Source organism: Eumetopias jubatus, unplaced genomic scaffold (assembly GCF_037043125.1).
Source record: "Eumetopias jubatus isolate StellerSeaLion01/CBP00866 unplaced genomic scaffold, mEumJub1_p1.0 scaffold_14, whole genome shotgun sequence".
Classification (NCBI taxonomy): domain Eukaryota; kingdom Metazoa; phylum Chordata; class Mammalia; order Carnivora; family Otariidae; genus Eumetopias; species Eumetopias jubatus.
Window position 1 is genome coordinate 63,314,621 of NW_028274820.1, and position 69,868 is coordinate 63,384,488.

At 52.6% G+C, this 69,868-nt stretch overlaps 1 protein-coding gene across 8 annotated transcripts; it reads left to right on the top strand.

Annotated features, from left to right (window-relative positions):
• The first annotated feature begins 11,954 nt into the window (after positions 1 to 11,954).
• On the top strand, positions 11,955 to 51,571 carry ADCYAP1R1 (ADCYAP receptor type I). 8 transcript variants are annotated; one of them, XM_088018695.1, is made up of 18 exons: positions 12,036 to 12,086; positions 13,584 to 13,689; positions 25,788 to 25,895; positions 28,268 to 28,288; positions 28,872 to 28,874; positions 29,335 to 29,376; positions 31,732 to 31,844; positions 32,470 to 32,567; positions 33,051 to 33,183; positions 34,085 to 34,238; positions 34,665 to 34,725; positions 35,275 to 35,344; positions 37,777 to 37,868; positions 40,665 to 40,748; positions 44,807 to 44,890; positions 48,263 to 48,392; positions 49,754 to 49,795; positions 51,383 to 51,571. In XM_088018695.1, exons 1-18 carry the CDS (start codon positions 12,036 to 12,038, stop codon positions 51,569 to 51,571), a joined length of 1,581 nt encoding a protein of 526 aa, XP_087874821.1. The 8 variants fall into 8 exon arrangements, with proteins under 8 accessions (XP_027975144.1, XP_087874824.1, XP_027975143.1 ...); XM_088018697.1 differs by lacking the exon at positions 40,665 to 40,748; XM_088018696.1 differs by lacking the exon at positions 28,872 to 28,874 and having other exon boundaries at positions 44,810 to 44,890.
• Positions 51,572 to 69,868: the final 18,297 nt, after the last annotated feature.

Here is a 69,868-nt window from a genome sequence, read left to right on the forward strand (position 1 = left end):
GCAGAGTCTGGGACTTGCGCGGTAAGGAAGGCTTCCCGGAGGAGGAAACACAGGCTCAGACAGATGGACAGACAGGGACTCGTGAGGACGCGGAAGGGAGAAGGAAGAGGGCTTTCTCACTCTAGGTATCCTGGGGAGGGTGGAAAGGAGGGCAGTGAGTCCCAGAGAAGACCGGACTCTGAGCTGCGGAAGCCCAGCGACAGAGGGGGTCTTCGCCTCCGCACCGCCGGCCCAGGGTTCTCCACCGCAGCTCCTGCTGGTGTCTGCCGAGAGGCCGGGCGAAGGCGCCGGGCGGGGTCCTGCTCCCCGGCACAACCCCGGCCTAACCCCTCCCCCGGGCGCCCATTGGTCTACACCCGCCCCCAACCCTGCCAAGTGCGCGGCAGAGGCGGTGGTCGGTCGCCTCCCTCCGGCCCCCGGCCGGGCTTCGCGGCGGAGGCGGTGCCTCTCCCGCAGGGCAGAGCCGACTGGGCGGCGCGCGGCGCGGGGCGGGCGAGGCCAGGCGGGGGGCGCCGCGCTCGGGCCCCGGGCGGGGACTGACGGCGGCGGCGGCGGTGGCGGTGGCGGCTCTAGGCGAGCGCGGTCCCCGCGTGCGCACACGCACACGCCGCCGCGCAGGGACCGCGGACACCGGCCGCCGGCGGACACACGGACGCGGAGACCCGGGCTCGGCGCGCGCTTCTCGGCGCACCCGCTCCCCATCCCCAGGCGGCGCGGGGCGCGGACTCCCGGCTGTGCGCCCTCCCCCCGCGGAGTCTGCCCCGGGCCGCCCCGCAGCCCACAGTCCCGCGGCGAGGCCCGGCTGTGAGCAGGTAAGGGCCGCCCAGCCGCCCCTGCCCTTCCACGGCCCGCCCGCCCCCTCCCGATCCAGAACCCTCGCCCCCCCGCTCCCCCCTTTCCTGGGGGACAGCGGACCCCTTCCTCCAGCTCGGTGATCTCCGCAAGCCGCGTCCTCCACCGACTGATAGCGGGGCCGGGGCCAGCGCGGGCCAACCTGCCGAATCCGAAATGAAGCCCCCTCCCGGTGCTGCTCCCTTCCTGCGCGACAGTCTGACAACGCCCCCCCTTCCCCCCACCCCCCAGTATCTGGGATAGTACTTGGGGCAGCCGATCCCTGCAGCTCCCAGGGGCTTCCTCTCGCCCCTCCCCGTGCCAGAGCGAGGACCAGGGGCAGGAAAGGCACTGCGGCCAGAGGGACCCAGAGGGACCTGTCTCCTTACTCCCAAGGCAGAGGGACGCGCCTACGCGGATCGGGAAGGCAACGCTGGAGGGTCTCTGGGTGCTGGCTACCGCGGTCCTCACGGGGTTTGAGGGGTGGGCAAGTGATGTGCTGGGTGGGTGGGTGGGGGGGGTAGGGGCCAGCCTAGAATGTCCACCTATAGTGCCACATTCGGGGTTATTCAAAAGAGCATCGTCTCTCGGTTTCCCGCGGCGCAGAGGGGATGGGGTCTTGATGCCTGGGCTTAGGTGGTCTCTCAGGGAACGCCCTAAGGGGGCCTATGGGAGAAAAGCTCCGGCTTCCCTGGGCCCAAGTGGGCCAGCCCGAGACCCCTGCCGGCCGCCTTAAAGGCACAGGCTCCTGCTGCAGCAGCGGGAGGCGGGGGCCACATCCTGGGCGGGACGTTGGCGCTTTGAGCGGGTCAGAAGGGGCCCGGGCTCCAGTGGATGAAGCTAGCTGCTCAGGAGGGAGGCCGGCCAGAAGCTGATTGCATTTCACACGGAGCTGGGGAGTGGAACCTCACTACTTGAAGGAGTTCAGGCCCCCTTAGGAAGCTGCCTGGGGGGAGGGGTGGTGGTGGACCCCTGTGACTTTTCCAGACCATTTCTATGCTTTTAGTGCAGTCTCCCTGACTTTACCCCCCGCGTTACAGTGTCCCACAAGCATCCCCCCTCCCCCTTAAAAAAAGAAAAGACACAGCATTTAGCTTTTCTGGTGAACAGCCCTGTGTGTGTGTGAGGGGGGGTGGTTGGGGGATGGGATAGGGCTACACAGGGTCTCTGGAGGGCCACTTGCCTTGGGATTGCTGCTGGGCAGAGAGAGACAAGCATCAGGTCAGGCTAGAGGCTTTTGAGTGTATGTGAACTAATGAAGGGGATGAAAACCTATTTATGAGCTTGGGGAATGGGCAGCAACAGCACCCAGATTTTCTCAGGAGGCTCCAATCTCAGTTTGGTGCTGGCTGCAGGTGGGGTTGGCAGAGCCCCCAGTGCCCAGCTGACTCTGGGGCTCCTGCTCCCTGCTGACCTTGGGGAGGGCAAGCAGAGGTACCAATCTGGATGCAAACCAAAATTGGAAGATACAGATTAGAGACACTGGGGTGGGCCCGTGGCCAAATCTTCCAGCCAATCCATCAACAGGTGTGTGAGGTGACCAGGGAGGTAGACCTGGTCCCTTCCTCTATGGATGATTAATTGGTGGGTCTGTACCTGGGCAGGCTCCCTCTGGTCTGTTTGCCCCTATGTGCTGTGAGGACAGGTCTCTGTGGGGAGCCTCTCGAGGGACCCTTCCTTGCATTCTGAGGACTAATCAGGCTAGAGCTTCCATTAAAGTCCCCTTCTGTGTAAAGTTCGGTCTGTCGGGTGGTTGATTGGAGAAACACTTTGGGACCCTCCCTTTTTTTTTCATGAGGCCACCCCTCCCTGTCATGCCCGTACTTTGGGACACTCCCTCAATTCATGTTGACTAAACAAACACATAAAATGGGTATTTAGAGATCAGTATGTGCAGCTGAGAGGCTAGGAAGAACAGGAGCTCAGGCCACAGGGTGGCTTTCTTCCTGGGGATGTGGCCTCAGATTGAGGGTCCCAGGCCTCTGGCGTCGCAGGGACGAAGTCTTCCGTGACCGAGGGCTGGCACCGATTAAGTGGGGGACACTTTTTGCGGTCTTCCAGAGGACAGAAACAAGGTGTGCCAAGCGCAGAGCAAGAGCTCCGCTCAGTGCCATGAAGGCCTCGCTTACCTGAGAGCCGCGTGTGGAGCCCACCCCTGGGGTGACAGTGGGTTTCCTGTCTTAGGAGGTATGTGAGCAGAGGTCTGATACCCCAAACAGGGCTGCCTGGGGGCTTTCTACACTGGTAGGGCCTGAAACCTTGGCTGCCCCTGGACAGAGGAATCTGAGTCCAGAGACTGAACGTGCTGGGCCTAGTGGTCCAGCTGCCTGGCAACAGAAAGGCTTGGAAACTCCTCAGCGGCGACATTTGTACTGAGCCCTGGATGCTGTCAGCGGCACATGGTGACAGCCACCCCCACAGTGACACACAAAGAGGGAGTGACACACTGCCGGGAAGGCATGTAGGTGTCCAGTGACACCTGCCAGAGAGCTGGGGTGGGACGCGCAACAGCAGAAAGACGTATGGACGTTGGGACACACTGTCTCATCCAGATCTGGGCGTACCTGGGGACTCAGACACTTGCCCTAGGAAGATCACTAAAGTCTTCCGTAATGAAAGTCCAGATGCACGCGGCATCGGACGGAGAAAGCGTATGTGTGGCATGAGATTCGATGGAGGGCTGACACACTTTTTCTGTAAAGGGCTAGATAGTAAATACTTTGGCTTTGCTGGCCATTCACCCTGTGGTACCTACTTGGTTCTGCTGTCGTAGTGGGAAAGCAACCATAGGTGATACATAAGTAAATGAGCGTGTCTGGGTTCTGATAAACTCTGCTTAGGGACGCTGACGTTTGAATTTCATAACAATTTTTATGTGTCATGAAATATGAGTCTTTTAATTTTTTCTGATCCTTTAAAAATGTAAAAACCATTCTTAGCTCCCTGGCTGTCCAAAAGTAAGTGACAGGCTGGGTCTGACCTGCTGGAAGTGCTTGCCAACCTCTGGGCTGGAGGAACGTTAGAGAAAAGTAGTTTAAAAGGTTAAAGGAGGGAGGGCTTGGTCCTTGGGAGCCCGAGCTGCCCTAGGGGCTCTTGGATGCTTCCCTCCACTCTGCCTGGAGCTCGGGGTACCCATCTGCTTAATGGGTCAGTGCCAGGAGAGCCTCCCTGCCTGGTCTCAGCACCCCACCCCAGACAGACCTTTGCTGTGTCCGTGTGATAAATCTACTCTAAGGACACCTGGAGACAGCATTCATGGACATGAAATGACATTGTGTCACTTCAGCTCACCAAATAGGTCCCGAGTTCCCCTTTCCCATTCACCCTCTGTGTCCAGGTCCATGCCCACTTCCACCAGGAGGGAGATGCAGGGACACCTGAACATGTGCCATGTTTCCAACAAGATTTGAAACTCAGTGAGCAGGACGGGACCTGAAACAGCCCAGGCAGGAGGGAGGGTCTCCTTAGCTAGGGCTGGTGGTTCTCAGACAAGGGTGAGATCAGTGGAGGCAGATGCAGCCAGGGTGGGCTTTCTAGAGATGGTGGCGGGAGGTGGCTTTGACCTTGAGAAATACCTGGATGCTCTCATCCCAGTGCTTTGCATTGCCTTCGCTGTCCTCAACCTTCCGCCCTGACAAGTAGGCACTGCAGAGGCTTGGCTGAGAAAAAACAAAACAAAACAAAACAAAACAAAACAAAACAAAACCGTAGCTCCTTTGTAGGCTCCCGCACATTTCCCAGCTTCTGATTTAAGGCTGTGTAGTGAACCAGGTCTTGCCTTTGGTTTCTTCCCTTCCCTCCTGTTCCCTTCTGACATTTCCTTCCTGCCATTTTCCCCAAGGTGGGCCAGGGAAACTTTCCTCTCCCATTTTCCCTGTGTCTCTGGATTCTGTTCCCTGCTTTCCGTTCCAGCTGCCCTTCCCCGCCCAGGCCACACGCACCTCTACCCTGAATCCAGAAAATGGCCTCAGTGTAGGTTTTTCGCCTTCTGCTGGGCTTGCCAGCCTTCTGAGGAGTATTGCCTCAGTGGAAAGCTTATCACTTCACTCCCCAGCTTAGGGCTCTTCAGTGCTCCTGTTCTACCCCGGGACCAAGGCTGCAGTGTCCCTGGCACCTGCCAACTGGCACCAACCTCCCATCCTCTCGTCCACCCCTACCTCCTGACATCTTGCTGAGCCCCTCAGCACCCCCAAGTCACCTTCCCAAGCCCATCCACCAGGCACTCGGCTGAGATCTCTGGGCGCCCACTGTATGTTGGGGGCCCATGCGAATCAGAGCTGGCCCTCCCTTTTAGGGGCTCACATCCACTCAGGAGGGACTGCTGGTTGACAAGGGTCAGCAGATAGAGAGGCACTCTCAGTCCCTCCCTGCCTGTGAGGTGCTCAAGAGACTGTCAACAAACAAGAGTCTCCTCCTGGCTTCCGGGCCCTCCTTTCCACCCTCTCCCTCCGTGCCTCCCACCACCTTCCACCAGGCCTCTCCCTGCTATATGGACTCTTTCCCCTCTTCTGTTATCTTCTGCTAAATCCTTCCCTTCTTCTTCCCTCTCCCTCTGGATGGGTGGAGGGGGGTGGGTCTCTCTGTGGCATTGAACTCCCAGCAACCCTTCCAGGACAGCAGAGGGGCCTGGACTAGTCAGCTGGAAAGGCTTTGCAGCATGACCTTGGGAAAGTCTCCTGGTTTCTCGGGGCCTCAGACCCTCACAAGAGTGATGGGGTAACACTGCCAACATGCACACGTGCGTTCCAGCCCAGCCCTTCCCTGCCCTGAGCCCCAGTTTCCCACATGTCCCAGTGGAGGGTGCGGGTGGAATCATGAGGGACCCTTCCAGGGACCTGGGTTCTGTTATCTATTGTGCACAGGACCCCAGTAGCCAGGCTTTGGAAGGGGAAGGTTTGAACACCTGGAGGAGCATCGGCATTAATGATTGATCCTGCGATTGACAGGATGCCCTTTACCCAGCATTGGGCTCTGTCCTTTATCAGCTCTGACTCTGTCGAGGAGGAACGAGGTTCTAGAGGTTTCCCTGTTCCTTCCCAGAAGCAAGTGTAGTTCCCTACTTTTGAGGGGTGAACTTGGCGGGGGTGGGGTGGGTAACATTTTATCTTTCAGTCTTCCCTCCCTGCTTTCCTGCCCTGGGAGGGAGAGGAGGAAGTGGGGGACAGGTCCTGCTCAGGTACATTAAAAGGAGTATGTGGTGAGCAAGGGAGGCCAGTGAGCCACTTCTCATGGGTCATCTGTCCTGTGTCAGGCTTGGCGCTGCCTGGTGACAGGGAGGGATGCTGAGCAGCCAGAAGAGTTCATGGGGCCCCGGCCCCATAAGGGCAGAAGAAGGACCTAGATCTATGTGGCCCAAGGGAGAGGGAGGGTGGAATGCTGCCCTCCCACTCTGGGGGTGTCCAGAAGGCAAAGATTGGCCCAGAAGGACATGGAGCATGAAGGAAAGACATCAGAGCTTTCCTATGAGGGCCTTGGACCAGCCGCTGGAGGAGGGTGAGCACCCTGTCCCAGGAGCTGGGCCATCCTCAGCTGGGGTGCAGCAGAAAGGGTCCTGCAGGGTGCAGGGCAGAGGGGAGTGGCTGGAGGGTGTCGGAGCCCCCTCCCACTCCGAGGGGAAAGTGGGAGCCCCATGAGTCACCACTATAGCTCTGGTGTGCTGACTGATGATGCTGTCTTCCTGTGTGCTGGGCGCAGAGGCTCCCCGGACAACACGGCTGCTCTCATCTCTTCCCGCTGCCATCAGTCACTGGGCTGGTGGGGCCTGAAGAGGGCCCCTGAGTGTGGACAGGGGAGCAGACTCCCCTCTAGACCATGTATCTGTCACACATCCATTCCTGCCAGGTAGGGCTCCAGTACTTTCTGCTGTGGGACCTTGGGAAGTATCTCCTCTTCTCTGGGCTCAGTTTCCCCACAGGGGAACTCAATAGTGATAGTGGAAGGTGGCCTTTAAAGTTCGTCTCAGGTGTGAAATGGTGTGTCTATAATGAACTCTTCCAAAGGAAGGTATTACAGATGTAGAAATATGGGCAGGGCGTAGCAGAAGTTCTGACCAATCCCCAAAGGTGTGAGAAGGATCACTAATAACATACAATGAGTTCTGAGCTGAGCTTCCTTTTACCAGAGACAGAGAATGACAGGAGCGTAAGGATGGAGTGTACAAGCTTTGGAGCTAGCCTGCTTGGGTTCCCTTCCCAGCTCTACCACCTATTTGCTGTGTGACCTTGGAGAAGTTACTTAAATCTCTCTGTGCCTTAGTCACCTTAGCTATAGAATGAGGATAATGCTAGTAACTACTTCAAGGTTTGGGGCAGGCGAAAGGAGTTAATGCAAACTGATGGCTTGGAAGGGTGCCTGGCACATACTGAGTATTTAATAAATGTTAGTCATTAGCAAATAAAGGTGCAGCGGTCCTGCCACTCCCATTTTGAAAGTGACACAGGGCTATGGGGACAGAGGTGACAGCAAAAGGTGCAGAAACCTGAACACAATAGTAAGAAATTAGTAACGGTTAATGCCCTACTGGGAACCAGGCTATTCTATATACTCTGTAGTTTACTTACATGAATTTGTTGGTGTCTCACAGTAGTATCCATGAGATAGGCATTACTATTATTTCCATTTTACAGACAGTCAAATTGAGGCACAGGAAAAACTGGCGTGCCTGAAGTCCTAAGGCTTAAAACGCTGGCAAAATTGTCCCCACGTCCACCACCATAAATGCCAGGGAGTAGAGTTTAATTGTTCTCAGATCAGTTGCAAAAGCCAATTGCCCCAGCAGAGCCTGGACCCAAGAGAGCGAGCCTAGGAATACTGGTCACCAGGTCGTCCTGAGCCAGCTGCATGGCTGGGCTGAAAGAGCCCGGTGTTCATCCTCAGGGAGGGGAGAGTCCAACCCCAGACTGCAGTGGCCGGGCCTAGCCTTGTCCTGGGAGAGGGTCACTGGCAGGCTGGGGGAGTGCAGAGGGGGGAGGCAGCCAGGACGAGGGGGAGGAGGAGCAACTGACAGGGCTGCAGGTGACAGGCCCCGGGGACGCATTCAGGGGCACCATGCCTGTGGCCCACAAGAGGAGCAGGTTTGGGGCAGGTGGCCTCCAGCTGTAAACTCTGAGCGCTGTCCAACAAGGATGGGGCAGGGAGACGTCAGAGCGTGGACGGCGGGGCGGGCAGAAGTGCCAGAAGGGGCTGAGGAGACTGTCGTCTCGGAGAAGCTGGAGAAGGTAATCCCTGAGGTCCCCAGCCTGGGGGCGTGGGAAGATATAGGTCTGGGAGCTCCCACGCTCTCTCTCGCGGGTGAGTCTAGTGGGCAGGGGAGTAGTGGGGAGAGTGAACAAGAGACAATAGTGGGCTAAGGGAGTAGATCTTAAGAGTTCTCATCGTGAGAAAAATGTAACCGTGTGGTGACGACATTGACTCGGCTTACTGTGGTGACAATATATACAAATATCAAATCGTTACATCGTGTACCTGGAACTAATATAACCTTATATGTCAATTATATCTCAATTAAAAAAAAGAGAGGGCAACAGTGGGAATGGGGAACCCGGGTCTAGTTCCAGATAAGGCCCTGTGTTGAGCATACCCCAGCCCCTCCACCCTGCGTCACTGGGCTGCTTCCCATCCTTGCCGAAGCAGCCTAGTGACAAAGCAGAGCTGGGGGATGGTTGGGCTGGGGCCTCCGCTTCGGCTTGTTTTGAATCAGTGCAGCTGTGGCCGAGGAACGGGGCCTGCTGAGAGCGGGCAGGAGCATCCTGCGAGCCCGGCGTCCCCGTGTGAGTGCGTGAGCGTGTGCGTGCTCGCGTGGGCATGTGTGCATGTTTGTGTGTGCGCCTGTGCCTGAATCCAGATAGAGCTGATTGCCTCTGTGTATCTGAATGCCTTTGCAGAATCGGGGTGTGTGTCACTACACAGATCGAGGATCTGATAAACAGGAGTCTCTGCGCTGCCGTCTGATTGCATCTGTACGTATCTTTATTGTGTTCTGCATGTGCTTCTGCGTTTCTGTGAAAGCGAGTGTGCGAGAGTGTGTGTGGAGTTGTCTGCCAGCCCTTGAAGGAATCTCCCCCTCTGCGTATTCCATGCATGGCTGTGTACTGATGCCTCAAGTGGGTGCCCTGGGGATAAATGTCTCTCTTTGTCTCTGTGGGGTTGACGTGTGTTTATGCTCTTCTCTGTGGACCTGTTTCTGTGTATTTGTGTGTGTGTGTGTGTGTGTGTGTGTGTGTGTGTGTGTGTGTGAGAGAGAGAGAGAGAGAGAGAGAGGGAGGGAGGGAGGGAGAGAGAGAGAGAGAGGGAGGAGATAATCAGAGATCAGCCAGCTCTCAAACACAGATTCATTCTCTGCCTGCTTGCTGCCCCCCACTTGCCCTTAGAGCAACCAGAGTCGTGGAAGCTGCTTGCTCTTCCGGACCAGCTCTCTGAGTTCTAATAAAGGTCAAAACAGGGACTTTAAAATCCTACTCTCCATGAGAGTTACCTGGAGAGCCAAAACCTGCATCGATGTCCGGGCCCCCACCCCAGAGAGACTGACTCAGTTGGGCAGGGGTGTTTTTAAATGCTCCTCACTCCTCGGTGGTCCTGATGGGTGGTCCGGGCTGAGTGTGGGCTAAGAGGTCAGAGCACGTCTTCAGACTGGGGTTGGGGCTCAGGGAGGGGGCAGCCAGTCTCCATTTGCAGGATCCCCGTCCTGAAGGAGGCAGGAGAGCTGTTGCCATCTCAGGATATTGCTGAGAGCAGGAAGCCCTGATTTCACATCAGAGTGCTCTTGCCAGATGTCCTTCTCGAGGAACTTTGCTCTGTGCCCCAGGGCAGAGGTCTCCCCCAAGGAACAGAAACAGCCGCTCGCCCCTGTTTCTGGTGGCACCTTGCTGGGAGTACGAGGGAGGTGGCCCTTGAGGAAGGAACGCTGTGTCCGCTTGGTGACACGGGCTGTGCACCCATTTCCCTTCTATGGCTCTTGTCTGGGCCCTGCTGGCCAGGAGGGAGCTGAGATGAGGAGTCACCTTCCTCCTGGCTAAGACAGCTGAGATCCACAGAAGCCAAGGGTCTAGATGGTGGCTGGGTGTGGGGCCAGAGCCCAGGTGCAGGCTGTAGGCTGGGGCTGCTGACACCCACCCCCTCCAGATGGGCTGATGGAGGTGCCAGGGCCACCTGGCATGGTCCTGGGTGGGGGCCCACCTGACTTCACATCTCACTGGCCTTTGGCCTGACATTGTCCTAGGTGTGGAAGAGTCAGCTGCAGATCGCAGACGTTTGCTGCCTTGTGGTGGCTTCTCTAAGCCCTTCCCTGGCCGAGAGAGACAGCCTGTGTGCTGAGCCAGTCGGGTCAGAGTGTCAGCTCCTGCCTCAGCACACAGGGCTTTAGGCTCCCCAGGGAGAGCGGAGGTGACCGAGCCCACTGGGGACCAGCACTGCCGGGTCATGCCAGAAGCAGCCCATGCCCAGTAGAGGTGTGTCGGGGGGGGGGGGGCGCTGGGAGTGAATATAGAAATCCAGGCCTGAAAGTCCAGCATAGCTGGTGCCTTGAGGTGCCCAGGGATGCTGGGGCCGGCGCTCCCCCCAGCCTGCCCAGTCCTTCCTGACCTGCAAGGGAGAGCCTACATCAGCATCCTCAGGGCCCCCTGGGCTTCTCAGAGCATTTCTTGGGGACACCCGAGGCCTCCCTCAACATCTCTGAGTGGGCCCTGAGTGGGTAGAGCAACAGGTGGGTAAGACAGGGCTCCCTTTTGTTGAGCTATCCTGGGCTTGTTTTCTTTCTCCTTTTTGGGTACTTGCTGGTCACCAGAGTGAGCTTGGAGAAGCTAGGAGAGAGGGAGAGCACATGGGTTGGCAGCAAGCCAGGGGCACAAAGGGAACCAGGGTCATGGCAGCTCTGCCTGGTAACGGGCGTTATGCGGAGACTAATGACTGGGATGCAGCCCCCCCATGGGTCTCTGAACCAGGCACCTATGGTGGGGGCCCTGACACTGGCCGACTGAGTCGTTTTAATAATAATTTAATAGGAATACAAAGAATAATTTTTAAATTACTGTGTAGTATTCCCTTGCATGGCTGCCGAGGCCTATTAACGGGGCCTGGTTGATGGATGCTGTGTTGCTTCATTTTCTGCTGTGGATGCTATTTTAGGTGATGCTGCAGTAACTATCGTTGCACATGCTTTTTTTTTTTCGGGCGAGTGCAAATATTTCTCAATAAAAACCCAGATGTGGAATTGCTGGGTTGAAGGGCATGCGTGCTAATGATCAATTTTAGAAGCAGACCAAGCTCTCCCTCCTGGGAATGTGGCAGAGCTCCCACATTCTCCCCGCTGGACTCCCGGTCCCCTGTCCAGTCCCCACCAGCAGCCCCAGTCCTCGGGGACCTCCCCCCTTGGAGAATGCTCTTCAGCAGTCGCCCTCTGGCATGTCACGATGGTAGAGGCTTTCTCCTGGAGGCCGAGTGGGCCGAGGCAGGGGGAAAGGAGGTTACATCTCTTAGCAGGTCGGCTCGGCAGCTGGAACGAAGCGATGCTCTGTGGTGAGCACATGAGTTGAAGTGCAGTTCTTTCTCACGTAGCAGTCTGGAGCTAGGGAGGCCTTCCGGGCTGGTGGGGTGCTCGCGGCGATCCGGTTCCTTTCGGTGCATGGCTCCCCATGCCCCAGGGGTTGGCTCTGGCGTTTGGGCAGGGCGAAAGAGCAGAAGCCAAGAGCAGGTACTGCCTCATGGACAAGGGGTCCAGAGGTGGCACCTGTCACTCCCACCCGTATTCCATAGGTGGGACCTTCATCACAGGCCCACATCTGTGAGCAGGAAGGACTAAGGAATGTCTTCTTTAGGTTGGCACACACGTGCCAGCTAAAACTCTGTCACAGTGGAGGGAGAGATGGGGAGACAGTTGTCTGCTCCCGAGGGGAAAGCCATGCAGACCCTTCTGGTGGCCTGAGCCCATGTGCTCTGCACTGTATCCCCAGTGCCTAGCACTGCGTAGGTGCTCAGCAGATGTTTGTTTGGAAGAAGAACAAAGGCAGGGAGGGGCTTACCCTTGGAGGCTGAGAGCCTTGCTGTAGGTAAGGGGGTGTCAGGAGGAAAGGTTCTCCCTGCCAGGGGACCCACGGCACTCATGTCTTCCTTTCTCTCTAGCCCGTAGACACCGTGGGGCTGACCAGCGGCTGCTCTGAGTGGGAGGCTGGCAGTGCTGGCCTGAGTCTCCTTCCGGATTGAGAAGCGTCATGGCCAACATCTTGCAGGCCTCCCTGGCTGCTTTCCTCCTGCTGCCTATGGTAAGGGCCCAGGACCCTCCCCTCCGTGACCCACTGGAGCCCCAGGCTCACCAGAGCCCACACCGCAGAAAACCTGTGTCTTTTTTCTGTCCTCAGCCAAGCTCAGTTCTGCTAGCTGCTATTTCTGCCTGAACCCCTACTGGGTCATTCAGTGCCTTTGGGTGAATTACAAAGGGTGCCCCTTCCTCAAAACCCTGTACTGATTTGATTAGAAATTTTGACACAATTTACAAATCTATTATGATGGTGCATGTGTAGCAATCTTTAGAGTTGTGCAGTGTACAACCTGTTCAACTATATGCAGGGGCCCTAGTCACAGCTGCAGAAAGCTTTTTGACCCCAGGCCCTAGCCCGTAAGTCTCTGCCAGGTTAGAGCTCAGAAGCCTGCTCTTTACTTATGCCTTAAGGGAAGGGTAGGGGAGGAGTGCTCCTCGGCATTGACTTCTGCCCCTCAACTTGAGAATTTAGGCCAGCAGTCGATGCAGCTGTCGTCAGAGACCTGGATGCCAGTCCTGTCTCTGTTCTGCCTTACTGTGTGACCACAGAGAACCTCGCCCCTCTCCCTGGAAGCCTGCACAGCTGTGAATAGTCAGAACTCAACCGGATCCCTCAGCACCGTCCTTGGCGGCTCAGATGTCTGAGCCTGCCTCCGCACTTGCAGACATCCCCTTGAGGAGCCATCCCTGCCCCAGAGTTTTACCTTAAAGTGACAGCATAAGAACACAGCTGTCATGGACTTTGAAGTTACTTGGTCCTATGCTTAAATCCAGTGCCTGCCACTAACTAGCTGTGTGACCTTGGGCAGGAACATTTATTTTTTCTGAGTCTTGGTTTCTGCTTTTGTAAAATGGGGGCAGGAGTGAATGAGAGCAGCTTGTGGGTCCCACTGAATGCAACCAGTGCTCCTTTGCCCACAAGCCCCTGGGGGTGCACCTCCTCCTGAGCCCCCAGAGGAGAGAGAAGCTGAGCCCCCTCAGCCTTGTATTTCTCCCACCCTCTGCTTGCTTCCCTGAAGTACAGTAATAGCCTTGTGGTCTCTGGAGCCAGACTGCCTAAGTTCGGATCCTGGCTGTACGGCCTACTAAGCTATGTGACTTTGAGAAAGTCACTTAATGTCTCTGTGCTTAGGTTCACATCTGCCGAATGGAGAATGATGAAAATAGTACCTCCTTTGTAGTGCTCTTGAGCGATGTGTGTATAAGACAGAATAATGCACGCACACAGTACAGTGCTGTGTATGTGTTTGCTAATATTATCACAACACATGGAAACTGAGACCCAAGGAGGAGTGGAATCCACTGAAGGCCACATGCTGAACTGGTGAAGGAGAAGAGCCCTCATGGTATCTGTGGCCCCTGCTGGCCCCGAAATCTCTCTGGGACTGTGCTCTTCCTGCTTCCGCCCCCCATCCTCCACACTGCCCTGGGGCTTAGGTAGCAGGGCTTGTAGGGGAGCCTCCTGCTCTCGCCTCCCATCCATCCTCTGTGTCCCTCGCAGGCCACCGCCATGCATTCTGACTGCATCTTCAAGAAGGAGCAAGTCATGTGCCTGGAGAAGATCCAGAGGGCGAGTGACCTGATGGGCTTGAACGACTCCTCCCCAGGTGAGTAGGGTGGTGAGGAGGTCACGGTGTCCCCAGCACAGCCAGGCCAGCCTTTAGAAACTGGTGTCCCAGCCTCTGGCCATTTTGTAGAGGGTGGTGGAAGGTACAGGTCCCTGGGTCCTTCTGAAAACCCTCCGGGGTGATGGAGTCCTGGATCTGCTCTGGGCAGTGACCCTGGCGTTGCCCTCCTCGGGGACAGCCTGCCCTGGATGCCTCATTCTGGAAGAGGCTGTTCTGGGTGGCTGGATGTGGCTGCGTCTGATCCCATGGGGGCTGAGATCGGGCTTGGTGTCTGGGCTGTGGAGCGGCCGTTAGAAAGCTTATTAGCAAGCAGCCTGAGCCTGGTGGCAGCAGGGACACAGCTGTTGCCAGTGGCCGAGCTGGAGAGCACCTGGTCAACCCAGGGCAGGCAGTGCGGGGTCATTTCCCTTTCTGTGCTCACTCCACCAGAAACCAGAGAACAAGCCTGCAGCACGAACCCCACTCCTAAGCCTGCTGGGTGCAAAATGTTTCTCTTGGGGCTGCTGTTAGCATTGGGGGGGTGGGGGGGTACTGCTTCCTGGTGCTGGATGGGGCCATGCACTGCAGGACACTTAGCAATCATAGCTCTCCCCGTTAGATGCCCAGAACACCCCAATCCCAGTGACAACCCCAAGTCCTTTGCACCTTGTCCAAGTGTCCCTCATGGCGGGGCCCCTGGCTGAGAACCACAGGTCTGTGTAAGGCCGTTCCTGCTGACTGACTCCCCACTGTGCAGATGGGACGCTGAGGCCCACGGGGCAGAAGAGGGGGTGTGTGGGAGCTTGGGGATTTGGGGCTGGGGGCATCCCTGGAGGCCTTGCCAACCTCACCCGTTCCTAAGTTGCTAGAGGGTGGGGCTCTCTGCCCCGACTAGAGGGCTCTACTTTTCCCTCTGGATCCTCCCCATTTCTGAGGAGCTCTTCTGAGCACCATCTGTTTAAATACTTGATTAATCGGCAGCCCAGTTAAATGTAATGGTCCCTGCGGGCTGAGCTCCCTGTACAGTCAGTGAACATTAACTGGTAATGAAGCTGCTCCTGGCCATGCTGGCCTTTCCCTCCGGGCCGAGCTCTGGCTCAGCCCTAATCAAGGCCGAAAGTGGATTCTAGGCCCCACCACCCAGGGAAGCTAAGCAGGGGGCCCAGATGGGCATAGTTGCAGGAGACCAAAAGAATATCTGGTCCAAGCCTCTAGTCGAAGGGGTGGGAAGAGGGGAGCCCTGGGGCCAGTGACTCGTTAGACCACACCCCACAGGGGTGGGAGTGGGCGGCAGGCTGAGGTGTCCTGCCTCCCAGCTTAGGGCCGTGGCTCCTGCATCGCAGGTCTCAGATACACTGGGGGTTGAGTAATGAGAAGCATCCAGAAGGGAAGAGTAGAGGTGGGGTGGGAACCAGGCCTGGGGAGCTGTGTACAGATTAATTGCACAGCGGTTTGGGGAGCCCTGGGTTGGGAGAGGACATGAGGGCCTGGCCACAGGGGTGTCCTCGCAGAAAAGCATGAGTGAGACAGATATAAGGGTGGACACCCTCCCAGGAAGGGGCAGGCCAGGGCTGGGTGTGTGGGGGGGTGTCTCACCCCCAAGTGATGCTCGGGAGAGGAAGAAAGGAGTTCTCTGTGGGGAAGGTGGGCAAGAATTCACGGAAAAGGTGATATTTAAACCAGATCCTTGGTTCTCAAACCTGGCTGCACATCAGAATCACCAGGAGCTTTTAGAAGAATGTACCCAAGCTACAATCCAAACCCATTAAATCAGCACTGCGGTCCATCAGGATGTTTAAAGGCTCCCCAGGAGATTCCAATGAGAAGCTAGGCTGAAACCCCTGAGCGAGGCTTAGGGACAAGCAGGCACTTGGTGGCAGGTGAGAACTGAGGGCTGGATGAGTGGGGAGAACATTCTAGGCTGAGGGAACCCCAGCAGGAAGAGGTGGGGGAGGGGAATGGGTACCTCCCTGTATGTGGAACCCTGAATTAGGGTGGGTGCAAGTGGGCTATAGAGAGGGTCTGGCTGAGGGTCCCAGGGGCCCTGTGAGTCATGGCTGACCACAGGTCACCCTCAAACCTCGACGTGGGTGAGGGACCCCAGGCCTGTGGAACAAGTTCACTCATCCACTGACCTACTCATTCATTCACTCACTCGTTCATTCACTCATTCATTCACTTACTCGTTCATTTCACTCACTCGTTCATTCACTCATTCACTCACTCCCTCATTCATTCACGCACTCATTCGTTCATTCACTCACGCATTCATTTACTCACTCATTCACTCATTCATTCAGGTGTTTAAATGAGAGCTGTTACAGTCCCGCCCACCGTACTCACCGTGCCCTTCCTCCCTCTATTGGGTCTTCCCCCACCTGGAGCTCTGTCTCCCTTGCCCAAAAGGTCCTTGGAGCATCCTTGTCATTGCAGTTGAGCCAGGCCTCTTGGCTCCGTATTAAACCTGCTTGTGAAATCCAGGCAGCTGTTGATCTCCTTGCACTGTGCAACGCCTTAGAACCCCCAGGAGCACTTAAAGGTGCCGATGGCCAGGCCCTTCCCAGACCAACGTCATCAGCATTTGGTGGTGGAGTTTGTTGAAGGCACGTGTTAAAAGCCTTCAGATGATTCTAAACATATCCAAGTTTGAGAGCCATTGTTGTGGCCAGAGGACAGCATCCACTGGATGCTCATGCCATCTTGGACCAGAGAGCAGCCCCCAGGGTGCAGGTAAGCCAGGCTGGGAGCTCATTCCTAGCCAAGAGTCAAATGTGAACGCCAAGGAGAATTGGCAGTTAGCATGGTGTTGCCAGGCTGTGCTGGGGTGACCTGAGAGGCCAGCCCTCCCCCTGTATCCCTTCCTTGCCCCTCCCCTGCCCCTTCTGTCCCTAAGCACATGCACCATGCACAGAACTCTGGCCAGAGGCTGGCTGATGTCCCTGAAGTGCACCTGAAAGTGGAAAAAGAAAATCTCTCCGCTTGTTCTAGTAACTGAGTTACGAACTCACCATCATGGTTTGCTGTAATTGAAAAATGTATTCCTATGTATTTTGTATATTTCCCCATACTCTTTTAAATTGAATACAGTGAGTGCATTGGAATGAGGACACTGATCTGCTGGAGGTGAGGTGTGTCCATGCCACAGTGTGTGTGGCTGGGGTGGGGGGAGTGCTCCCAGGAAGTCACCTGCTTCCTCTTAAACCCTGTCCCTGGGACACCCCAAAGAGAACATGGGATGGTAATGCACAGAGTGGCCTTTGGGGTGGAAGCCAAGGGACAGAGAGATGCGGGGGTGGGGGGTGGGGTGGGACCAGAGCTCCGCAGTCAGCTGAAGAGGGTAGAAAAGCCAGGTGAGGCTGGCAGAATGAAAGCAAGCTTGCTGACTGCGTGGCTTAGTTCATCCTTGGTGTGTTTTAGATGTTTATTGGAACCATTATTGAGGCGATCTGTGTAGTGGTTTTGTATCTCATCTCAAACTCCTGAATCCTAAATGGGACTCGAGACAACACCGAGTCCAGCTCTGTCATGTGACCCAGAGAGAGGTTGAGGCTAGAGGTGGCAGTCACTGGCTCAGTCACACGGAGCGCTGGAGCCAGCTCTGGGACAGGACCCAGGTCTGCCATCCCAGCCGGGGGGGTGCCCTTTGTGTGGCGGCGCTCTTGTGCCCAGAGAGAAGGAGAAAGGAGTCCTGTGCGTGGGAACAGGGTCTCCACTCTTAAGAGTCGCCGGTCCCACACAGGTCACAGGCATGGGCTGCCTTGTTCTCTCTGCTCAGCCCGAGTGGCCAGCCTGCGTGGGGTGGGCCCGGCCAGCGACTCTTCTTTGCAGGACCGTGGGCTTCCGTCAGCCTGGAGGCTTTCCCTGCATTTAAGCGGAGCTGCTTGGGTGTGGTCCTACTAGGGGTGCCCCTACTCCGGAGAAGATGAGAGAGGCCTGCGGTGGCTTTGGCGGGGGCAGGAGGGAGGAGATTTGGAGGGAAGATGAGGAAGCCTGCTTATTGCTATTCTGCCCCAGCCTCTGAGCCCTGTCCGGGGTGCAGAGTGCTTCACCCCAGCCCCCACCTCCACTCTCACCACGAGAGGAGAGGCCTGGAGGAGGGGGCCACCTCAGGGCTGGGCCCAGGCTCCCCAGCCCTGGAGCAAGATTGGCTTCTTGACCGCACCTGCCAGCCACTCTGCCATGGAACAGGCACTCAGCATGGGAAGGGGTGGGGTCCGCGGGCTCCCTCACTTCTGACAAAGGGTTCCATTTCTGTCCAAACTGGTTTTCCTTTAGTCCCGTAGTTCTCAGACTCAAGCCTGTATCAGAACTTCCTGGAAGGCTGTTAAAACACAGAATTCTTGGACCCAGCCCCAGAGTTTCTGACTCAGTGGGTCTGAGTGGGGTGCATCTCAGGGGTACAGATGAACATCTGCATCTCTGGCAAGTTCCCTGTGGTATTCCTGGGCTGGGGACCCCACTCTGAGGACCACTGACTTCCAGAGGCGAGGACTGCATCTTCATTCCTGCCCCACCGCCCCCCCTCCCCACCGCCAGCACTGAGCTCACAGCTGGTCCCCATTTTATGGATCGGAAATATTGGCTGGAAAGTAAATTTCAGTAAATAGAATCATATTTTTTTACCCTTGAATTGTGATGCTAAAATGAGGGGCTTGTTCTAACAATACCCGAGCATCCTCAAAGGGAGGACTGCGTCTTTGAGTCCCTTTGGTGTCCCTGGTCTCATGGGTCTTGAACACTGTGTGGAACTGGACAAAATCATCACCATGACAACCTGCGATTAGCTCCTTATTTTGTTCCAGTCGAGTCTAATGGTCCTTGTGTTCTCTCTCTGTTCAGTGTGCCCAAGTGGTCTTTTCCCCTCCTGCTGTCGCAAGGCACTGCGTCTCCTTGGCTGCTTTGTGTCTAGTGTCTTAGTGTGAGCAGCACCCTCCCCCGCCCCCCAGAGTGTGCACAGCACTCTCCCCTGAGCAAGATCCCTTCTGCGCCTGGGTTCCTTGGCCCAGGTTCCGTAGAGGCTTTCAGGCTTGTGGGGGGCGGGGAACAGACTGAGCCAGGAGGGCACAGGTGGACTTCGTGTAGAATTGGGGAACCAGAGGAGAGGTGAATAGGGGGACTTGGGGGTGTAAAAGCAGAGAGCTCTCCCAGGGGAGAGGAGCCATTCTGATTTTCAACCTCTTTTGCGGGGAAGGAGAGGAGGGGAACAGGGACTGATGCACTTGACCATGTCCTCCTGGAAGCAGGCTTTCCCGGCTGCTGTGTCGCTGAACTGTCCTGGTTTTCCCTGGGTTTCTGGCCGCCCCTCCTCAGTCTTCTTTGCTAGCCCCTCTTCCGAATGCTGCATTCCTTCTTCTGTTGCGACCAAGCCTTATATTCTTCTCTTCTCTAGTGCACACCCTCTCACTAGATCCATCGTCCCGGTCCGCGATGGGTCCTACCTAGCATCCCTGTGCCGACCACCCCTGGCTCTCTTCCCCCCCGTTCTGACTCCCTGTCTGCACTCCGGACTTGTATCTAACCGCCTGTTGGAAATCACCTCCACTTGGCTCCTGGCACCATCTCAGACTGAACACACTCCAGACGAAGCCCTTGAGCTCCAGCCTGCCTCATGCCCTCCACCATTTGCTTCTCATCCGGTTTCTCTCCACTGTGGGGAAAGGCTGACCCCTGCAGCCACACAGACACTCAAGCCAGAAGCCCAGGTGCCACCTTTGGTACCTCTCTCCCTTTCACCGCATCAGTCAGGGTAGCCTAGATGTTGCTGCAGTAACCAAAAAATAAAAAAATAATAAAAAATAATACAAATAAAGACCTTAGAATTTTAGGGACACAGCACAGCAGCCTTTATTGCTTGCACACACGGGTAACAGGCTGGTGTGGTTGGCAGAGGCGGGAGGTGGAGCTTGACTCTGCACCGTCATTCAGAGCCGCGGGCTCCTACCGTCTTAGAACACTGCCACCCTCAACCGGTGGCCCCCCAAGGATGCTGCAGAGAGGGGAGAGGGAGAGAACGGGCATGGAGCCTGTGAGGGGCGCCTCTGAGAGCAGTCCATCACCTCCACTTACTTACCATTGGTGAGAACTCAGTCACGGGATACGGGTGAGCACCAACGGTCGCTGGCAGGCTGGCTGGCCGCAGCTGGTCTGTCACCGGGCCCTCCACTTCTGCCTCCAGGCTCCCCTACACACAGCATGCCTTTCTGTCTTGGCTGTCCTGGCTCCAAATCAAGCCCCTCTGCCCTCCCCTGGACTTCTGCCATATCCTAACGGATACGTCTCCGTGTTTGATTTGCTGCTCTTGAAATGTATTACCTTCCCACACAGCTGAATCAGATCATGGGACGCCTTGTCTTAAAACGCATCTGTGGGAGGCAAAACAGTGGTGTCCACATCCTAATCCCCAAAGCCTGAGAATGTGTTACCTTACATGGCAAAAGGTACTTGGCGGATGTAATTAGGTTAAGGATCTGGATTATTCAGGTGGATCCAGTATAATCGCAAGGGTCCTTTTAAAGGAAGGAAGGTGGCAGGAGGGTCAGAGAAGGGGAGACTTGAGGATGCTTATGCTATAGGCTTTGAAGACGGTGAAAGGGGCCCCTGGGCAAGGAATGTCTTGAATCTGGAAGAGATAAGGAAATGGATTCACGCTAGAGCCTTCAGAAGAAATGCAGCCCTGTAAACATCTTGATTTTAGCCCAGGGAGGTCAGTTTTGGACTTTCGGACCTCCAGAACTGCAAGATAAGAAATTGTGGCGTTTAAGCCCCTGAGTCGGCCTTGTTGCAGTAGCGCTAGGAAGGTGATTCATCATCTAAGGGCTTCTCTTAGCATTTGGCCTGAAGTGCAAGATCTTTCACTTGGACCACCAGACTGTAAGCTCTATGTAGGCGGAGACCCGGGCTGTTTTATTCACTCCTGTATTGCTCTGCAGTGTCAGACTCATAACTGACACAGAATAAGAGGGAGGGGAAGGGAGAGTGAGAAGAAAAATAGGGTGAAAGGAGGGGGGGGGAGGAGAAGGAGAAAAGGCGTCTTGAAATCCTTCAGTCCCAACAGCACTAAGCTTTGTTGGGACTAGAGTCTGGAACAGATGGGGATAGAGAAGCTGGATGTATTCTGTGGGGGTGGAAGGAAAATGAGTTGCTGTCCTCAGTTCGAGAAACCCCAGGCTCTTTCCCGTCCTCCTCATCTCCCCGGAAGGGGTTTCTGGGGGGATTCAGAGCAGGCTGCAAGAAGGAGGGGAGATGAGATAGAGCCCCCACCACCTCTGAGAGGTGGGAACTGTGGAAGCGTGCGTGGGGCAATCTGCGAAGCCCTGAGGTGGCGACCTGAGTCTCCTGTGACCCCAGTGATGCGGGCCAGAGGGGTGGTCAGAGGGCTTTGCGCTCCCGATGGGGTCAGGGACATTGTCCCCTAAAGGAAAACTGTTTTTCTGCTCACAGCATTTCTGACATTGAATGTGTGGGTTTTCCAGGTTTCTGTGGACATCGACTGGTGTCCCTACAATTTAATTCACTTCTGACACTAACTACCTGGAGTTAGCACAGACCCTACTGGCTAAGAGCTTGAAGACTGTCTCCTCCCCCACTTCAGACGCCAAATGTAAATCATGGGTCCCCATGTCATCCACATTTCTGTCTGAATTGACTACAAATTGGGGGTTCCCATGACCTACCTCCTCCTCAGTTTCAATAATTTGCGGTAATGGCTCACAGAACTCAGGGAAACACGTTTACTATAAAGGATATACAAGAACAGCCAGATGAAGGGGTTCATAGAGTGAGGTCCAGAAGGATCCCAAGTGCAGGAGCTTCTGTCCCTGTGCAGTTTGGGATGCACCAACCCATTAGCTCTTTGAACCCCATCGTTTAGGGTTTTTATGGAAGTTCTGTTATGTAGGTATGATTGACTAAACCCTAAGCCATTGGTGATTAGCCCAATTTCTAGCTCCTCCCCCCTCTCCTGAGGGTGGTGGGTGAGGCTGAAAATTACCCCGGCAACCGACCACCATGACCCCAGAGTCACCTCATTAGCATAAATTCAGGTGTGGTTGAAAGAGGCTTATGAATAACTAAAGACACTCCCCTCACCCTTATCAGGAAATTCCACCGGTTTAGGAGCTTTGCCTGGAAGCTGGGACTAAGACCAAATACATAATTCTTATTATGTCATGGTATTGCAGTTCCCTAAACCCAGGCACTGGGATTGGGCCCTCGAGTTATGGATTTCAGTTCTAGTCTTTCTACCTGCCCTGGTGCTGTAGGAATTGCCCCTAGGAACCTTAGTCCCTGGAGGGGAACCAGGCTGGGAACCTAAGGAGGGCACCAGGAGGGCTCTGATAGTGTGGCAGGCCATGGGGTAGGGTGGGGCACCTTGGCAGGTACCCCTTGGGAGATGTTTGTCTTGGCAGTGGGGCCAGAGAGGGCAGCCCCGGACTCCCCAGCCACCCTTTTGGGCACCAGCAGGTCGTGAGTGAATCTCTGTTCCAAATTTGAGCTCTGGTCACCCAGAGTTGGGCATATGCTCAGAGACACCCCGCCCTTGCAGTGCACACAGGGAAAATGAGTCAGAGTCATGAAGTGAGCCCTTGGCAGAAGTCAACCCAAATTCAAGTCTTTAGGCTGCCTTGCAGGTGCTGAAGGGACATGCAGGTGCCCTTCTGCTTCCTCTGCCCTCACAGGCAAACTTCCCAAATTTGTTTCCTGCCCCACTGTGGCCCCGGGCCTGATGGGTGTTGGAGGTGGGGCAGGTGTTGAGTAAGTAGTTGTTAAGAGCATGGATTCCCCACCATGCCTCTATGCCTCTGCCCTCCAACCTGGGAGCCCCCACCTCCCCTCATGGCATCTCTGCCTGGGGCCTGCATCTTTCCTTGCACCTCAACCCTCGGGACCATGCTCCCTCTATCTGAAGTGCCCTGAGACCTCAGGAACGTCAGCTGGCTGCAGCAGCTGGTTGTGCCAGGGCCTAATGTTCCATATTACAGGAGCATCTGTTGGCTGGGGCTTCTAGGGCATAGGCCAGACACAGCCCTGCTCCATGACCGTTCCATGGTCTATGTGGACCACGGCAGCCGAAGATGTGCCACTGGGTCTCTTTCAAGGACATGATGTAATAACCAGCCATGTGCCGGCTGGTTTCCTGCTGCGAAGGGTGGGCAGGAATCAGCAATAACTGGCTACTGCTGTGAGACCTGGGACCCTGCTCCCCTCATGTGGCCCCGGTGTCCTTGGCTTCTTGGTTTGTTATCCTCTGAGTTTTCTATGGTGCTTCCAGCTCCCAAACTTGGTCATCCCAGGAGCCAGGAGAACATAGGTCAATGGGACTGGGTGTGAATTCCAAAATAGCCAGGTCTGAATTCTGAGAGACCAGGTTTTCTGCATTTGGAAGCTTGGGGTGCCTTCTTGTCCAAAGGCTACCTGAAGTCCATCATGGACCCCAACAGAGAGGCTGGGAGCCCATGAGGCCTGCCCTAGGCCCCCTCGCCCTGCCTAGCACCTGCCCAGGCATCCTCTGTGACCGATTGGTGGCACGCCACCGGAATTTCTCCTCACCTTGCAGGGCTCTGCTTCATCTCCTTGTCTGGGCCTCTCTCAGGGGAATGATTCTCAGGGACACCTAATTGAAATAATGAAATTAATGCCAATAACAGCAGTGAACATGCATCGAGTGAGCCTGGAGTTCCAAGAGCTTTACATGTATGAATTCATTAATCCTCATGACAGCTCTGGGAGGTGGGACACTCTCTCAGGCACCCGCTGACTGTCCTTTACCTGGTAAAGAAGCCTCTCCAAAGCCCATATTTATAGACCCCTCAGCAGGATGTGTGTGTCCCTTCCTGAAACTGTACTCTGCCGTCAGACCCTCCACGTGGCCGCCTCCCTCCTCCACCTTTGCCCCCCCCTTAGGAATTATATCACTGCATGCACTTCCTCTGCCCACCTGGTAGATGTGGGGTTCCCTGGGGCTCCCTTCTCCATGCCCTTCTCACTTCATGCCCTTTCCCAGGGCCTCACCCCCTCCCCATGTGCCAGAGAGGGAGACAAGGGCTGGGCCTTGGGAGCCATGTTGAGGACTTGAGGTGGTAGGTTTTCTGAAAGGTGTGCACTGCTAGGGGTGGGCTGGATGTCCCGACCAGATCTTCCTTTTGAAAAGATCACTGTCACAGCCTTGCGGGGTCGAGTGAGGAGACCATGGTGCTAGTAAAAGGTAGCTTACCCCTTAACTTGGTGGGGGTGTGGGGATGGAGAATAAGGCATGGATTTCACAAATACCTGGCGGTCAGACCGGTGGGACATGGTGGCCAGTTGGATATGGGAAAAGGAGGAGGAGACATAGCAAGGGCGGTCTGTTACCGAAACCCGACTTTGGCTGCCCTTTGTTCGAAAAGCCAATACTCAAGAGATGAGTTTTGATTGGAAAGGAATATGAGCTTTATTCAGGACGCCGGCCACTTGGGAAGAAGGCAGTCTTGTCCAAAGGCCAACTCTGAGGTTTGTGCCCGCCCAGAGATTTTTTTTAAAGGGTTTAGGGCAGTTAATCAGTTAAGGGAGTGCAGTGGTCTGTAACATTTCTTGATTGCATGCGCACTACTGACGCCAGCTACAGATGTTATCGGGGTGCTCAGAGGTCATACAGGAGGGTCTGGTGACTGCTGCAGAAGGACTGAAAGAATGCGCCATCTATAGGTATACAAAGAAAGGTTTAGTTTATCACGTGGGTTAAGGGTGCTTGCTAAAGCCTGAAGACTGCTAGGTTTGCCAGAGGGGCCGAAGTGGCTTCAAGTCTGTCTAGCTGGGGCTGAGACAGGAAATGGGGCTCTAGTGGGAGATGCTGAGTTGAGTCTTGGACAGGCTGGGTTTGGATTACCTCGGGCCTTTCATGGTGGGGATACGCAGCCACGGGAGGCTGTTTTCAGGGAGTGCAGGTGTCAGGATCGGGGGTTGTCTGTGTGTAGCTCTGTCCCTAAGTCCACGAGCCAGTGATCTTGTCCAAGGTGGGAGGGGTGAGGCGCCGGGGCAGGGCAGCCGCCAGTGTCTGTGGTCAGGCCCCGTTAGGGAAGGTGGAGAGGTGGCCAGCTGGTGGCCAGAGGCATTTCAGCGGAGAGAAGAGGAGGGATAGAGCCAGAGAAAGGGGTGGAGCACGAAGGGAGGTGAGGAAGTGGCCATAGGGGGTGCAGAGAGAGCACTCAGGCGAGGCTGGCCGAGGCTGGAAGGAGAGGGAAAGATTGCATGGTAGGCAGAGGGGCAGGAGGGTCTGCTGAGCCCCCAAATTAATACCTGGTCGTCAAGCTTGTCATCCTTGTCTTGCTCCCAGCAGCGCATGTCCAGCGAGGCACCAAGTCTTGATGATTCCTAAACACCCCTCGGTCTGTCCCTGCTCCCCCTCCAGCCCTCTGCCTCCCCCAGGCTGGGCCTGCACCACCACGGCACTGGCCTCTTCTGTCTCCGGGCTCTGCGTCCCTTCACAGTCCTGGGCCTTGGCCACGCAGGCCTCTGCCGGGACGGCTTTCCCCTCCTCCCTGTCGGGCTGGTTGCTGCTCCCCCTCCAAGCCTCAGAGCCTCACCATCTGGAAGGCAGGTGCGGGCCGGGAGCAGCACCCTTAGGCCAGCCAGCTCCTGGCCCTCCCCTAGGGGCAGGGAGGGCCCACCGAGGAGGCCGAGCTGAAGCTGGACCCCATAGTGATGGCGGAGGCTGGGAGGACTAGGGGGAGCCGGTGTGGGGTGATGATGGGGTGCTCCAAAGACCCCCAGCATCTCATGCTTAGTGATCCCGCCTTGGCCTGGTATTGGCCTGCTTCTCCCTTCCCCACAATCCTCCCGGCACCGTGGGGCTATGGGAGATGTAAGGTCAGGTGAGAGCTCCCTCTCCACCCCAGGAGCTCCTGAAATGTTCAGCTCCTCCTTGACGGGTCTTTCAGGGATGAGGCTGAGCCCTGCGTCACACAGTGAGCCTCACCTTCTCTCCCTGAAACCGTTCCCTCCCCCTGCAAGGGTCTGGCTCACCAGGGTGTGTGTGCGCCCGCCCACATGTGTGTGGTGTGTGCAGTGTCCGTGCATGCATGGGGCAGGGCCCCCTCTCACCAGGGTTCTCTTCTGCACAGGCTGCCCTGGGATGTGGGACAACCTCACGTGTTGGAAGCCTGCCCGCGTGGGTGAGATGGTCCTGGTCAGCTGCCCTGAACTCTTCCGAATCTTCAACCCAGACCAAGGTGAGTTTCCCCCTGGGGCTTTCCTAGGCCATGATTGGTCTAATCTGCTCCCCACACTTGGGCCCCAGGCCTTCCTGGGATGCAAGTACCAAGGACCTGGGGCCCCCTACAGGCCAATATTCCCTGTTCCAGAGCTCCCATGCTAGTGGGAGCATGAAACTACAGACCCTGGTCCGCACAGGGTCATGGAAGCACCTGCAGACATGGCTCCTAGGGTGATATCGAGATGCACCCTTGGGTGTGAGGCCAGGCTGTGCTCTTGGATGTGGGCTCTGTCACCCAATTTGGACCTTGAGTGAGGCAATTCACCCCTCTGTCCCCTGCCCCCCATTCCCTGATCTGTCAAATGGCAATGTGGCATAGTGACTGGAGAATCGTGTGGAGGAATGCACATGGTAGCCCAGGTCTTGGCATATTTTAATGGTCAGTAGTGTTAGTTGGTGTTACTATCAGTATCACACATACAGGGATGCTCAGAGGCCCAGAGAGATACCCAAAGATGGACACACAATGAGACGCCTTCAGGCAGCTGGGCATAAGACACTCACCCATGTACACACCCACGTACCCACTTAGATACTAGGTATGGTATCACAAAGAGCTCAGCTTGGGACATGTCTGTGTTTGAGATCTCGGGGGGGGGGGCACTGATGTGCTGTGGAGATATTCAGGGGCCCCAGACCCATTTGAGAGTCCTAGGGGTGGGCAGTGTCTGAGCTGTGTGACTCAGGATATTGGGACAGGGGGCAGAAGTGAGGGGGGCAGTGCTCTGAGAAAAGGCACAAGGCCTTAATGACCACATCTCCAAGGGGAAGGGTCTGACAAAGAGGGGTTCGTGCAGATCTCTTCTTTGGGTGTGAGCTGGCCTCTCTAGGCCAGTTCCCACCTTTCAGCTGGGACCTTGTAGACTCCTAAGAAGGGCTGCTCTCCAGCCAGTCTGCCCTAAATCTGGGAAGGGCCTAGAGCTGGACCCTGGTCTTCCACCCCACTCCTTGTGGCTGTGGAAGGAAGCAGGACACCAAGTTAGGCGGGGCTGGGCTTCAGGCAGGTGATGTGCTGAGAACTGCCCCACTGACTGCTGAGCCCTGGGTTGGGGCCTTGTTTAGGGGAGGATGGACGGCAGGGACTCTGGAGGGGATTGGGGGCATCTGAGTCACTTGGGTGCTCATGCACAGGACCCTGTGGCCTGGTCCTCAGCTTCCTCCTTCACCTACCTAAGGCTTAGGCCGGTGTCCTTCTAGACCTGGAGAGCGTTCGAGCTCCACTCCACTACGGAGTCCTGCCTCCCTCCAGCCTCCGACCTGTCTAGGAGAGGCAGAAGGCATATTCTCTTTCACTTCTGGAACTCCAGCAACCGGGACGCTGCCTGGAGGGGCAGGTGCTTGTGGGAGGTGGCAGAGGGGAGAGTGGCAGTATGTTGGGGTGCAGGGACCCATCCGAAGACCAGGGGAGGCAAGGTTTGGATAAGATGCCTCCCTTCCCCTCCTCCCACTTCCCCTTCTGGATGTTTAGCCACACCTCCTACCTCCAGACCTGCCAGCCCAGAAGGAAGATGGCTTTAGGCTCTTCCATCCTGACAGCTGGGGGGCTGGGTGTGGCCCCAGAGCCAGACAGGAAGTGAATTTGGAATCAGAGACAAACTCGGGGTACAGTGTGCATGGGGGCCCTTGGTGCGGTGGCAGCTGGTGACTCAGCCACATCCTGCAGCATTTCTATGGAAACCGCCTTCCTCACTTCCTCCGTTCATGTAGCCCTCTCATTCATCATTTACCTGAGGCTTCTTGAACATCTGCTTTGGGTCAGGTACCATGGCGAGACTGCTTCTTTTCAACAACAAAAAGGCAAAATGAATCAGCGGTGAACTAAGATTTTAAGGAAAACTTTCCTTCACACTCTGTCCCTGCCTTTGGCAACGGCACCATGAATGTGTTATTTACACCTGATCCTTAATGGCTCATTAAGGCAGGGCCCTTTAGCGTCTCTGTTGGCAAAGCTGGGTTAGTGAGACTTGCCTTACATGCTGAGAAAGTTGAGAATGGCATTTCTCATTCTATTTCATGGCTCCCGGGGCCGAATCTCTTTGCTGTAGTAGCTGTTGCTTTGCAGGCTACTGAAGACACAGGGGCACCGAGCTCCCCTCCTCCTCTCAAATGCCTCTACTCATCTCTCCATAGCTGGGTCGCATTCTGGAGGGAGAGGTGGAAGTCTCCCGTGTCTGGCCCACCCCCAGCCCACAGTCCTCATGCCCCTGGGTCCCTGGCAAAGTCTGGGCATGGGGAGTGGGGGAGAGGAATTCAGCAGGACCCAATGAGAGCAGACCCAACTCTAGCTCCCTCGTTCACCTCTGGGTTCTCTCTCTTTCTCTGTTTCAGTGTGGAAGCTAGAAACCATTGGTAAGAGGAACCTTGGAGAGGACAGGCTGCTGATCATCTGTCCATCTGTCCATCCAGTGGGAACCCAGTTCTGACTGCTGGGAATGGGTGGGGGTGGCATGAGATGCTCCTCAGGGACCAGATTCCCCGCCTCTACCGCCTGCCCTTAGCCATCTGGGGAGGTGGGGGACACAGGCAGATGGAAGACACAGCGCTTGGCCTCGGGGTGCTCATGGGCTGATTTGGGAGGTCGAGACACACTTGTGGACGGGATAGAAAATGAGCACTGTACAGGCCGGAATGTGTGTGTGAGCCCATGTAGATACTGACATCCTCAGTGGCCTTGACACTGGAATGGAGGGCAAGCTTGAGAGACCTAACTATGCAGCATGCAGGCAGGGTAATGAAAAGGTCAGGAGAGGCGTCTTGGAGGGGGTGGCATGTCAGCTATGTGTTGGAAACGGGGTTTTGAGAAGTGGAAAGGAAACGAGGGTTCATTGCTAGCAGGGGGTTTGTCATAAGAAAAGGATGGAGGTGGTATAAAGAGTCAGGAGAGAGAGAGAAAAAATGTCCATGGATGAAGTCCTGGGCTCCCTTGGATGAGACAGTTGGGGGCTGAGATGGAGGCTTGTAGACCCAAGAAGAAACCCAAGTCCAGGACCTGTGTTGCTGTTCCTGCCTTTTTCTGGAAAAGGCCCCGTCATCCTTTTCCATTGCTCTCCCAGTCCGGAGGCCCTCCCACCTTCCTGATGATATCCCATCTCCACTTCCTGTGGCCCAGTGGGGAGAACTGAGTCATGGGCCATCATCAGCATCACAGAAGTACAGAGCAAATGGGACTGATGCCAGAAGGCACGGGGTGCGTGTGTGTGTGTGTGTGTGTGTGTGTGTGCGTGTCAGAAAGGTGTGTGGCTGCTGTGTGTGCTGCAGCCTTTTGGCTGAGACCCCGCCTCTGTCCTTCAGACCAGGGATGGCCTTGACCTTCCAGGGTAGAGGGTATACCACGCACAGCCCTGGCACGCTGATGGCTATGTGTGCTGACTCATGCCCACTTCTGTGCTTTGCAGGGGAGTTCGATTTCCCTGACAGTAACTCCTTGGATCTCTCAGGTGAGGGGATAAACTGGGGCCCACCATGGGCTGGCTGGAGGGAGGGTATGTGCTGACACGGAGCTTGGCGGCCCGGTTCTGGGGCAAGCAGGGCCTTTCTGTGGCTGTGTGATCTCTGGAAAAGCTGTGGATTTTGTCCACAGAAACTTGCACTCATGTGCTCAGACAGAACGTTGTGCATACAATTTCTGGGAGCACAGATCTCCCGAAGCCACACTGTGGACTCCCAAGTACAAATCCCCTAGATTCGATGACTCCTGATAGTTTGGAACTCCCAGGTGCAACGGTGGTTCTCCGACTTTCAGTGTGACCTCAGTCACCTAGGGGGCTCATTAAAACTCAGATTCCCTGCCCCCAGAGTCGCTGATAGAGCGGGCCTGGGGTGGGGCCTGAGAATGTGCATATCTAGCCAGTCTTCCCAGTGATGCTGATGGTCTAGTCTGGGTAGGGTGCCCACTTTGAGAACCAGTGCCCTAAAATCCTGTGCTCCTACGAATTTGCTGGGGCAAAATAGTCTAGTGAAGAGGGCGCAGTCACTGCAAGGTTTTGACAATCTAGAGAATAGTCCATCTTCTTTAGATTTCCATCAGAACAATAGAGTGGCAAATTTGTGGAATAGTTCTGAACAAAAAGGTTTATATGCCTCTGTGCCCACACTGTCTTATAAAAAGAAACAGAGAAAGGAGGCAAATAAAAGAAAGGAAATGGCTTCTACCTCTGGGACACTTTTAAATAATTGTTTTTCAAAACAGCTTCCCTTTCCTCTTCCCACCACCCTGCCGTGGGCAAAGCGGAGAGGAGAGGAGGCCCAGGAATGGGAAGGGACTTGGCCAAGGCTATAACTCCCCCGGGACGTGCAGACTTTCAGAGGGACTTGGAAGGAGGTTGCTAGTAACAGACTGACGTGGATTTGCTGGAAGAAGGAGGAATTTGGCATCAAAATGGGGGACAGAATTGACTCCTCCTCTCCCTGGGCCTGTCAGGCGTCCTCCTTGTCCTATGTCACAGGACTCCAAATTCGAGAAGCGGTAGAGACCAGTAGTCTCCCCACTCTGGGCAGAGCTGTCTTCTGTGGCAGGGTCACCCACCCTCTGCTTCTTCCCAGAGTCCCAGGAAGTGTGTTTCTGACTCTCTTGGCAAGGAAAGACTTGGCCTCAGCTCTTCCAACCCAGCTGGCGAGGACGTGGGGTTGGAAAAGTAGAGGGGTCTCTTGTCTTGGCCTCTGCCCTTGCCTCCTTCCTGACCTCCCCAGAGGTGGCCTTGGCCACAGCAGGGGGAGCTTTCCAGCAACATGGGTGCTGGAGCTCCTTTTCTGTGGAAGTGTCTTGTTTTACACAAGTTCCTGGCCCCTGAATCCTGTGAAAGAAAGAACCATTGCCACGTGCCCTAAGATACCAGGTAAACTCCCAGGAAGCCAGTCTGGGAACAGGGGTCGGTCTGGGGCCACAGTCCAGGGCTGGAGGCAGAGGGGGCTGCTTGCCTTCTCCCCTCCACGGGATGGCCGTGGTTCACCCTTACAGACAATCAGGAGAGGGGAAGATAAAACGAGCAATCATTAAAGGCTAAAAGGCCCCAGGCGGGGCCAAAACCAATCTAGATTCCACCCTACAGACTGTAAATGACTCCCTCCCCTTTGGTGTCCTACAAAATGGCCTTTACAGTCTATCAAAAGGAAATTAAAGTACGTTAGTGACAGGAAACAGACCTCTAAACCTGGGAAGACAAAAGTTTCTTTTTTTTTTTTTTTTTTAAACCTAAATACATATCTTAATAAGATCTGGCGCTAGGTTAATGGAGGTCTGGTCCTTGTTAAGCAAGCAAGCCATGCATGTATCCCCTTGGTGCGGGATCTTACAGCTGTTGCAAGGCTCAGAGCTCCTGATGTTTGAAGGGCACTCCAGCTCCAGAGTCGCCTGAGCTGACTCCTGGACCAGAATCCGGGGGTTGGAGTGCGCTGGCGGCTGGAGTCTGCAACGGTGATCGCACATCATTCATGCCTGTTCACCGACGTTTGACAAGTGCTGACCCAGGGCCTAGGGAAGAGGCTCCGGCCTTTGGTCAGTGAGCGTTTGCCAGTTCCAGAAGAGAGGGAGGCCCGGTCCCCTCAGCCCTTGTTAAGAGATCGGCTGTGCCTTGTCCTCCCCAGTGTCCTTCGTGTAAAGGCTGAGCTTGAGGCCACCAGCAATTGCTATGTTCCCGCGGATGGTGGAAAATTTCATGAACCTTCAATCACCATCTTCCCAGATGCGCATATGGGTTTCTAGAAATTCTCACTTAAGAAGTAATTTTCAAGTAAGAATTGCAGGGTTTTCTTAAATCATTCCCATGCCCCACTGAGTTTTTGTTCTACTGCAGACATGAGGGTGGTGAGCCGGAACTGCACTGAGGATGGATGGTCAGAGCCGTTCCCTCATTACGTAGACGCGTGTGGGTTTGATGACTATGATGAATACGAGCCCGGGGACCAGGTGAGTGGCTGTCCCCACGGGGAAGTGGCAGGGGTGGGGCTGAGGAGGCTGGTGACCGGGTGTCCCCACCAAGGCCTTGGCTCCTGTTGGGCCTACGTGTCCCTAGGCAGCACGTGAGCCCCTGCTGTGTACCCAAGCCAGATGCACGGAGGGCAAGGCCTTCATTCACTCATTCTGGGCCAAGGAGCATCTGCTTTGCTTCCTGAGTTCCCCCAGCCCCCACTACACGGCCCCTACCTCCCTGGCTACTCTTCCAGGACACACGTCCTTCCTGTGACTGAAGGGTTGAGGCAGGGCCCAGCAGGGGGCCTCCTGGGAGCTTCTCCAGGCTAAGGTGATGCCTGTTCTGATTGGTCAGTGCTCTGGCATTCAGCAAGCATTTACTGAGCATAGGCAGAGTACAGACACTGTGGAGGGGAGCAGAAGCTCATGGGGGATGGGGTGGGGGGCAGGGTAGAAGAGGCACTCGGGGGGGGGGAGAGGAGGAGGTGAGATCAGCAAGAGGAGAAGAGAGGAGGGAGGAGCTGGGTGGTGGACCGCTGGGGTGGGCAGGCCCTGGCCCGAGGGCGCTGGGGGCTGGGGCAAGCCCCATGTGGAGCCCTGGACGTTTTGTGCTTTGCTCCAGGATTATTACTACCTGTCAGTCAAGGCCCTGTACACAGTTGGCTACAGCACATCCCTTGTCACCCTCACCACTGCCATGGTCATCCTGTGTCGTTTCCGGTAAGGACCCCCGACACATACCAGCAGCGTTCAAGCCAGTGCAGCACCCCCTAGCTCGGAGCCCTTACTCTGTCCCACCCACTCCTACCTTCTCCCCTGGATGTCAGCCCTGGAGGCCCCTTAGAAGGCAGTTCCCCCACCCCTCTGATAACAGATGGGAAACTCGATCTGAGAGAGGGCAGCTGACATGCCCAGGGCCATGGGCGGACCCTGGGCAGGAGACCTCCATGCCTCACGTTTATCTTCCTGGTCTAGATGGACAGAGGCCACAGGAGGGGGAGGTCTGGTCTCTCAGAGTCGTGGAGCCAGGCAACAAAGGCCTGGCAGTGAGTGAGGATTTAGAGGGGTGGGAAGGAGGTGGGAAGGTGGGGAGCCCCTGAGACAGAGCCGCGGAGTTGGCCCGGAGCAGATCTCGGAGCGGAGGAGGGGCTGCTGTGGGGTTGTTGCTTCAAGGCCTCTCCCTCCCCCGGCCTGCTGGTGTAGGAAGCTACATTGCACCCGCAATTTCATCCACATGAACCTGTTCGTGTCATTCATGCTGAGGGCCATCTCCGTCTTCATCAAGGACTGGATCCTCTACGCGGAGCAGGACAACAACCACTGCTTCATCTCCACGGTGAGTGCGCTGACCCCTGGTGGGAAGGCCCTTCCGGGGCTCCCTTCCCTGTGACTTCCCCCCCCTCCCCCCACCATCCAGGTGTTCTCGCGCGGGCGAAGACATTGTCCCCAGTGAATGCAGAAATCCGGGAATGACCATGAGTTGCTAGTAACCCGCGAGACCCCTGCTCCGTGTCCTTTTCTGTCCCTCAGTCTGTGTATGTACTTGGCCGAGCAGATGTGGAGGGTCGGGTGGAAACGCCAAGTCTCGCTTGCCCAAGAAGGGAACTAGGCTCAGAGAGAGGGTTTTCCGGGCCCCTGGTCATTTAACTAACCGGTGGCAGAGCCGAGGGGCTGCTTGGCTTGGGTCTCTCCAGACCATCTCCCCAGTTCTCATAACTTTGGAGGTGAGCAGAGGAGATAGGTTTTGATGGAATAAGATGGAAAGAACAGCCCAGAGCACAGGGTCTTGACCCAAGGGGGCACATGTGGAGGGGGCAGGGGGATCTGTCTGAGATTTCTGGGGGCCGGGAGTCTCCCCCTTGATGTCTAAAATCTTTATTTGACTCAGGAGCCTCCTGCGGGCTCCTCTGTACTCCCCTTACCTGGAGGGGCTGGAGAAGGAGCCTAGGGAGGGGAGCGGGCCCCGTGCTCACCCTACCCCCATCCTTTTCTGACACATGTAGAGTTGCCTCCATGGGCAGCTTCGACTCAGAATCACAGGATGCTGCCATTTTTAACTCTTCGAATCCAGGAATGTGGAGTCTTTTAGATCCATGGGATGTTTGAGCCCAAGCATGCCAGAGCTGAAGGGCCCTCTGGTTTCTCCCTGCTCCTGCTGGGCAGGACTTTCAGGGCTGGGGGTGGGGGGCAGCAGAGGGGGCTTCCGGCCTCCCTCACCCTCCCCACCCTCTCCGCAGGTGGAATGCAAGGCCATAATGGTTTTCTTCCACTACTGTGTCGTGTCAAACTACTTCTGGCTGTTCATCGAGGGTCTGTACCTCTTCACCCTGCTAGTGGAGACCTTCTTTCCTGAGAGGAGATACTTCTACTGGTACACCATTATAGGCTGGGGTAGGTCACTGGCTGTGGCCCGGACAGACTCAGGCCTCAAGGCCAGGTACATCCTCGGTGCTGCTGTCAGGGAGTGTTAGGTCAAAGGAGGGAGGCGCTGTCTTTTCCCGTAGCAGATGCCACACCTCTGGTTCTTGGACCCTTTCTTGCTCTTCCTGCCCATAGAAAGCCCACCGTCTGGAGGATGTGATATGCTCAGGAATCCTGAGAAGTAAGATAGCCAAAGGCCTGGGGACCCCCAGGAGGCACAGGTGTGAGGGACAGTTAGGGTCCCCAAGACTCCAGGTCTGAAAGGGAGACCTGCCCCATGGGCCAGAACCCCTGTTTGACTGGGGGACAGTGGCTCCCAGGGGCCCCAAATCTGAGGGGACCCCAGGGCCTGTTGGTTTTCCTGTTATCACCAGGCTCCTTTTTTTGTTCTCCCAGGGACCCCAACTGTGTGTGTGTCTGTGTGGGCTATGCTGAGGCTCTACTTCGATGACACAGGGTGAGTACGTGCCCAAGAGCTAGGGCCAGAGCCCCGAGTAGGTTCTTACAGGTGGGTCTCAGTGGCTGCCCAGACTGCACCCCCATCCCCAGCCCCTGCCTGCACCCTGATTGCACCACGGGTGGACCCACCCAGCCACATCTCAGCCAGAACCTAGTGAGAATGTGCAAGGTTTTCAGAGTCCCTCTGTATTTCTGGGCCCAGCTCTGAGTGTCTGTTTTCCTTTTAGGGAGGGGAAGAAGGGTGTCGAGGGTGAGGTCACACCCTCACAGTCCTGAAGGGGAAACATGGCCCTTGCCCAGGAGCCCATTGGTGATTCTAACTATGGGGCTTCACTCCCTGCCTTGACAGGGAGCAGAGGGAAGGACCAAGGCGCCAGAAGAACCAGAACTGGGCTTGGGTCTGCAGCATGCCTGGAAACTCTCCAGCCAGCCCCTGGTCAGAGAGCTGCAGGGGCAAAGCGCCACAAAGGGGCCGGGGGCATTGGCTTGCAGGCTCCCAGACCTGAGCTTAATCTCTCTTCTTTCTCTCCGTCTGTCTGTCTTTCAGCTGCTGGGATATGAATGACAACACAGCTCTGTGGTGGGTGATCAAAGGCCCTGTGGTTGGCTCCATAATGGTGAGTATCCTTGGGACAAGGATGAGGAAGAGACGGGGGCCTGGGCAGAAAGCAGGAGAAGGAGACAAATACAGAGGTTACTGCACAAGCCAGCCTTCTCCTTTTTCCTGGCTACATTATATATGGCAACATGGATACGCTAGTTAAATGTGTTGGACATTTATATTTTCTCATTTTTCCTCATAATGAAAGATGCTACTAGGAGCAATTCTGTGCACTGTTTTGAGCATGAGCATTCCTTTCAACTAAATCTCTAGAAATGGAATTGATGGGTTGGAAAGCGTACCTCTTATCATTGTCTGTGCTTGTAACATCAATCATTTAAATTTTTGCTCAGGCTCCTGGGGGATAATGGTAGCTCATTGTTTTAATGTGAATTTCTCCATATTGCTAGCACAGTGAGGTACTTTTTCCCAAACATTTATTGACAATTTGTTTTTATTCTGATTATTACCTGTTTATTTCTCTTGCTCATTTCTCTTTTGCTTGCTTTGCTCAATTGTCTTTCTAATTGTTTGAAAGATAGTAACGCTTTATCTGTTAAGCATGTTACAAGTATATTTCCAAGTCTGCATAATTTTATACAAACTGTCAGGCTTTGTCTTTGTAAATTCTGGAACTTATTTCTCATTATGGAAGGCTTTTCCAATCCTAAGACATAAAAGTATTCTTAGTTGTTTTATAACATGTTTATGGATTGTATTATTATAGATATGTCCTGAATCTAGCTAAATTTTTATTTCTTTGTCTGATCTGAAATGTTATCTAATCATCTTTAGTTTCTTTTCTCCCAGTAGATAGATATTCCACCCTTTCAATTATTTTTATTAAATAGACCCTTGTTTCTCAATTATGTTGAAATGTCACTTTATCATGAACATTCAGTATAGTCTACTTGTATTCTATGAAATATTAGTAGACTTGGGTTTTTTTGGTTTTGTTTTTGAGTTTGTTTTTTTTTTTTTTGCATTTCTGATATAAGCCTTTATGACCATGATCTGTTTGTTCTTTTAATGCACTACTAAATTCTATTTGTTAATATTTGGTTTATAGTTTTTGCATTGCTCTTTGTAAGTTCTCTGGTTTTGTGTGTGTGTGTGTGTGTGTGTGTGTGTGTGTGTTGTGTATTTGTATGTTTTCTTTGTTGTAGCAGAGTTTTGTTAGCTTGATAAGCAATTTGTGAGGTTGTCTTTTTATTTGCTTTTAAACAATGAAGTAGTCTGTAAATGACATCTTCCCTAAAGGTGTTGTGAAACTGGTCTGTAAAGTAATCTGGGCCCAATGCCTTTTAATGCATGCATCTTTGATTGCTTTTTAAATTTCTCCTAAGGTCATTTCTCTACTCAGATTTTCTACATCTTCTTGATTTGATTTTGTTTCTTTCAATTTTCCCATTTTGTTTTTCTCTTATGATTTAAAATATTCTGTACATCTGTTGTCCTCATTCTCATCCCTAAATTTATTTAATGGTATTTTCTCCTTTTGGATTTGACTAACCTATGCAGTGAGCAGCAGGTACTGTGCTGAATTCCCAGGACTGTTCAGGCCCTGGGCTGGTCGTGGGGAAGAAGACTTAGAGAACTGCCTTTGTGGAGCACGTGGAAACAAACCAACAATGCCAGACCCCAAAATAAAGTTTTTATCGATCAACTCCACTTTTCTCCCTATTTTTTATAATGAATTTTTATCTTTATTAATTTCCTTCTTGTGAAAGTAAAATGTGTGGCACTTTCCCCCTAGCTTTTGATTTGAATGCTTAGTTGTTTTATCTTCAGTATTTATTATTTTTTCATAAGTTAGTATCAAGCCCTACATTTTTTTTCTCCAGCTGTAGCTGCTTTGGCTACATTTGGAGGCTGTTGCCTTGTGGTCCTCTCCTTGTGCCTTGTTTCTATTTATTTGCTCCCCGTCCTCCCCCCCTTCTCACTGTTTAGAGAGATTTTCATCCCTGATCTTTTCTGAAGGTAAATGCTGTTACTGCCATTCCCAGGCAGTACTTTAATTAATAATGCTTATGGTTGTCCATTCTTGTTCCCCATGTTCCATTACCCTGAACTTGGAGTTTCTCCAGAGGACAGTTTCCACCTCTGCAGGAACCTCTTCTCTGTTTGGTATTGTTTTCCATGACCCTGATCCTATTTGCTCTTTCTCTTCTAGAAATTGCCTACTCTTCTGGCTCACTCATGATAATCTTTCCTATTCCTCAGTACTTCTACGAAATTCTTTTTCTTCTATCTTTTCTGTCATTTTAGCAATAGTAAGTGGTGAGGTAAATGAGTGTTCTCATGCCGCCATCTTGGATTATAAGTCTAGAAGGGATTTTGACTGGATTGTGGAGGGTCCTGTTGGGGCAATAACAGTCCAGGCAAAGGCAGGGGTGTGGAAAGTCTTTGCCCGGAATCATTTCCATCTACTTTTTCTTTGCTCTTCAGGTTAACTTTGTGCTCTTCATTGGCATCATCATCATCCTTGTGCAGAAACTTCAGTCTCCAGACATGGGAGGCAATGAATCCAGCATCTACTTGTAAGTACCATTATGTGAACACCATCATCCCTTCCAACAGCTGTGTGGGCCCTGCACTCAGGTCACAGGAGAAGGCCTAGGTTTTGCTGGCAGGGTAGACTAGCAGGGGCATTTCTTTCTGATTTCTTTCTGATTAAAGTGCTTTTAAAATGTAGTTGCCTGCCTATCCTTTAGCCAACCCAGTTGCTAATCTGCATGGTGATTACGTGGGAGGGAAGAGAGAGAGGATGAGACGGTCAGATCCTGTGTCCCACTAGGAATCAAGATGGAAAATACCAGAATCTGGTATTATCCTTAGGGTAATTAGGGTCTTAGCTGTTTAGTAGTTGGATTTCCTTTGGGGATTTGGGGACTATGGGAAGTTCATGAATGCCACTGGATGCACTGTTGCATGATGTCCCCACCACCAGTCCAGCGTGTACAAGTCGCTCAACCCCCACTAGCAAGCCGGGTGGACATTTTTGCTGGTCTGGGTATTAGAAGGGGGGAGTCCTTTCTCTTCTCCACCTTCTTTCAGGGCAGCTCTATCTCTGGGTCTGGTCTTCCTCCTGCAACTCCCTCCTCCCTGAGCAGAGGGACAGTTGATATGTGTGAGATCGATGGGGTTTGCGGGCAACCCTTAACATTGAGTGTAGCATTTTCTCCATTTCCATGACCATTTGGCTTGTTTTCTACAAGTATTTTTGTAGTCACATCCCTAACAGCATGCCCCACTTGCTCTGTCAGCCTTCCCCCAGCCCTCCACCTGTTCTGAACCAGACTAAGTACCTTCTGTTTCACACATCTTGCCTGATGATCAGGAGAATGACCAGCTGGGTGTATGGGGTATGGGTACACTTCTGATGCCGGGGAGCAAGGTTGATCCCCTGTGGTTGGCTGGAAGGGCCAGATGGGCACAGAACATCGGAGCGCAGTCTAGGGTTCTTTCCGTGGGCAAGGTAGAAACCGTATGGTTTTCTACCTTGTTGCCTCCTCAGTTTTTTAAGAAGGGGGCGGATTAGAAGGGGCCGAGGTCTTCTCGTGGCATTGGTGGGGGATTGGTCCTGCCTTCATTGGTGACCCCATCCCAGGGGCTCAGAGCCTTGGTGGCTGCCAATGGATAAGTGGAACAGCAGAGAGACCCCAGCTGACCATTGTCCTGGACAGAAGGGGACGCAGGATCCACAGACCAGTCCCAGGTCCTTCCTCTCCTTGGGGCTTCCCCAGGGAGGCAGAGCTTGCCCTTGGTCTGTAGGTACAACTTGGGCACCTCCCCTTGTGGAAGTCCTTCCTGTGGGAGTGGGGGATCTGCCCAGGGCCTGGGTTGGTCAGCCTTGTTTTCCCTGCATTTAGGATGATTACATTACATTGGAAAAGACCCTCCACCTTTTTTTTTTTTTTTTGCTATCCATTTACTGTCTTTTTTCTTCCACGTTTTTGCAAGTTTTTACCAACCCATGCTTATATGTATGTGTTATGTCGTCAAAAATTGTTCATGCATATAAGTCATAAAGTCTCTGAGACCAGGCACTGGGGGGTCCGTGGGGCTGGCTCCCTGCAACTAACTGCCCTCGAAGGATCATCCTTGCCTTAGTCTCCAGAACCACAAAACAGGGCCCTTGTGCTCCCTTCATGTCCCCGTCTGGCGTCAGCCTTCCTGCCCTGGTGTCTGCTCCCACGCGGTCATTTCAGACATCTGAGGCTAGCAGTAGCCAAGCCGGCCTCTTCTCTCCTTTGAGCTCTAGCCTTGGTTCCCCCCACTCTCTGCTTCCTGGTAGGAAGTGTTTCTTCTTCTTTGGTTCCTGGGATCTCTTCTCTGGCAGGCTCTCCCCGCTTCCTCTCCCCCCGCCTGTGCAGGGATGCACACAGGGGCCCAGCTGCATCCTAAATAAGGACACTCCACGGCCCCTGACACACACTTCAGCTCAGGCAGCAAGAAGCCCCAGGGTCTGGTGGAGAGAAGGGTGGGGCTGGGAGCTTGCAAGTTACCACAGACCTGGAGCTGTAGGGTCTTCCAGGCTTCCTGATGCATAGACAAACGTTTGTCAAATGGTTTATACGTTTAAGTGCCAGTGTTTAAAGAACCAGCTAGTTGGTTTGCTTCCGTTGCTCGTCTGAAGCCCCAGAGATGGAAAGCTCAGATGTGGTCTCCAAGCCAGGGGGGAGGGCTCATGCGGGATAAGGGACCAACTTGATCCTATGAAATTTAGCAACATATGTGAGCATTTGCAGGGTCAGGGAGACCCAGTGAGGGATAATCAAAGTGACGATGCTGCTGGGGATTGCAGAGCTCCTAGCAGCACTTGCCGCTCAGTCCATGCACATTTAATGCTCAGAAACACCCGGTGAATCTGGTGGGCTGAGTCACCAACTGTTCAGGATAATCCCCATTTTACAGCTGAGAGAACTAGTTGTCAGTGAAGTGAAATGAATCCAGTAGGAACAGGCGAAGTCATAGCTCTGGTATAGCAGGGCCCTTGGCTCTAAGCTTGACTGCACCGTCTTTCCTGTCGTCCAGGAAGTTACAGATGAGAGATGGTGCTAAATAAGTGTATAAACAAGGCTTCCTGGAAGAAGAAGCCCCAGTGGGATCCAGCCTTGTAGAGAACTGCCCCACCCGGAGTGCGCTGGGCCCGGGAGGTGTCTGCTGTCGGAGAGGGGAGACTATGGGGGGGATGGGAAGGGGCAGGACCTGGTGAAAGAGGAGGTTTCAGGGCAGTGCCCGAGTCCCCTTGGGCCACCAGAGGTATGCGCGGGGCTGAGAAGCCCCTTCAGATCTGCCCACAACAGCTTTCCGGTTTTTCCCTCTGTTTCCAGAACAAATATAAGCCTGGGAGTCCCCAAGAAAGCCCGAGAGGACCCCTTGCCGGTGCCCTCAGACCAGCATTCACTCCCTTTCCTGTAGGTTGGTTCTAGCTGCTCAGATGATAAGGGTTTGAGACATGGCTTCTGTTGGGGGCTTGGACCCCCGCAGGGGGCGGCGGCGCTGAGCCACCCATGCCCTCACCTGATGCTCCTGACAGAACGAGGGGCTGGCCTCAGGCCTTGGGCAGTGGCCAGGCATGGAGCGTGGGCCTGGGTCAGGGCTTGGCCTGTGCTCTGGCTCCCTTTGGTCTGGGGTGGGGGCTAGGGCTCAGCCTGAGGCTGGGGTCAGGGTTAGTCGGCCCTTTCCGGCCCTTAGCTCTGTGAGAAGCCAGCTGGCTCAGAAAGGGGAGAGTGAGCTTCCCGGGCGGGCACCGAGTGTGCTGAGACCGCCTGCCTCCAGGAGCTGGCTGTCCTCCCAACGGTCTCCCTGATGCAGGATGGGCGTGGGAAGCCACCTCTTGGCTCTGAGGTGGGGGAGGGAAACCCCACACGTATTTCCCTTGGGGACCTCACAGAGCAGGTCTGCATGGCCTCTTGGGGTAAAGGAAGGAGAAGGGAAGAGACACTGTGATGTTGATAGTCAGCAGGGCTGTTTCATACCCGGTGTCTGAAGGACGGCACCGACTCTAAAGACAGGCTCTGTCATGGCAAGAAATGCAGCCAGGAAGCTGTCAGTCCAGGAACTCAGCCCACAGCCTAAGGCCTCCAGTTCATGTGGGGCTCCATTTTCGACTTCCAAAGCACCCCTCCCCTGTCTAGGAGCACCCATCCTCACAACTCCTGTTAAGGATCAGCAGCGGGGAATGGTTACTCCTGTTTTGCAGATGGAGAAACTGAGGCCCAGAGATGGAAAGTGGTACCACCTGAGACCACCCAGCAAGTCAGAGTCTAGACAAAGCCTTGAGCTCAGGCGCCCTGACTGCCTGGCCCCGCCAGGCTGGGGAGGGGGCACAGAGCGTGAGCTTGTCCTCAGTGGTGGGGGAGGAGGTAGCAGTGGGCAGGGAAGCTCCAAGATCTACTGAGCTGAGCTTCTGGTTTGGAGTACCAGTGTGGTGTGCAGTGCTTCCCTGGGCACTGGGCCAGGGTTCCGGGGGTATACACCATCTTAGTACCACGAGGGACCCCATGGGGAAGGTTCAGTTCAGACAGATGTTCTGCAGGCCTGCCAAGTGACCCAGTGCTGCACTGATCACTAGGAGCAGGGCGGAATAGACAGGGGTGCTGCCCTCCAAGAGCTCCCCCACAGGGGTCTCTGTCTAGCATTCTGTCGGGTATTCCCTGGGGCTACGTACAGCCAGCCCGGGTAGCTCTGCACACGAAAAGCACCAGAGCATCCATGGAGGTTAGCCTGTGACCAAAGCGGGGATCGAAGAAACCATGTGCTTCCTCCCTGGGTTATAGACGGGAGTGCTGAGACCCAGAAGTGGCTTTGACCTTCCTGCAGATACACAGCAAAGCCTTGGCAGAACCAGGCCTGTGAGCCAAGGCTCCCTGGTTTCCAGATGGAGGCACGGGCCCTGTACCTGCTGTGGGGATCTCCAGCCTTCCGATCCATTCCCACCCAGCACCTTTGCCTGTTTCTTATCTTCCCTTGGGTCCAAATCAGAACTGAGCTCACCAGCCAGTCTAGGGTTATGTCTTCCTCTTGATTAAATTCCTTTCCCCTTTTGCACCAGTCGTAGTAACATTTTAGAGGTTACGACATCTCTGCCTTTGTCACACCTGTCTCTGGCTTTTCTGCCACCCTTTTGTATTCTTTTCAGTGGGTCCTTTTGCACAGAGCCATTGAAGTTTTGGGAGAAGTGGAGTGTTTGGGAGGAAGGGCACTTACCTTTGTCCCTAGATCCTTCTCCTGAGAGCCCTCCCAGGCATCAGCCCCCCTCCCCTACTTTGTCCTGCCCCTCCCATCAGAGACCCACATCTTTACCGGGGGTCTGATCTCCCAGCTCACTTGCCACTAAGTGGCCTTTGGCATACTCTGAAGAAATCAGAGGAGTCTGTGTTTACTGTGACCAGGGCCCAGGAAGGGCAGGGACAACCCTTTGGGAGCTCAAGGAGGAGCCGTCTCAGAGGAGAGCAGCTGAAGCTTTAGAATTCAGGGTGAGGGCTTAAGCCTGGCACGTAGGGGGCTGCACCTGAGGTTCGGGCTCTCAGGCTCCTGGGCGCCAACCAGGCCACGGTTGAGGAATCAGGCCACTGGCTATAGGAGAAAGTAGCCAACCTTTCGATCTGGGCCAGGCAGGGATAAATCTGGAGACAAGAATGGCTCCCATTCCTGAATGTCCAATTAAGTTCTTTTAAGTTGTGAGAAAAACACTTACACGTGTCCATCCATCTCTTCGTATGTATATGAAACAGACCTCTGACATTCACTGAGGACACATGAAGAAACTTCTCAAATACATGACTTCCTCACAACAGTGCTTCTCAAGCTTTGAGTTGTCTGTGGATCACCTCAGGACCTTGTGGAAAGGTGGATACTGAGTCTGCAGGCCTGGGGTGGCACCTAAGATTCTGCATCTCTAAGAAGCTCGCAGGTGGTGCTAATGCCGCTGGTCTGGGCGGGAGAGCATCATGCCGTCCCCTCACATCCCACATCTGTAAGGTGGGCCAGTAGTGCCCACCCCACCGTGCGGTGTGAACCAAGGGGTGCCAGTTTTTAAACGAAAACCATGCACTTGACAGAGGCAAGGGTCCTGGGGGGACCTCGGCTTGCCTCATCTTTTAAGTGTGTGACTGATTCTTGCCTCAGCAAAATGACATGTCTGCACATGTCAAGGCCCTTCAGACTTACTCTCAAAGAGCCGGAATCACAAATTACGAATCGGTGAAATGCCCAAGGTCTGGTCTCTTTGTGTGTCTCTGTTCCCATGTGCGTTAGATCCCCTCAGCTCAGGTCACCTGCAGGTGCTAGGGGCTCCATGCCACATGGTGCCCGAGGAGGGTTTGTGGAGGCCGCCACTCTTCTGCCGTCTGATGAGGTGACACAGCCTTCGATCCCGGAAGAACATGCTTATGAGAGAAGGAAAAGAAGTTTCTGCAGCTTGTCCCCACCCAAGCATAAGCAGGACCCGTGAAGAGCTAGAACAGATGGAAATTCACCCTGACTTCTCTGAGGAAGTAGAAGCTCTGTGCCTCACCCAGTGGAATATAGAGCAAGCCTTTCACCTGGGGCTCCCCTGTGGATGCCTCCTTTAAGATGATTTGTTTCTGCAGGCAGTGGGCCAGTGCCCAAAACGTGCCCCTGTCAGCCTTCAGCCCCTGCCTGTTGGACTTTGATCAGGAAGTCTAGCCCAGCACCGTGCCGTAGAACTTTCAGCAGGGATCGACATGCCCTAGACCATGCTGTCCAATGTGGGAGCCACTAACTACGTGTGGCTGTTGAGCCCTTGCGATGTGGCTAGGGTTACTGAGGAAAGTGGATTTCTAATTTAATTTAATTTTAATTCAAATAGCTGCAGATGGGTCATGGCTGTCCTATTGGATAGCGCAGATTTAGGTTAATTAGCCATCTCTTCCATCCATCCCACCTCTGTTGCCCCGGTTTGCCCACGCTGAGCTGCCTGGGAACTCAGAGAGGAGGAGGTCCAGGCGGAAGAGCGAGTGATATAGAGGAGAAAGACCAGTGAACACCCAAGGCCAGAACTGGCCTGATTCAGGCTGGGTCAGCCCAGGCATGTGTTTCCAGCCGCCCATCTTGCCGAGGGACCTCCGGCAAGGCCGTGCTCTGAGCCTGGCGCTGACTCAGTGGACAGCTTCCAGGCCCCTGCTTGAGACCCAGGCCTGCCCCCACCTTCAGAACACACGTGCCCTCCAGCTCCCCTTACCTGCTGTGGACCCAGTGCGAGTGCTTGCTGTGTGCGTATGTCTCCATGCACACACCCGTCCACGTCTGGGCATGCGTTTCTAGGTCCAGAGCTGACCATGTCTTGGCCCCTGGCTTCCTCATTCTCTTCCGTGTCACCGCGCCCGCCCTGTCTCCGCACCTGGGCTCCTCTGCCCTCCCCTGAGCCGCGCGTCGCTCTAGGTCCACCTCAGTTCCTTCATTGCCCGATGCCCCCAGCTGACAGAAGTGCTGATCTTGTCACACCCAGCAGCTGCGTGCAGAAATGCTACTGCAAGCCACAGCGGGCTCAGCAGCACTCCTGCAAGATGTCAGAACTGTCCACCATAACTCTGTAAGTGTGCGTGGCGTGGCTGTGGCCGGGAGTCCTGGAGGGGAGGGGGCCGCATGCTGCCGCCGCCGGGAGCTTGCACCTGCCGGCTAGCTGGATGAGGGCACAGAGCGAGCTTTCTGCGCTGTTGCATGTTGGTGTCTGTGTGTCTTGTGAGTTCTCTGCAACCTCAAGCCATCGGGGCGGGGTGGTGGGGAGGTTGTGGGGACGGAGCTGTGGGCCCGGTGGGAGCAGCGGGGCTTGCCTGGTGCGGAGGCCAGGAGGCCTCCTTGCTGCTGCCACGATATGTGGTTTTCCCTGAATCCCCCGCTTCTCTGGGCTTCAGTCTTGGCAACCACCACATTCTTTCTAAGAGCCTTAGAGCTTGAGTTCCTGTAGACTGATCCCCTACGTGGGACAGGACCCTCACCCCAAGGAACGTCCCTCACACTTCGTGTGCCAAGTGGCTTAATCCCCACAGTGACCCTGTGAGGTGGGTCCTTGCAATAACCTCATTGTACAGATGAGAGAACTGGACACAGAGAGGGGAAGTACTCACTCAAGGTCACATCCCTGGCCGGGTAAGGATCTGAACCCAGGGAGTCCTCAGCACTAAGGCCCCAGGGCATCTCAAACTGAAGACCAGTCTTTGCTTGGAAATTCCTTGAAGTGGGGGAAGCCCACCATAATTTGGGCAGCTCTGACCATCAGTAGCTCTGCCTTGTGTTTTTTAGGGCTCTTCTGCCCATCGATGCCTCCCTGGGGCAGAAGGACAGAGGCCGAGGCCTGTGTCACCGTCTCCGTGGCTTAATCAGATTGTAGGGTAATTCTGTGACTGTCTTCAAAGGGGTCCCTAGGCTCACACCACGTGTCCCCATTCCAAGGCCTCCGGTCAGCTCTGAAGTGTAGAGGTCCCAGAACTTCGGACCCTCTTGTCTGCCCCTCCCCACTTCCCTATCTACCAAAGGGGTGACTGGGATGCCCTGGGTCCCTGGCAGAAGTCCCCGACTATTCCAGCGCTGCTGCAGAGCCACCAGGGAGGGAAAGTGTGGCCCTTGCTGCCATTTGCCACCTGGCCAGGGACTGGAAGGGCCTGAGCTCATGTCTGGAAGGTCCCTGCTTCTCACACACTGAACCCATCCATCCACTCTCCCCTGAAAGCTAGAGAGGTTTGGCCTTTTGGTTTCCAAGAACTGTCAAACTGCAGGGACGAATCCTGCAAACAGGTCCGTGGAGGGAGGGAGGGAGGGAGGGAGGAGGGCAGGGACCACAGGCACATCCCAGGGCCACCTTTCCTCCCGAGCCCCTTCACTTAAAATTTTTTTTTTTTTTAAGATTTTATTTATTTATTTGACAGAGAGCGACACAGCAAGAGAAGGAACACAAGCAGGGGGAGTGGGAGAGGGAGAAGCAGGCTTCCCGCGGAGCAGGGAGCCCAATGCGGGGCTCGATCCCAGGACCCTGGGATCATGACCTGAGCCGAAGGCAGACGCTCAACGACTGAGCCACCCAGGCGCCCCTTCACTTAAACTTTGCTTGTAAGGTAGCCGCTTCGGGCAGGGTCATAGAGGGGCCCGCAGGTACCCACGTGCCTGCGTTTCCAAGCCACCTGCCACTTCTTTCTGGGCTTTCGTTCTTCAGCCATCACCCCCTGCTGCCTCTGCTGCCGGCCGCGGGGCACACGGAGGTGAGCAGGGCCCGAGCCCCAGGTCACAGTCAGGTTTCAGAACCCTGAGGCTTTCCCATGGCCTGTGTGTTCGTTTGTCCCTTCCTGGGCAGGCGCCTTCTGAGTGTGAGCCCCCAGCCGGGCACGAGCTGGGCGGGGGAGGTAATTGGTAAAGGCAGCACCATGCCCACCTTCAAGGAGCCACAGTCTGAGAGTGGACAGACCACTTGAGGACCACACCTGGGCTCAGAGTGGGACCTGCTCGCATCCGGTTGGCACCAGCTCTGGTCCAGGGCACCCGGCCCTGCAGAACTGGCTGCCTGTGGGCAGGGGTGGAAGGGGCAGGCGCCGGCCCGCGTGGGGCTCCTTGCTTCCAGGGCTGAGCCTTGGTCCACCTGAAGGTTTTCTTAGGCCTCTCCTCCCCCTTCCTCTGTGTCTTCTCTGCTTCTCTTTCTTCCTTCCCCCTCACTCTTTCCTTCTCTCTCAGTCGAAACTGGGAAGCCAAGGCCCTCACGCAGACCCCATGGATTCACCTTCTCCTGAAATCTGGAGGCCCCGCATTCCACAGAACATTGACTCCCAGAAAGGCTGGGATGGGGAAGAGGGCAGGGTACATGTGTAACTGTCCCAAATCAAAGGACCATCCCCCCACCCCCCACTGCCCACCCCCATGGACAGGAACTGAGAGGGAGGGGAGCCGGACCTCCCACTTACCACCCCCACTCCGATGGCCCAGGGGGCACACCACACCTGCAAGGGCAGGGCTGGCTCTTCCAGAGATCCAGAGGGAGCCGGTACCCTGTGGTGGGCAAAGATGGGGTCCCACTCTTGGAGACCCTCTGGGAACACCCCTTCTAACAGAATAGGACCCACAAGTACATGCAATGTGGACCCTTTGGACTCCATACCATGGCTTCTGTGTCCCCGCCCCTCAGAGCAGAGCCCCACCTCACTGGGCCTAGTAGCCAATGGCAAGCAGAGGAATCCCAGAAGAGCAGCCTTCTGGACACAAGGAGGTCCCTTTGGCTCTATCTCTCCCTTCCCCCTCAAGTTCCAAGTGGACAGCCTCCTTTCCCTTGACTGTTTCCCAGGTGGTAGGTTCCTCTGGCTTAGTTGGTGCTTGTTTATTCCCAGAGTCGGTAAATCCTTCCTTGGATCCCTCCTGAGTCTCTCCTTCTCTGGTCCACCCCCTGTGCCCCCCACCCCCTCCCTCATCAGTACTCCCCCATCACTCTCCATGAGTGTCCCTGACAACCCGACTCAGAAAAAGCCACTGCCTCTGTGGCCCCCCAGGGGCAGCTCTTTTCAGGTACGTGGAACTTCCATCCAGAGCAGGAGACGATGTGCTTTGCTTGAGGGTCCATCATGTCACAAACCTTCTGAATTCCATATTGGTCCCAATTTCACTTTTCCCAAGGGTTTTGCACCTCCCACAAGGGGTGTCTGTAAACCACACACTCACATGTGCATTTTTAGTGGTTCTGCAGGATACTGACATGGCCGAGAGGGAGGGGATGTGGGCCCAGAACCTCCCAGGGAGTTCTGGAAGCCCTGCTGTGTTGGCCACCATCTCTCCCAGGCCCCATGCACTGGGAGAGAATCCTGAGTCTGTGGACAGGAGCCCTGGCTCTGGGCAAGAACGAGGAGCTGGGACTAGCATCTCTGCCTTCCAGGGCTCCAGTATCAAGACCTGGCAGCCCCAAGAGCACTGTCTTACTCTCTCCTGACAGACGGCTAGCCCGGTCCACCCTGCTGCTCATCCCGCTATTTGGAATCCACTACACGGTATTTGCCTTCTCCCCGGAGAATGTCAGCAAGAGGGAGAGACTTGTGTTTGAGCTGGGGCTGGGCTCCTTCCAGGTAGGTGTAGTGGGTATGACGGGGGCGGGGGGGAGCTCATGGGGAGCCAGGGCTGTGGCCCTTAACCAGCCAGTGGTTCTAAGTTCTTTAACCTAGGTTCAACCTTGCGTTTCCATCTCTGAAATAGCACTAGAAAGAAGGGAGCTGGGAGAGCCCCTTCTGCTGTCTACCCTGTGGGCTCCTATGAGAACACACACTGATATCTTCCTGTGGCTACATCTGGGTGTTTTGAGCAAGGCCTCCCTTGGGCTGCCCATCCCTCACCTTCAGCCTGGGGTGTGAGCAGAGTGCTCTCCAGTCCACATCCTGACTCCCAGCCTGTAGACCATGCCTCTTATGAGCACTGGAGCTCTGTCTTACCCATGTTGGGGTCCCCAGCACAAGACCTGGCCATAGAGAGCTGAAGATGTGGATGAGCAAACAGAAATATAAATGATCCAGGGAATAGCGTGTTGGCGCGACCATGAATCCATGCCTGAAGGCATAAGTACATGGGGTTGTGAACGTGTGAGTGAAGGAGTGAGCGAGTTGGTGTGAGGATGCCTAGTGAGTTAATGAACAGATGGCTGCACAAGTGGGTCAGTGAAGGCAGCAGTGACAACCTTGCGTGTCCCCAGATAGAGCATCTTGCCCTAACCCAGCTCTTTGATCCAGCTTCTTGATGGTCAGAAGCTTATTCAGTATATCTGACTTAATCCCTCCCTCCCCCAATTTTAATTCAAGGCCATTTTACTTGTTAGGATTCTTAGCCTGGTGAGGCTGGGAGTAGTGTGGACGCAGCCCCAGCCTGGGAGTCAGAGCCCAGGATTCCTATCTTAGCACAGGAATTCTAAATACAAAGAGTACATGTAAAGACCATATGCAGGGTAGCTAGCTGCCTACTCTGTGTCAAGCAATTACTCATGGTGTTTTTTGTATGCTGTGTATAAGAGTATCTGGCCAAGGAAGGGTGGGCTGGGGAGGGAGTGGGGATAAAGAGACAGGTCTGTTCTATCCTGGAGTGGTGCTGCCCTCAGGGTCCTGCAAGCTGGTTAAGGAGCCCAGAGAACATCCTGGGGACATCCAGGAAAGGCTTCTTGCAGAAAGTTGGATAGAGCTGGCCCTTGGGGATGGGAAGGATCTGACCTAGGGAATGTGAGATCCAAAGCCGGGGTGTAGCCAGTTGGCCTCCTGGGTGTGGCCATCTTGGTGCAGCAGAAATTTCCCATCTTACCACAGATTCCTGGGCAGGGGGCCCCCCATCCAGGTCATTGTATGTTTCTGCTTCCTGGTGTCATTCCCCATTTCCTCTGCTTCCTATGCTCCCTGTGCGCAAGGTCCCTTGCTAGCATGCTCAGGTTATTTTTGCTCTCTCTCCCTAGGGCTTTGTGGTGGCTGTTCTCTACTGTTTTCTGAATGGGGAGGTAAGATTCTGGCCCTCTGGCTTCATAGCAATGGAGGTGGGAATTGCTGGGGAGCAGACAGGGGCATAGCCTGCTGCCCACCAGAGCTGATTCTCCTGACCAGGGCAATGCCAGGCTCCTGGGGGAGGGCAGCAGTGCTAGGGTCTCCTGTCAGCCTCCACCCTGTGCCAGAATCTCTCCCACATTGCCTGCTGTGCAAGGCATCAACTGGACCTGTAAAGGTGTCTCCTGCCTGGCAGGGCTTGCACTGTAAGACACACCTTAGTAAAGAGAAATGGAAAGAGGAAGGCCGAGGCACAGAAAATAGTACCTATAGTTTATGAGGCTGTGCCAGGCAGGGTGCTGAGTGGGGAGCTGCCCAAAGTTCAGCACTGACCCCAGCAGGCCCACCTGCCCACCCAAACCCATCCCCTGTAGAGTGGGGATTCTGGGGACTTGGGAGAGACCCCGGGAGAGGCCTGAAACCTTCTCGCAGTTTCCATTTCCAGAGCTACGGTCTTAGGGCCTCCTGCTCCAGTCTGTTCGGGTGATGCTTTTGAATAGAGTCCAGGACAGAGGTGCTGGGACAGGAGTGGGGGCTGAATGAGGGAGACGGGTGTGGAGAGTGGGTAGGAGTCTTTGCACCTGTGCTTGGGTTGTGGCTGTGTGACCTCAGCAGGCGCTTCCCCTTTGTGCATCTGAGAAACAAGAAGTCTGGGTTCAGAGATTGCCAAGACAGCCTCCAGAAAGGTCAGATAAGGAGAGGCGATGGAGCCCGGCAGGGAGCGGCTGGGGGAGGCAGGGAGTGGGAGCATGTGGAGCTTGCCAGGAGACCTGTGGGGGAGGTGGCAGCTGGAACTGGAGGGCTGGGTGCTAGGACCACTCACTTGCAGTCGTGCAGTCCATGCTCCACGCAGAGGTGCTGGACTGTGGAGGGGGGGTGTGGAGGCTGAAGCTGGCCATGCCCTGTGCATGCCATGCTAAGAGCAACGTGGGGGTGTGTTCACCCAGAGAGCACCTTAGTTAGCCATCCTCGAGCCTGACTGCATGTTGGAATCCCCGGGGAAGCTTTACAACATATGGATGCCTCACCCCAGAGATTTTGATGTCATTGTTCTGGGATATGGTCGGGGCATCTGGATTTGTAAAGCTCTCCAGGTAATTCTGATGCGCAGCCCACTGTTAATGGTCTGAGAAGGAAGGGGTGCTCCTTCCCTGATCTTTCTGCCCCAAGCACCTGCTTTTTAAGATTCCCTGAAAGATCCTGTGAGCTAGTCACTTCCCGAGGAGCGCCAAGGCCCGTGGAGTGAACAAGAAGCCATTCGAAGGCCTTGCTCAGGCAGTGACTTGGGAAAAGGGGCTAAGGTCAGCTCCTCAGAGGCATTCCTTTCCCATTGGTGGCCTGGAGGGCTGCGAGCTGCCATTTGGGTCGGTGGGTATTGCAGGAGGTGGCGGTGGCAGCCTGGGAGGGGCCCCGGCAGAGCAGTCAGGTAGATGAGGCTGGAGACGCTGACTGCCCGGAAGTGACCACTGTCTGCCCGGAAGTGACCGCTGTCTGGAAGTGACTGCTGTCTGTCCGGAAGTGACTGTCCACGTTGCTCCCTGCAGGTGCAGGCGGAGATCAAGCGCAAGTGGCGGAGCTGGAAGGTGAACCGCTACTTCACCGTGGACTTCAAGCACCGGCACCCGTCCCTGGCCAGCAGCGGGGTGAATGGGGGCACCCAGCTCTCCATCCTGAGCAAGAGCAGCTCCCAGATCCGCATGTCCGGCCTCCCGGCTGACAACCTGGCCACCTGAGCCCAGCCTCCCCTCCTTCTCTCCTCTATACACAGGCTGGGGCTGCGGGCAGGCGCTGGCCCACGCATGTTGAGCTTCTTTTCTCACTTCGGGCAGGCCCTGGGCTGGAGGCCGGGCTCCCCGAGGTGGGAGAAGGATGCAGGGCGCACTCGGGTATTGCCCTTCCCCGTTTGGCGCTAGCCCCATCCACCATGGGCCCCTGGGCCCTGATCCCAGACCTGTAAATACTCCACAAATTTTGGAAAGTTGTCTCATCCCTACCCCTTGACCCCACTGTCCCTGCTCATCTCAAGCAAGTCCCCAGCTTCACCCTACCCTGTTTTCCACCAGCCTTAGCGATCTCCTTGACCCTGTGAGTGAGGCCTTGCGAGCTGAGGCTGACGACCTTGCTTCGGGGGCGTTGGGGTGGGGCCTGCCCGACAGCCCCCACAGTGTCTGACTTTCAGTGTGGACTCCGAGTCTGCTTGCCACCTGAAGCCCTTCTCAGCCCTGGCCCAGTCCCTGAGGCGTGCCAGAGGTCCGGCTTGGGTACCCAGAGCATCCTTTAGTGGAGGTGAGACCTGAGCTGAGACTCCCTCATCCTCCACACCCAGCATCTTGGTGTCCAGGTGCCCAGGTGCCCAGCTCCTGGGTATCAGGGCGGTGCACAGCTCCAGGACTCTTCCAATCAGAGACTTCATTTTGGGTGTGGGGCTAAGGGTCCCGGAATATTCTGGTGCTCTTCATTTGGTGGAAGAAAAATTGCCAAGATCCAGCAATGTGGATGTGATTGGAAAGGAGATGGAAAGAGTCTGGAGGCCCGTGGAAGAAGACCTTCACTGGCTCCATTATTTTACTCCCGACTCGAGGTGGGCGGGGGTTCCTCTGGTAGCCTCCCTTCTACCCCTCCCATCCCCAGGCATCAGCTGCGGGAGTGAGAGACTCATGCCTCAGAGAGACTGCTCCTCACCCATACCTACCATAAGGAGCCCTCCCCCTCCTAAGGAGGAGCCCTAAGCCCTCCCCCTCCTCATTTCTCCTTAAGTCAAAGCCATGAATAGGATGAACCAGCCGCCTTCCTGTGATGTCAGTGAATCCTGAAGCACCTTACCTCCATGTGCCCGAGTCAGGGCCCCCAGGACTCCCCTTCCCCCCAACCCTCATGGACGAGGAGCCCCAGCCACCAGCTCCTTGGGCTTGGGCTCAGCTACTGAACTGTCTCTGAGACCTTTGCCAAGACTTCCCTCCGTGTGTTCTTGACGTTGAATCTCCACAGACGCTGGAGTGGCCTAGGGCGTTGGGAGGGGAGCCACGCGCACCATGCCTGTTAGAAGAAGCTGCAGATGCAAGGCGTGGCAGCCCCCAGCTCCCCATTCTAGTGCTCCATTGCAAGTTGCTTGGCCACAGCCCCAAGAGTTCAAAACGGGGCAGAACTAAGTTGGGGGGAGGGTGGAAGAAAGTGCTAGAGTGCCATGGCCCGTGTGGGGGGCCCATTTCATTCCATGTCAACTTTCGGTGTTGTTCCTGTCCAAGTGTGTTTGCAGACCTGTTTCGTGATCGTGTTCTGGAATGCTTGGGGAACGTGGGTGGAGAGGGAATGCTGCTTAGCTTGGTTTTATAAAGAGGAAGGGGCCTGGGGGCCTGGCGGGTCCAGGTTTGGAGAGATCCTCGAGATGACTGGCGAAGGACTTAGTTGCATGGTTTAGAGATGAGCCCTGTGTCCTTGGCCAGTGAAGCACGGTGGACCCTGGGTCTTTGGCAGACCTAGAATCTGCCCCATTTGGGCTCCTACTGCTGAGACTGTGGACACAGAGCTTCCTGTTCGGGGGTCTCAGTTGCTCCATTTGTGAGATGCAGTGGCTTCTAAAGCTTTTCCAAGCTCTGCACTTCAGTAATTCTCCCGTTCAAAACTAAGCAGATAAAAGGGCATGCATCATTGTTAAGCGTATCACCTAAAGGTTTTGAAGTGTACATGTTTGTGTATATGTGGAGGGAGGGGAGAATGCCGTTTATTTGCCCTTTCTTAGAAAGGAAACATCTGTCTCTTCCATTGGGACACCACAGGGGAAGCTGGTGGGCTGGAGAGAGGGGTCATGCCAGGGACAATTGGACAGGGGCCTCGGGTGTGATGTGCAGATCCAGCTGTGTCCCTAGCCCGGGCAGGGTGCCAAGGCTACCTGGACAGTAGCCACCTCCAGATCCTAGGAGCGGTGCCCTGAGTGGACCTCATTTCTTCGTCCCCATCCCCACCAGCAGCTCTGCTTCACTGTGGAAAAAGAGACTTTGATTTTATACATACATCATCGCAAAACAGCAAAAACATCATCAGCCCAGAATCCCATGTTCTGTGCTGCCACCTGAGCCCTGGTTTGGATCCTTGTAGAGGTTCCAGGTTCCTGTTGGTTGGTTGGTTGGTTTTTCTATCTGAACGAATTATTGACCGTCTTGTGAACAGATGTACCCCATGTATTTTGAATGTTCCAGAAGGTTAGGCAGCTGGCCTGCAGGGTCATAGGCAATGGGGGGATAGCATAAGGTCTGGACAAAACCTTTCCCTCACTGAGTCTTTGTTCTCAAATCTGTAAAATGGGCAGTAGAACTAGGTGGTTTGTTTAGCCCACTGCGTCCCTGGAATTCTCTGTCTAAACGCCAGCCATCTACTTACTTGGGAATGGGCGCCAGGCAAAGACTGTTATTTGTCTGCCTGGGAAAAGGTAAGAAATGCTGGTGAGCAGGGAGGGGTTTGAGGGCTTTGGGAACGGTCAGGCTGGAGAGGAGTGGAGTTATCCTACTCCATGACTCTGGAAGATCATTACCAGGAGGGTTTATTTTTTTTTTCTTCCTTGTTTTATGCAATCCTAAAGGGCAACAGTCACCCAGGGGAGGCTGAGTTCTTCTTGGGATGAAGAGATTTTTCAACCTCTTTTATGAATGTTCCGCCAGGGGACAGAGCGTGTTAGGAGAGTCTCCAACACTGGGGGAAATGGGATTCCAAATTAGGGATGCTGAGGCTGTCAAGGAACCCTTGAGAGGAGAGAGTGTGTGATTCAGGGGTGGTGGTGGGGGGTTCAGTAACTTCTTGGTGGTCCCCAGCACTGGGGGCTTCTTAACTGCCTACCATACCTAAGGCCAGGCCACATTTTCTGTCTCAGTGGGTGGCTCTGTGACCCTCCTCAACCTATCCAGTGGTCTGCAGTGATTCCTCTTCTTACCCCCACCCCTCCCCAAACCAGTTTCTTTGGGGAACAGGGCCAGGGAGCTAGAGCTGGGCCCAGGGCTTGGAATACACATCATCACCCACCAAGTGTGCTGACTCACCTCTTCCATCTGACCCTTTCCCTTCCTGGAAGGAAAGCTAGAGAGAGGCTTTCTTTGTGATTCTGTGAGTACCCTTGACCCCCTCAAGGCCACTCCAAAGTGAAAGCAGTGAGTGCTTTGTCATCATCAATTCCTCCTTGCGCCCAGTGACCCTGGATGCCTGTCAGAAGAGCTCTGAGCAGGGAGTGGGGAACCTGGGCTTCTCCCAGCTTTGCCAGTGGCCTGCTGTTTGGCCTTGACCCCTTCCCCATATAGCTTTAGGGAGACTCACGAAGCACTAGAGCTGGGAATAACAACAGCTCTGCAGGTCAAACCTCCCCATTGGGCTGATGAGAAATCACTTACCGGCAGGTTTAGCATGGTGCCTGGACTGTGCTGGGATCCAGTATGCTTTACGAGCCCGACTGAGGCAATGGGCCCACCAGCATTTGCCCAGCCCTGTGCGTGAGCCGGAATAAAGCATCCATACAGAAAACATTCAGTCTTGCGCAAGAAAGGGGCTCTGGCTACAGAAGTTCTTAGGACTCCAAATTGCAGGAAGAGCAATGGAGTGGATGTGGCATGGGGTGAACCGTGTTCTAGCCTGGGGTTTTCTGCCTGCTCTGTGCTCCAAGACTCAGTCTCTCTGAGCCTCTGCTTCCTAATCTGAGAAATGGGAGGACATGATTTGCAATCTGCTCCCCAGCCCAGGATGAGGTTGAAGTGAGACATCCTTGTATATAAAAGGGCTTTGGGAACTACACAGGTGTGGGCTGGTTACTAGGGTGAAGACCCCTGAAAGGGACCCCGTGCTGTTTGTCAACTGCTTTGAGCCATCCTGGGTTAACTTTTGCCCCATTTGTAAAACTACCAGCACTGGGGGCAGGGGGGAGGCCAGTGGGCTGTGATGGACACAGGAGGCCAGGCTTACCTCTGTCAACTGATTCAGTTTGCTCTTGGGGTTAGGAGGGGGAGAATTTCATGTGGGTGGTGATTTCTCTGTCACCTCCATGGGAATCCTTCAAGGATCTGGGACATTCCTCAAGTGGGCTATGTCCTCCTTTCTTCTTTCCCTAAATGTGAGGTCCTGGGATGTGTCTGTGCTTGGCCATTTTTGTCTTGTCTTATGTCCGTGTTCTGTGGTTTGCCCATTGTGAGGGCTAAAGTGGGCCAGTGCCCAGCATCCCAGAGGGGGCTCCAGGCTCACTTACAGAACCAGGCCCCCCTGTGTTTCATCTCCCACAATAAAGATAAACCCCGAAGACCTCACTGCTCCCGCTGCCGCCGTTAATGCTGTGCTCACAACCTTGCCCGGGATTTGAAGGATGTCAACGTGCTGTAGATGACTCAATAAATGTCTTATCATTTTTCCTGGTGGCCGTAACTTGGCAGAAGTGGTGGGCAGGGAGGAGTGGAGGTGAAAGGGGAGGAAATCTGACCACCCCAAGTAATCCAATCCACACAGTCCTGTGGCCTTCTGGATTCCAAGGGGAAGTGTGAGAACAAGCATGAATGAGCTTAGAACTACGGGCTTGGAAGAGCAAAGCTGTGGCCTCAAAAGGACCTGCAAGGATCAGGCAAACTGAGTGGAATCAAGGCCTGTTGGATGTTTTGAGTGCCTAGAAATGGAAGTAATTCACCGCCGCCCCCCCCGCCCCGGTTTTCGATGCCCTGTGGCCTTATGTTGTTTTATGAGCATGGCTACCAGATACCTCAGAGCTTGCCTATATGAGCATTTCATTCCAGGTAAGCACAGGTGCAACATTGGCTGCCAGAGTCCCACCCCCTCATCTGGATATTCCGAGCCATCAGCCCATGCCAGACCAGTTAACCAATTCCAGGTAACCTCCATTTCCTCGAATGTCTACTGATTGTCATAACCTCCAGTGCCCATTTTTATATGAGTCAGAATTTACAGTTGCTAGCCACAGAAGATAATTTTGGCTGACAAATCAGAAAAGGGGCTTAGGGGAAAGATATTGGGCATCTCCCAGAGCTCTCTCGAGGCTGCAGAAACCAGCAAAACTGTCTCAAGCCTGAGCAAGCCACAGACCTGGTGACAAAGCTGCTGTCTGCTGCTGCCACCAGGCCAGTGAGGTCTCCTCTGTGCCAGGCACCCACCCTCATAGTTACCGGTTTTGAGAGCAGACGGCTTGGCTGCCATCTGAACCAGCAGATCAGATTCCACATGTAGCCTCTTTCCTCAAGGCTCTCACTTCTGAGTCAAAGCCTCACACGAGTCCATTGGGTTGGCTGTGTTCTGGTTGCAAAGGAGGCTGGAAATTTGACGTTTCTGGATTCTACCTTGGGGAAGTCAGGCTCCTAAATCTGGAAATTTTCTAAACTTAACAGTGGTATTTAAAAGCCTTAAAATAAAAATGCCCATTACAGCAGGCCTGAGGTCTATGGCTGTTGCAGAGCCAGCACCCTCCAGTGATCAGGTGGGCCACGATGAAGAAGTCAAGCCAATGAAAAGATAAATCCCAACCAGATAACATGTGAGCCCTACAACTAGAGAGGCCACTTGCCAAATGCACCAAGTGTCTAGTGGGGCTGTTCCCCAGCTGTTTCTGCTTCCTTGAGATTACCCCTGCTCTTTTCTCTCCAGGGCCACCTCTTCTTTGAACCCTAAAGGATATTACCAGGCTATATCATATGACCCACTTAGCAGATATCTTGAGCTGCTTCCAAAATGGAACCCATCCTCAATGGGTGAAAATCAATTTCTTTGCGTGTCAGACTGCTGACCACTCAGGCAGAAGATTTCTCTAGTATCTAGAAAAATATCTTCATTGGTTTGACCATGCTAAATTGAGGTTCTATAGGTTTCATTCTTAGAGGGAGGTCATATTCAAGAAGCAAAGATAAGGAGCCAAAAGTAAGCTGAAAGCCTTGAATTCTATATTAGACTTGAATTTCTTGGCAACTGTAAAAACATCAAACTACTCAGTCTATGAACACTTATGAAATCCTGTCCTGTCTCTTCTGCCAAATCTGTCAACTATTCCAGCCCTCTTTCCTCCCAAGCCTCTTAAAAGAATGCCTTCAACCCTGGTTATGCCTGATGATGCTCTCTGCTACTCGTAGTGTAAGCAATTCCTCTCGGGTACCCAGTGGTTCTCAAGCGTTAGCATGCATCAGAATCACCTGAGGGGCTGTTAAAACACCGATTGCTGGACCCAAATTTCTGATCCAGGAGGGCTGAGGTAGGACCTGCCTGATAATTTGCATTTCTAAAAAGTTCCCAGGTGCTGCCACTGTAGCTGCTTTGGTCTGGAGACAGTACTTTAAGAACCACTGTTCTGGACAGGCTACCAAGGACACTGGCTGGACATCACAGTCCCTTTTTGTGAACCTTGGACCTGGACAATGATTAGCCTCCTAAGAGGGGGAGGACAAGCACAGACATCAGCCCCATAAAATTTAATCGACTTCTCTTCCCAGGCCACTGTAATAAACATGCATCAGTTCTGGCCCACCCAGCCGTACTCTGGTCCTTTGTTGAGCATTTCTCATGTTTCCCATGGAAACTGGTTGGCTTCTAAGATTCCACTGCCTTCCAGATCACAATTCCCACAGCAGCATCCAAATGCTTAGGGGGCCCAGCCTCAGCAGGTGAAGTTGGATGAAATCCATTCAAGAAGGCTAGATACTGACCTTCTCTCCCTGTCCAAATAACCCCAGCCTTCAAAGAAACCGAGTGCCCATTCCAAAGCAGAAGCAAAGGTAAACTGAAAAAATATTCTGATAGCCATATATACTCATGGATGCCAGAAGACCCGTACAAAACCATAATTTACATCTATTCTGACTCATATAGACTTTCACATGGGGATTTGGGAGTGAGGTCCCACCAGCTCAATGGAAAGCGTCTTTGTTCTGGCCCTCTGGGCTTTCAGGGCACCCCTCTCAGTGATTCTCTCTTGTTCCCCTTTCCAGACATCCCCTACCCCCAGTTTATTCTATTCTCTTTACTTGCTTTCCTTCACCCTGAGTCCCTTCTCTTTGCCCTTGATCTAGAGACAGGCATGGCTTGGTGCTCAATGTTTTCCTTCAGATGATACCCTTTTGGTGTCCTTGTCCTTTGGCCCTGACACTTGAGAGTCATCTGTGGTTTTCTCCTTTTTAGACACTCTGTCCATGGGCAAAAGCACTCATTCATATTCATTAACCATGACATCAGTTGATAATCCCAACTCTTCATCTCCAGGTACAATCTATTGGCGTGGGGGGTGGGGTGGGGTGGTGGTTGTGCAGTAAGTACCATGGAGAGAGCTGAGTGAACTTTAAGTCCAGCACCACAGACAGTTCCAAGATACTAGACCTACTTGAGAGTCAAATCTTTGTGTGGCCAATTTATCCGACCTGAACAAAGGCAGATCTAGGATTTATAGGGTCTGAAACACATACAATTTTGGGGAGGGGGCCCCCTTTAATAAAAAAGTAAAGATTTAAATTAAAACAGGTGTAAATGACTTTTTTTAGAATGAGAAAAGAACTATCACAAGTATTTCAAAATCCAAAAAAATTATATAATATTTGTATTAATTACTCTATGACACTTTTGTCTGTTTTTGTGGGTTATTTGCTCTTTGATTCTGTCTTTATTGGATAATAATTTTTCTATCATTTTCTGTATAGATAATTGAAATATAATTCAGTCACATGATTCATCAAATTATGTGTTTTATTATTGATAATTTGGACTCAGTACCAATGAGAACAGAATCCCCCATTTAAAATTTTACATATCTGATGATAGGATGATTATATTCACAGACTAGTGCCTGGCTCCATATGTGTCAAATTTTGTTTCTCCACAACTAATCACAATGCCAGACACTTTCATATTATGAGGTGATCTCAAGTCCTCTGTTTTTGGATGTAATGATGAATGAAATATAAGAGCATTCTTATATGACTTAGTAATAATCCAACTATATAATGAAGCAACAGTATGCTATTTAATTATCACCCAAACTGAATGTATCTCTAACTTAACTTCTCTTTAGCTGGATCCCCAAAATCCTCGTGGTCAGTTCAACACTACCCACCATGTGAGATGGTATCAGGTTCTCAGTCTCTTGTAACATATAGTATCTTGACTGTTAGAGGCACCTGGTAATAGCTGGAGGAGGGGTTTGGTAAGCAAACTTTTCCAAGAGTATTTCTCTTGAGCCTGAGTATTAATGAACAAATGGCTATGAAGAGAGAGGGAAAAAAATGCCATTAGAAGCAGAGAAGTAGTATTAGCGAAGGCTTCTTCACTTTCTCCTGAAAAGCTTCCCATGATCCCAAATCTGGTTAAATGCCTCTCTGATGTTTTCTCATAGAATTTTGTACTGAAGTCACACTGAGTTTGAGCACTTGTGCAAGAAATATTAATGGCGTGTCTATTAAGTTCTATGTGCTTTAGATGCCTGGGATAAAACCATGAATGAAGGATAAGATTTTTTTCTTGCAGGGAATACATTCTAATCAGGAAAGCAAAAAGTATATAGGCAAACAAATAATAAGATGATTTCAGGTAGTGCTATATATAAAACAAAACAGAGTAATGGGATAGAGAAGATTTTAATAGGGTGCTCCAGACAGGTCTCTCAAGAAGGTGACACTTGAGTTGAGACCTAAAAGACAAAGATATGGTCATTCAAAGATCAAAAGAGTAATGATCTGAAAAGTTCAAAGATCCTGGGGTAGGCACAGACTTAGTGGTGTTTCTAGAAACAGAAAAAAGACCAGTGTGGCTAGAACGTCTGGTCAAAAAGGCTGGTAAGCAAACTTCAATTTCAAATACATAGAAATTCTGGATGAACTGTGAGATATATATTTAGAAATCTAGCAGAACTAATGCAAGAAAAGGAAATCTCCAGGTGATGGAAATAAGGGGAGATTTAAAGGATAAAGTGATGAGTGCAGCAAGTCAGGGGGAGGGTCATGATGTTTGAGAAGCAGGCAGTGACCAGGTCAAGTAGCATCTTATAGGCCATGATAAAAAAAATCTGGAATATTTCTCAAGTGCAATGGAAAGCCCTGGGAGAGTTTTAAGCTGGAGAGTTAGGCTGTGCAGTTCAAATCACTCTGGCCGCTTTGTAGAGAACGGGCTGTGGGCTGATCCGGAGGCTGCTGCCATTGTCCAGATGAGAAGGATGATCTTTTAGCTTGGAGTGGAGCTGTAGCAGTGGACATGGTAAGAAACGACTGGATTGGGAGCATCTGGAGCTCAAACCAGCAGGAATTGCTTTTGGGTTGGGCATGATAAGGGAAAGACGATGATCAGGTTCTTGGCTTAAGCAATGGCTGGGATGGGGGTGCCATTCATGGCGATGAGGAGGACAGGTGGGCAGACTAGGAAGGAGACTCGAAGAGTTCTGTTACTGTAATGTCACTGACTATCAGTCAGGAGTCAGGAAAGAGAAGCTATTGTGGGTATTCTAAGTATGAGGAGTTTTAATAGGGAGCATTAAAGGCTCACAGAACCGTTGGAAAGGCTGAAGGAGTGTGACCCAGGCTGCACTGAGTCCCCCAGCAACACCAGGATCCAAGACTGGGCCATGGCCCACAAAGCAGGCAACACAGAAGCACAGAGAGTGCAGAAGGTAGGTGTCCTGGGCTCTGCTTCTCAAACATCATGACCCTCCCCCTGACTTGCTGCACTCATCACTTTATCTTTTAAGTCTCTCCTTGTTTCCAACACCTGGAGAGTTCCTTTTCTTGCATCAGTTCTGCTAGATTTCTAAATTATATATATATATACATATATATATATATATATATATATATACACATATATATATATATATATATATACACATATATATATATCTCACAATTCATCCAGATTTTCTATGTATTTGAAATTGAAGTTTGCTCACTAGCCTTTTTGACCAGACATTCTAGCCACACTGGTCTTTTTTTCTGTTTCTAGAAACACCACTAAGTCTGTGCCTACCTTATTTGCAGAGGGCCTGGTGGGTGGCCCTGCCTCCTCATTCATCTGCATCTCGAGCAGAGAAATACTTAAAACAGGTCACGACCCAACCTGTCATTTAACCGGAATGAGCAGGTAAGGCAGCAAGCAGCAAATATAAAAAGCCCAGGCACTGAGAACGAATTCCTCTTCCAGCCAAAAATGGCCGGAGGAAAATCAGTGCGTGGGTCTGCACTGCCCCCTGCTGGTCACTTGGTTCTCAACAAGGCAGAGGTACTCCCTTCTGAAAATCGCAGGAGCCCTGCCCCGCGCTGATATCTCAGCCAACCAGGCTGGTTTCCACACAATGACTCATAAATGAGATAATGAGGGGCAAGAGCAAGTTAAAATCTTTACTATAATTAACATCTGGGGGGAAAAACTTATATCTGAAATCGCCCGTGGAGAGAATGTGGCCCAGAGAGGATTTGGCAGTGGGTTTTACCCTTTGCATTTTTGGTTGTGAAGCATTAGCTTACTTTTTTTTTTTTTTCTTGATCATACAGAAAGTTTATCTCTGAAGACCACATAAATATAAGAAACATATGTTTGGTGTCATTTAGGAAGTGAATACGGGCTTAAGGATTTTCATACTCAGTCGTAAACATGAATACACTCATTTACTCATTCATTCGTTCCTCAGATTTCCACTGAGGTGTTTGCTATGTCCTCCCTCAAGGACACGAAGGTGAAAGAGATAAGGACTCTGATCGCAAGGAGCTTGCTGTTTGTGAGGAAGTTAATGAATCTGCTGAAGGAAGGCACACGGGGGGATGTGCCCTGGTAGGTGCTATTCTGCCCACCCAGGTCCAGCTGCTGCAGGTGTGGGCTGCTAATGGCGCCCACCTGCCCCCTTCCCCAGATGATCCCTGAGGGATGCCCGAGGGGTAGCACCACCCTCCCTCCACACTTCCCTCTGGCGTGGCCTGTGGCAGCGACCGACTGATGGAGGGGTGTGATAGCCGGGCCCCTTGCCTCTGGGTGGGACAAGCTGTGTGGTGCGGTGTACACATTAGAGCTCCCTGCAGGGGCAGGAGGGGGCTGATTCATCTGAAAAGACATCTCTGCCCAGCCCCTCCCTCTGCCCCTCCTGGCTTTCCTCATTCCCCTACAGTTTCTCCAGAGGGTACCCCCTCGATAAGTTACTTGCTCCAGGTTCTCCAGGCTCTGCTTCTATAGAATCCAAACAAAAACATGTGCCATAGAAGAGGTTCAGGAAAGATGATGTCTATTCTCAGGGTCAGGAAAATGTGCTTGGAAGGTTCGGTTAGATTTGAGCACGTTAGAGATGACCGTTCATTCCACAAACACATACTGACCGAGTGCCTTCTCTGAACTGGGCACTCTTCCAGGCATTGGGCACACAGCGGCAAATACGGCAAAGTCTTGTGATCACTAGCTCGTACACTCCAGTGGGAGGGAAAGAGACGAGAAGACAAATGATGGACAATTAGATAAATTCAGGTAGGTTCACGCTAGCTAGTTAAAGTCACCAAGTTTCTTTCCTACAATTTTCCAAAAACTTATCCATGGGGACAGATGTTCTAATTCTTTACATCCTATTTTTTTTTTTTTTTTAATAATGGTTCCCGTCTCAGTCAGTGTCAACTCCCGCTGTGGTTGGTTATTTGAAACCGTGGCATTGACCGCCAAGCATTTTCAAACACTTCCAAACAAACGCTGTATTTGGGATCTTGGAATATTCTCTAGACTTTCCACATTTAAGGCACTGAAGTATTTCATTTAGTCTCTGGATTCAGAGCCCAGAGTCCCTCTAGAGGACCAGGGATGGTGTGAACCAGTAGGAGGCAAGTCTCTGCCATTGCTGGTAGTGATCACCACTGGTGGTCACCTGACAAATGGCACCAAGGCTAGTGGGCCCCTCTGGGAGCTCAGGCTCTACTCATCCTGCATGGCTATCAGCTCATTCTTCATGCCAATGCCCTGGGGCTGCACTGTCCTTTGATCTAATAAGCCTTCCCAAGACCTGTAGCCTTAGGAGCTAAAACCTCCTATTGGCCTGGAAACTCTCCCAGGCAGGAGTGTGCTTTTAATCATCTTTCTGTGCCTGATGGGCACAAAACAAATTCTACTGCACAGGAGTTAACCAGGGACATTTGTGGAGATAAGTGACTTCCAGGACACTTTTTAATCCCTACTTGCTTGCCTTACTCATGACCCCCAAAGGCCAGGCTACAGTCCTCTCTCCATTTGACAAGCTCCATGCACTTTCCAGCACAGTGCCCTTGCTCAGCCTCTTCTCTTGTTCAGTGGCTGCCTGGGGGAATTTAAAGAAACCTCTGGCCTGCACTGGAATCTCGAAGTGCAAGTGACTTAGGGCAAATGGCTTCTACAGAGAAATCTCACATAGCGCGTCCCACTCCTGCCTGTACAGAGTAGGGCTCGACATATTTCTTTCTGCAGCTCCCATCTTCCACCCAGTCTGCTTTTGAAATATTCTCTTCAGTTCCCAATAATCAAAAGGCACCCGCCTTTCAAATCTCACCTCTTCCACAAAGTTCTCATGACTGCTGGGATGGCAGACTGACCTTAGAGCCGTTTTGTGTTTTTTTTTTTCTTTTATAATTTGCATGGGACAGGATCTTCCTAATGCAGCAGTTACCAATCCTATGAAATCTAACATTCTTTTCTCATCACACTTTGGGTGGCTATTAGGGCTTTCCTAAATATTTTGATCCTTCTCTTTATGGGGAAGAAATTGGATGGCTTTCACCCCAGTCCTTGAAGTCAGGCATGGCCACGTGACACACACTAGCCAAGGACCCGTGAACACAAGTGAGCCAGGCCCCTTTGCTACTGAAGATTTCAAGAGCCATGTGAGATTTGTCATGTTCTTTTTTTTTTAAGATTTTATTTATTTATTTGAGAGAGAGAGAATGAGAGATAGAGAGCACGAGAGGGAAGAGGGTCAGAGGGAGAAGCAGACTCCCCGCCGAGCAGGGAGCCCGATGTGGGACTCGATCCCGGGACTCCAGGATCACGATCTGAGCCGAAGGCAGTCGCTTAACCAACTGAGCCACCCAGGCGCCCATGAGATTTGTCATGTTCTTATTCCCTCTGTTGGAGCAAAGATCAATGTGGACGTGCCATTTGTGCCGGAAATAAACCTTAGTTGTTTTAAATCACAGAGATTAACACAGCGTTGTTGATTTCTGCAGCATAATGAGCGCATTATGATTGATGCGTGCATTTTACTTTCCTAAAATGAAATTCATAGTATGTATGTGTCTATATGTATATGCATATATATTTACTTAAATTTTTAAGAAGCAATATAATGGTCTAACTGCTTTATAAGGAGAAAGAAAGGGGCGTTATAGTGTAATGATGTATATTCAATAAGTAACTGCCCTCAGCTGACAACCCTAGCAGACATACAGAAATAGATTCTTGTCCCTGTGCATCTTATCACCACAAATACAGCCGTTGCAAGATTATTTAAGATTAGGAACACATCTCAGTAGGGTTTGTTTTGTTTTGTTTTGTTCTGTTTTAGAGAGAGAGATTGTGTGCTTGACATGCACAAGCAGGGGAAGCGGCAGAGGGAGAGAAATCCTCAAGTGGATTCCCAGCAGAGCATGGAGCCTGACTCGGGGCTCCATCCCAGGACCCTGAGATCATGACCTGAGCTGAAATCAAGGGTCAGATGCTTAACTGACTGAGCCACCCAGGCGCCCCAATCTCAGTAGAGTTTTTGACAAGGGTTTAATCCTCCCTTGATTAACAAAGCAGTTACTTTCCTGGGAAATGCAACGTATTTTAAAACTATGTCCCTAATACTTTTCATTTAAGTATAAACACGAGTTGTGTTCTCAGTCCAGGTTTAAATGTCAACCTCTTTTGGCCCAGGTTTTAAGTAAAGCCCTGCATGTTTTGCCTACACAAAGGTCTGTTAGGGTGTTGGAGAACAGTGCAGGGTGCGGGGCAGTGGTTCAGTGTATGGACCTGCCCTGTATATCGCAGGATGTCCACTGTTCTTGGCCCCTGCCCGATAGATGCCGATTGCACTCCAGCTCTCATTGTTGTGATGATCAAAAATGCCCCCTGAAACTTCCAAAGTAGACTTTGAGAGTGGGTTTATTTCCTTCCTTGAAAACTCTCCAGTCTTTCTGAAGAAGGATGCTGCTCCACACTTCTTCAGGTTACCTAATACCATCCAACACTGAGAAATATCAAGAGTAGCTTCCTGGCTCTGTTGAGTTGATTTTCTAAAGCTGATTCTGTTAAGCTGCGTTTTTCTTATTAGCACATGCTGAAGGATTGTTCTAGGGCCAGCTCCTCCGGGGCCCTGTCTCTGATGGTGGCACTAGGACCTGGACGCAGGGCAACACATTGCTGCCCAGAGGGCTGAGTACGACATACCTTCCTGGGCAGCACCATCAAGTGCCAGGGATGTTTCTGGAACATCTGGAACTTTTCCTCATTTGGTTGTTAGAGTTGATCATGTAAGTCCTTTCCCCACTTCCCAGGAAGCTCTTTGGGGTTTTCACCCCATTCCAGTGCCTTCACAGTGTTGAATGGCCCAGACCAGGTTCAGGAGATAGTGGTACTTGGGCAGGCTGGCTCAGCTGAAAATAGCTGTCCAGATCCACTGCAGGCAGCACATGTTCTCAGCTCTTCTGGAAAGGATGGTGTTCCCAGATTCTTGTGGTTCTCTCCCTGACCTCCTCTCCCGACCCGCCATTCACCATTCCCAGCTGCCCTCAGCTTCACTCTGGGATTTCCCTCATGCCTTGCCTTCCATAGCTACTTTGGAGAGCAAGCTCTGGGAGGATGCTCCTCCGCCAGGTGCTGCTGTGCGTCAGCAGCTTACTTCCTGTGGGCATCGTTTTGGGAACCAGGAGATGGTCTTGGGGATTAGTAATCCCTGACCCACATTTACCAGTTTTTGGGATTCGATAAAAGGCTGATGGACAATCTGATTCTTGGAAATGCTGTGCTCTGCTCTCCAATGCCATCAGTCATGCACGGTGGCCCCAGACTCAGCCTCCTGCCCTTACGGTTCCTGTCTCCTAGCACAGGTCTATCTTAGGTCTCAGCTTGGTGGCTCTATCTTAGGTCTCAGCTCGGTGGCTATTTTCCTGACCTCTGCCACTGAAGCTTAGGAAATATGTTTGTGTTTTGTGGGGGAGGGTAGAACCCATGTGCTCCAGCCTCCAGACCCCATTTCCAGCTGGTGCTCCCGGATGGCAACAGGCATTATCTCAGACAGACAGCAGGGGGCAGGAGGGGACCAAGAATCTCATGTCCCCCATTTCTTTGATTCTTTCATGGCCTGAATCTTATGTCCTGCCATATTTTGACTTTCTGCCTCTGTTCAAATAGGATTTAGGATACGCGCGGCAGACATTTAGCTTTTGTGGTCCTGCAGGATGTTTGATTCTCTGATTCTTGACTTCCTAGACCTTCTTAATAAGGTTGAATCCTGTTTCCATCCTCATTTCAGATAGGCCAGCTTGGACCAAACCATATAGCTTTCAAGAAGAAACTTACCAGATAAAAAGAAACAGGAGAGGCTAAACTATAGTATCTATGGCTATACATTGGTGTAATAAAACTTTAAAGAAGTCAGGGAAACGATTACTATAGAAGTCAGGGTAGTCATTAATTTGGGGGCAGGGACAAGACTGTGATTGGAATGCCACATGGGGGGCTTCTGAAGCAGCTAAGGAAAGCTCTGGGTGCTGGCAATGCGGGTTTTTACTTTATAATTTATACATTTTTGTATCATTTCTATATCCCTATTTATCTTACAATAAAAAAGTTAGAATAAACAATTCCATCAAAAGGCAGAGATTGTCAGATTGGATTAAAAAACATGATCTAGCTCTATTCTGCCTCCAGGAGACACGCTAGATTCTAGGCAGCAACTAGATGGGAAGGAAAAGGATGAGCAAAGGGACATCATGTGAACAGCTACCACAGCAAAGCTGGCGCAGCTATACTGATATCAGGCCACATACACATAAAGATTTTATAATGATAAAGCGTCCATCAATCAGGAAGATACGCATCTAATAGCAGAGCGCTGAAGTGCAGGAAGTAATACTGACCGAAATGCAGAGAGAGATAGTTCAATAGCAATAGTTGGAGATGTCAATACCCCTACTTTCAATAATGGACAGATCAACTAGACAGAAGATCAATAAGGAAATGGAAGCCTCGAACAACGGATAAACCAAACTAGACCAAACATGTGTAGAACCCTCCACCCCACAGGAGAATATGCATTCTTGTCAAGTGCACAGGACGGACCATCTGCTTGGCCATAAAATAGGCCTCAATACATGTAAAATGATAGAAATAGTACACAGTGTGCTCTCCAGCCATGGTGGAATGAAATCAGGAATCAATAGCAGGAAAACAACTGGGAAACTCACAGATTTGTAGAAAGTTGACAGAATACTCCCAAATAACCTATAGGTCAAAGAAGAAATCAAAAACGTCAGAAACTACTTCGAGATGAATGAACACGAAGATACAACATACCAAAAACTTATATTATGCAGCTAAAGCAAGGCTTAGAGGAGAATTTATAACTATAAATTTCTATACTGAGAAAGAATAAAGATTAAAAAAGCCATATACGTGATTGTTTCTAGCAGCATTATTTACAACAGCCAAAGACGGAAACCACCCAAATGTCCATCAACTGATGAACAGGTAAACAAAATGTGGTATAGCCATACAATGGGATCTTATTTGGCCCTATAAAGGAATGAAGTACTGATACATGCTACAACGTGGATGGACCTTGAAAACATCATGCTAACTGAAAGAAGCCAATCACAAAAGGCCCCAGATTACCTGGCTCCATTCATATGAAATATCCAGAACAGGGAAATCTATGGAGACATAAAGGAGATTATGCTTACCTAGGGCTGGGGAAGGATCGTGAACACAGAGGGATGTAACTAGCTTTGAATACATTTGATCAGACATATTTGGGAGGATCTGTAAGTTCAGGCTTAACTACTATTACTAATAATAAATGTAAATAGTAGAAGTTTAGTTTTTCTTAACTTTATCCAACTTAAGCTGTACTTGTTTTATGTAAATAAGTACTATCATAGAGTTTATCTTTTATACTTAATCTGTCTTCAGCATTTTTTTTTTATATTTCACTTTAGCTTTTGTGATTAGCTATTTTAAAAGGCGGTGTACAATTTTAAGGTGCAAATATGCTGAGGGCTAGGTCATAATTCTCCCTACCCTTTGTTAAGAAATCGTCAAACTGTTTTCCAAGGGCTCTGTGCCATTTTGCATAGCCAGCAGTAACAGATGAGAGTTCCAATTGCTCTGTATCCTCACCAGGACCTGATATTGATGTTTTTTTTTTTTTTTTTAAAGTCTTTCTAATAGGCTGGTAGTGCTATCCCTTGCAGTTTTAATCTGTATTCTTCTAATGAATTATGCTGATGAATGTTTTTTCATGTGTTTATTTGCCACTCATGTCATTCCTTTGGTTAAATGTCTGCTTATATAACCCATTTTTCAAAAACAATTGGGTTATTTGTTTCCTTCTTATTGGGTTCTGAGAGGTTTTGAAAAAAATCTTCATACAAATTCTTCACCATTTATGTGTTTTACAAATATTTTCTCCTAGTCTGAGGCTTGTTTTCATTTTCTTAGCATCATTAGAAGAACAGACTTTTAAAAATTTTATAAAGTCCAATTTATCATTTTTTTCAATTTAAAAAAATTTATTTTGCTACTTTTGTTTTCAGAGATCTTTTTATGCAATAGGAAACAGAAAGATTTTGAAGCATTTTGAACAGGGGAGCAACATCTAGAAAAAGACATTAAAAAGCACTTGGTCTGATTATAGACAACAATATAAATTGGAGTAGAAATAAATTTAGAGTAAGAAAAATCAGCTGTTACAACACATTAGGTGTGAAATAAATGAGGACTTAGGCAAGTGTGGTAACAACAGGAATCGCAGTTTATTAAAATTTCATCTCTGCTTAACTAGAATGTACTAATGATGGAACAGAGTTGGTTTCAGTCAAGATTAGATAGTCCAGAAG

Excerpts from the sequence above, each read along its gene's own strand:
- ADCYAP1R1 (XM_088018695.1), top strand. The coding sequence starts at position 12,036 with ATGGCCAACATCTTGCAGGCCTCCCTGGCTGCTTTCCTCCTGCTGCCT. Across the intron at positions 33,184-34,084 it reads ACCACTGCTTCATCTCCACG|GTGGAATGCAAGGCCATAAT; the intron begins GTGAGTGCGCTG and ends CCCTCTCCGCAG. Across the intron at positions 44,891-48,262 it reads GAACTGTCCACCATAACTCT|ACGGCTAGCCCGGTCCACCC; the intron begins GTAAGTGTGCGT and ends CTCTCCTGACAG.